General features: G+C 44.7%; 1 protein-coding gene across 1 annotated transcript; it reads right to left on the bottom strand.

Moving 5' to 3' along the window:
* Window positions 1–46,080: 46,080 nt before the first annotated feature.
* On the bottom strand, window positions 46,081–62,108 carry LOC132570128 (uncharacterized protein K02A2.6-like; the record flags this gene model as incomplete). The annotated part of the gene is made up of 6 exons (XM_060236562.1): window positions 46,081–46,275; window positions 46,943–47,133; window positions 52,643–52,944; window positions 59,510–60,268; window positions 60,428–60,863; window positions 60,971–62,108. Coding segments are annotated over 6 exons (3,021 nt in total), but the record flags the coding sequence as incomplete, so codon positions are not given.
* Between the last annotated feature and the right edge of the window lie 9,981 nt (window positions 62,109–72,089).

The raw sequence follows: 72,089 nt of genomic DNA, 5'->3' as shown, positions 1-72,089 counted from the left end.
TTATTCTTCTGGAAGTCCACTAAGGTAAACCCCGGGTCCCTGAGACGAGGCCTCAGCCTGGTGGGAATTTTAAAAAATGTCTCTGCTGCTATAATAGATGATGCTGACCCAGAGTCCACCTCCATTTGGCAGGGCACCCCCCCCCGATCCCTATATTGACCCGGATTTTGGAGGGCCTGACTGGCGAGGGTAGGTACTGTACCGGGTATGGATGGGCGTGGAGAGCGTCGGTCTCAAAGTCTGGCTGGCCTTCGGAGTGCGCAGATCTTTGCGGGACGCGTGCTCGGGATGTGGATCTGCAGGCACAGGCGATGTGGCCTTCCTTGTTGCAGAGTCGACAGGTGGCATTCCGGAATCGGCAGGTCTTTCGCTCGTGCTGGCCCCCGCAGCTTGCACATGCAGGTGGTGTCTTGTGTCTCATGCCCTGTGGGGCATGGGTGGTCTTCCTTCCTGCTGAACGATAGCCGGTTTGTAGAGCTCTGTCCTCGTCCGAGTCCTCCATAGATGGTTCAGGGTTGATCTGGTGTGTCGCAGCCTGTCTTGTCAGCCGCGGCTCTGCTGATCTGCCCTTCTCCCAGCTGGTGGCCACGTCGATTGCCTTTGTTAGGTCGCACTCGGAGAGGGACAGGAGTTTCTGTACTAGTTTTTCGTCCCTCAAGCCCCATACAAACTGGTCGAGCAGGGCTTCGTTGAGGTCTGCGAAACTGCATCGGCTTGCCACCCGGCGCAGGCTTGTCAAGAACGCCATGGTGGTTTCGCCTGCCTTCTGTGTCCTTTGTCGGAAGTCCCAGTGCCGGGTGAGCTTGGTTGGCTGGGGCTGGAAATACTTCTCCAGAGCGCTGATGATGTCGTCCACCAGCGTCTCTGAGAGCTTCCTGGGTTGGAGAAGAGCCCTGGCTAAGTCCACGGTCTCCGTGCCACACGTACTGATAAGCAGAGCTCTCTGCATGGTAGTCTCTGTAATCTTCCGGAAAGTCAGGTATGACTGGAAGCCTTCGACCCACGAGTCCCACAGCTCGGGGCGATGGATGCTAAAGGGCTGCAGGAGGTTGGCTGGAGCCTCCATTCTTGGCAGCGTGTCTGGGCGGCTTGCGAGATGGGGTGTGCGCAGAGCGGAGGTGCGGACCCAGATGGCTTGGATTTAGCCACCTTTCCGTGTTCCTGGTTCTGTTGCTGGTTCTTACCGGCATCCCATCCTCGTCGCCAGTGTAAAGTACTGGGGTCGGCGCAGTAAGAGACCAGAGTCGGAGAGTGATTTCAGCAAGCTTTACTTCAGGAACACACACACAGACTGAGCTCTATTCAAACGTCCCGCTCCTTTATACAATTCTTGCCCCCTTCTGATTGGTCCTTAACTATGTATATGGATTGGCTATTTACAGGGCCCTAAGGGCCTATCAGGGTACAGTATGAGCCTAGATGTTGATTGGCTACTTATGTTTCAATCCTTCCCCTGATTGGGCACGCTTAGGCCTTCTCTGGAACCCTGGTGTGGAGTACAAGCTTTGGCTTGTTCAGCTTCCCTCTCAAAAGTAACAGTTCCCTCCAAAAGTAACAGTTCTCCCATTTGAGCCTAGGACACAACAGCATTCAATGAAATTGCTGAGCAGTCGGGTTGTCGACTGCGGGGTGACATGATAGAGGTTTACAAGATAATGCATGGGATGGAGAAAGTAGAGAAAGAAGTACTTTTCTCCCTTTCTCACAATACAAAAAGTCATGGGCATTCGATGAAATTGCTGAGCAGACAGGTTAAAACAGATAAAAGGAAGTACTTCTTCACTGAAAGGGTGATTAACATGTGGAATTCACTGCCACAGGAGGTGGTGGTGGCCACAAGTATAGCCACCTTCAAGAGGGGTTTAGATAAAAATATGGAGCACAGGTCCATCAGTGGCTATTAGCCACAGTGTATGTGTGTATATAAATTTTTTTGCCACTGTGTGACACAGAGTGTTGGACTTGATGGGCCGTTGGCCTGATCCAACATGGCTTCTCTTATGTTCTTATGTTCTTATGCCCTTGGATTGCCAATGGCTGCTTCCTAAATGCCAGTCCTGAGAAGCAGCAAGAAATAGCTGTGACACAAGCCATACAATTCCAAACTCTTGCAAAGACATAATTCATGAAATAGCTTTTAGTTTTGTTTTATATCCATATCAGTACACCCACTGACAGGTCACTCAGTATCTGGAATCTAAAAGGATTCTAAGCACTCTTGAGAGATTTCTAAATGGAAAGGTCCAAACAGCAAATGACAGGATTAAGGAGGACTCTCTGCTCCTCTTTATTCTCGACACATGCTTTATATTCAAAACCTTTGGAGATTCAACTTATTTCTTCAAGGGGGCAAGGGAAGGAATACAAGCAGTGCTTTGGATAGTTTTTACAAAGTGTGAAATCTTATATGAGATGAAGCATTTTCTTCAACTGAACCATACTTTAAAAAGAAACACTTGCTCTGATAAAATAAGATATTGCCCTAATTCCACAAGAGAAATCTGCATGCTTGCAACTGATGCAGATGTACATCTGGAGGAGGATCATCATCCATATCATGATGCTCATCAAGGCTCATTAAATTTGATGGATGCATCTGCTGATACAGATGGATACACACTTCCCTATCCAGGATCACCGGCTGTAGGAAGAAGAGTGTCTGCTTTATCAGACATACCAGTAATGCCAAAAGGGTGCCATGGCAGTAAGCAACATTAAAAGCTGCTTCAGAGGCAGAGCTGCCATGAAATTGCTATCTATGCCTCTGCAAAGACACCTGTATACACCACTGGTCCTGTTCTAACCCTTTCCAATAATTCCCTCAGTAATGGCATGTGATTTCTCTTGGATTGTGACTCTTCTGCACTTTCCTCTCCACCCTCTATCCAGCAGACTTTCCCAACCACAGTGAAGTCAGTTGCTGGAACTGCAGGAATCACATGCAATAACAGCCACATGAGCCAGTGGACAACAGTGAGGGGTGAAAGAGCACAGAATTACTCTCTCCTGCCTTTTCTGTCAGTGCAGCTCCACTGTTCACTTCACATATGTCCTCCAGTCCCAAGAATCAACTTTCGTGGGGATGGAAATGGATATTGGGAGGAGGGGAAAGTGGAATGGATCAACAATGCCTTGCCCTCTGCCACCCAGACTAGATTATCTCTACTCCTGGTAGTTTTATGCAGAGGAAAGTGCATTTGCACATCTGTCTAATGTTTTCATTGCTATTAAGGAATAATCAGATCATGTTTTGAGGTGCCAAGCAAAAGACTATCTTGCTCTGAATTAAGGGGCAGGGGGGAGGTTGGGGCTATATATTCTTATTGTCAGATTACAGAGAATCTGCAGATAGGTCTGGAATATTCCCCAGCCCAGGTCAAAGAAGATACTCTAGAAGGTGGTGCTCCATAAAGACACAATGTCTTTATTGCCCCCTTTCATTCTGTTTTCAGTTTAGGTCTTGGCAAAGTAACTGGCATTTTAAGACTAAACAGTGCTGCCTGTTCCTTTCCCATTACCCTTTCCCTTTTGTAGTTTCTTTGAAAATGTACCCTAGGCACTTATTCCACTAAATCTTCTTCCCTCCCATTCTTCTGCCCCCTGCCAAATGATATATTTGCAAAGGGTTAATTTCCTCCTTGTGCTGATACTTGTCTTTCAATGCACTGGCCTATACCATGCATACTTCCGCCACTGCAGATTCCGCCCCCCCCCCTAAATTTCAGGCTGTCACATCAGTAATCTGACCCTCCCTCCACCCAGATGAAAAGAGCCAGTTGTTTGCTTAATTCAAGGCAGATTGTGCTAATGACTAGCTTAATTATTTTTCTGCCAGGAATGGGTGGCAATCACTCAGCAGTGCTGAGTGAAAATTGATGGGAGGTTTGAGAGCGGCAGTGAGCCTCATTTGGAGAATTCTGGGCTCCTGCAGGCTGAGTGAGGAAGAGGCAGTGATAGCCAACCTTCTTTAAATGTTCTCCAATGAAATGCCATTGCAGATGTAGTGGTTCATATATGCTTATAAACAGGACCAAGCTGTTATGTATTTATGCAATTTAATTTTGTGAAAGAGTTTGTCTTTACCCTAGGACTCCCCCCTAAGGATCTGATTGCCGTGCTGTGAAAAATTGTTCAGTGGTCAACCCTCTTCAGGTCATGACACATGAATTTATTCTGAAAAGGTAGCTGATTCTGCCTGGAGCCTTTGTTTCTTATGCATTACTCTCTGTTCCTCAGAGGGAGGGAGACCCTTTGCAGTTTGTTTACGTGGGGGCGAAAGGATTTTTAAAAACTGAGACTTTTCTGTTACATTTATTTCCCTCCTACCTAGAACAGGGACACAAAAGGACAAGCTGTCAGCCATGTATGGTGAGCTGTGAGGGGGTTTTGAAGCTAACGTAATTATTACAGAAATCACTGGAAATAACAGTTGCCCTTGAAAAGGACATAATTTTGCTCAGTTTGAGGCGTGAGACTGACTTTCAGAAAACAGCTTAGCTTAAATTACTAATGGAATTTTTAAAGTCTAAAATGTCAAATAGATGGTTATTCCTTGTATAATACAGAATAGAGCCACCATTACCCAACCTCCATTTACCTGAGGCAATTACCTGCCCTTTCAGGGGCACTCCTTCGGATTTGAGAAAGGGAGGCACAAAGATATTTCAGTGACAAAGGGGCAATTCTCAGAAAGGCTTAAAAGCCAACATTTTGATGTATTCAAGTTTAAAGGGCAAAAAAGTATATTTGCTAGTTTACTTTTTAAAATATCCCATAAAACATATATTGTACCTAGTATATGCTATTGTTACAGGTCAAAAGGTTACCTATTGCCACCATCTGCCGATTTGATAGGTTTGTGGACCTTTTAAAAAATCTTATAACCTTTCAGTAAAGGTACAGCAGTGATATATTTTAGTCAAACAATCAGCAATACTTAAAAAAAAAACCCTGTTGATTCATGTCACCTCCCTTTCCATGACAGTCACATTTTAAAATCTGTTACTTCCAAAACATTGGCCTTTGTCATCCCAATTTGACACAAAGCTTCTGATGCAGTAGCATTGTGCCCTGAGATGATCCATATAGTAGGGAAACTGAGCAACTGAAACAGATGAAGTCTGTCCACTGACAGAACACTTTGAATATGGGATACCTTCATGCTATATTGTTACTGGTATTCCAATGAGGCTGCATAGTTTGCACCATCTTAGATTGTGGCCCTTACAGATACTGGAAAGACAGTGGTGCCCAGTTTTATTTCTGGGGATATAGGCTGCAGCCTTAAACATACATCTGGGAGCAAGTCCTATTGCATACAGTGTGACATACTTCTGAGTGAATATTCATAGGAATGGTAGATATACCAGCAGATAGTGTGAGACCAGCTTTCAAATTATAGGTGTTACTTCTGGGTACCCCTTACATTGTGTGGGGAGGATGTTAATGTATAAGGAAGTAAAGCATCCAATTAAATGGGCTTTTGCTCTTGTCTAAACCATATTGTACATTTATAATGTAAAAACATGTAAGCCATTATAGAATAGTGGCTTGGACTTACAATTTAAGCTGCCATAATGGAGACTCCCAAGTTCCTTTAAGGAAGAATACACAACTGATGAATAAATAGAATGTGCATTGATTTAAAAGTTATACCGTTCTTCCTCTTATCTCTGATTAGCAGCATTCAAAGAAACAATGCCAGAAGGTTTGTTTGTTTTTTAAAGTGTTATGTGCCTCACAGAACTCTAACAGGTCTTGTTTCTGTTCTGTAAACTACTTTCTGCTTTTGGTAAATTAATAATAAAACTGTACAAGGTTTTCCCTGTCCTCCTCCCCCTCCTCAGTCAACTTACTACAATTTTGTTGATCATTATTGTATGTCAAGGATGAAATCAGAGGTACATTCAGAATTATAGGATAGGTTTCACTGCCCCATCTTATTTATCATACAGCAAACTTGCATAAAGACTAGTGGCTAGTCAGGAAATAGATTTTCATTACCATTCACATCATATTCAGCAATAGGTTAGGAACTCTACATCTTAGTATTACCAAAGATGATACTGCTATAATTCTGCACAAGTGAAGAAAGGCACAGAATTTGGTTTTCAATGCAGAATTCGTCTTCCTTAGAACCTTAATTTTCATTAAGGGAAAAAATGATCAAGATGGTTGTTAAGTGTCTGGAACACCTGATAAAATGTTAGAAGCTGGAGGGGTGACTGAATAAAGTTGCCAGAGGACAAGAAGTGAACTTCAGTTTTAGCCCTCCATTTCTCACAAACCTTTCCCAAGTAAGTGAACCAGAACAATAAAACTGCATAATTATGTAGAACAACAAATATATGAAAAGGGCATAATATATACAGGACAAAAATTCCACTAGGGGGTATAATTTGAGATTTCTTTGCCTCTCTTTTTTTCTGTCAAGTCACATCCTGCTAATGGTGATCCCATTGGATTTTCAAGGCAAGAAACATTCAGAGGCAATATGCCATTTTCTGGCTCTGTGTGGTGATCCTGGTATTCTTTGGTGGTTTTCCATTCAAATACTAATCAGGGCTGATGGTGCTTAGTTCCAAAGTCTGATGGGGCCAGGCTAGCCTGGGCTATCCAGGTTAGGACTCTACCTCATACAGTGCCTCATAGAACTTCACACAGCCTCTAAACCAGGGGTGTCAAACTCATTTGTTATGAAGGCTGGATCTGATATAAATAAGACGTCAGACCAGGCCATGCATGTCATAAAATGTAACGCCAGGTAGCAGAGATATAAACTTTATAAAGAACACAGACAAACACAATTAAATATTTTTTTAAAAAAAACCCTTAAAATAAAGCATGCTTAAAACATTAGCACTTCTTTAATCCCTGCTGTGCAATCCAGGGCACTGGGCAAAAGAAGCTCTGGCTCTTTCCTTCCTTCCCCAGGGGACAAGATGTGGGAGGACCATCATCCAATAGAAGAAAGAGGCTTGGCTCAGTAGTTCTGCTGTGCCATTGAGTAAGCCTGGCAAAACAAGCTATCCCTCTCCCCCTGTTCCTCCCCAAGGGAGGAGCCTCAGCCAGTGGAGAAAATAGAGGCTTAGCTCTATAGCTCCTGTGCTATTGAGCAAGCCTGGCAAAGCAAGCTGTGATGCAGAAAGAAGCAAGAGGGGGCCTTATTTGGTCCCAAGGCCGCATGCTTGACACCCCTGCTCTAAATTGTGAAAAACCCTAATAAGTGAGATAGTGGAATTCCTCTATAATTGTTTTTTGATATCATGCAATGATCTGTCTCTCAAACAAATAAAGAGTTCTTTTCACTGTCTTAGGAAAATGCATGAAATAGAAGCTGAGGGTTTGGTACAAATTGTGCCTAGAAAACTGACAGTTAATGGATCAAATGTCTTTGGTACCACTTAGGGAAAGAGATTACTAAAATAAAAAAAGAACGTTTCAATGAAAAAAATAGCCTATAAATTGAAAGCCACCTAAAGCCTATCTTACTAGATTTATCCTACTAAGAAAATTGCCTGTTTTAATTTTGTTACCAATTGTGAATGTGACAGAGAACAAAAGAGAACATAAGCTAAATGTTTGTAGCATTTTATTTTCTCTCACACAGCTCTCAGCATAAACTTTGCCCCTCAGACATGTCTCCAGTTGCTTTGTATCGCTCATGATCATTTTTCTGCCTCTCATTTACATTTTGGATGTCTCTGTCAATTTCCCCAACAGTTGTTCAAGACAATCTCATTAAAATCAGCAATTATTAAACACCTGTTTCTGGAGAGTTTAGCAAGGCTTGCTAAGATCATAAAGCTCAATTACTGTAACCATATATACTTTCCATTTCCTTGAGACAATTTGATGAACCTTATTTCCCACAGCAGAAGTAAATCTTAATAGTTTTCCACAACACAGAGAGTTTTGGCTTCAATGTATTCATTTGTTTTGCTAATTGAGATGTCATTTTTTAAATTGGCCTGTATCTGTGCACTGCTGGGAGATTTTTTTAGAGTACAAATGAAATGCTAATACTAATATCTTTTGTATGGATTCATGTACACAAGAGTGTCTGTGCCAAATAGCAACGTTACCAATTTTTTTCAGTGTACAACACACCACTGATCTTTAAGAACCTGATTTTTCTCTAATGGGAAGCACAGTGCACCAAGTTAATCAGCTGGAAAAAATGGATGCTTTAGTTTCCAGAATCAGAGTACAAAGAGCTATTCTGCATAGTAAAAGAAATGGTAGAGAAAGAGATAGAAACTGCTTTACCAGAAGGATGTAGGTTCTCAGCTAAAGAGATGGTTTCATGATTATCATACGTACAAGGCTTGGAGTTTGTCAATATGGGTCTCAAGGAATGGGGCCCACTGGTGGTCAGAACAACTCAAGTTATATTGCTGCCCCACATAACAATTATTCAGGACTTTCCTCCTCTTATCCTGCATATAGCATTGGAAAGATTCTCTTTCTTTCATAGGAGGTTCTCTGTTCCTCAACCCTACAAGTGAGACCTGCTGTGAACATGATGTTAGTATGAGTACCAAAAAGGAAAGAACACTGGGAGGTTACAAACCAAGAGAACAATGTTGTAAGCCGAAATGCCCTCAAAACCGAGGTTGGGGAATTGACAGGTGGGCACTTGACTTTAAAAGGATCAGAGCCTATGTATACAGGATCCATGTCCAGAAACTATTGCTCAAATATGCCAGGGACACTAATTAAGTAAAAGCAATTTGAATTTATTATAGAAAATATAGATCTCACACACAAGATAAAATACTCATAAAATCATACATACAGTCCTAAGAAAATTAAAGAGAGAGAGAGAGAAACACATGGGTAAACGAACAGGGTAATAATTACCAATCGTATTCTTCAAGGAAGGCCCCAATGGCGACGAGTGAGGACGAGGGAGAGGGGACACGAAACTAGGCCTCAGAATCGGGGATGGATCTAGACAGCAGAATTGGGATGCTGCTAGAAGCACACCTGTGGATAGCTAGGCCACAGGTTATAAGGACTACCTTGAGCCCTCAAGGAATAGGAGGTACAAGGGAGGAGGAAAGTGGTCAGCTGGTGCATGACCTCAGAAAAAGGGGAGGCTCCGCAGTGACCATAAGGGTTGGACTTGTGCGGTAGCCAATGGCTGGTTTGGAGGGGACACCTAATTGGCTGCCTGCTCCTGGCCAATGAGGTCTTGGCACTAGTTACCTGATTGGACCTCCAGGTAACAATGGGTCAAGGTGGGATGCTCCAGGGTAGCTGTCAAGGGAAAGAAAGGGTGAAACTACTGGGGTGGAGGTACATGGGAGTGGTTGAATTAGTTGCAATGGTGACAATAGATGGCCAAATTGATGCCTAAGGTAACACCCAGTCCACACAAAGACACTTGGCTCAGGGTGGAGATGGTCTTTTTCCTCCTCAATCTTCCATTGGCACCAGTCTTTGTCTAGAGTTCCATTGGACAAATGACTGGTGGTTGGACAGTTGTACACACCCAGGATAAGCTTGATTGCCGTATGTAAAGGTGATATCTGGTGAGTACGTGAGCCGGGGAGGGACGGTGGCTCAGTGGTAGAGCATCTGCTTGGGAAGCAGAAGGTCCCAGGTTTAATCCCTGGCATCTCCAAAAAAGGGTCCAGGCAAATAGGTGTGAAAAACCTCAGCTTGAGACCCTGGAGAGCCGCTGCCAGTCTGAGAAGACAAGACTGACTTTGATGGACCAAAGGTCTGATTCAGTATAAGGCAGCTTCATATGTTCATGTTCATATGTTCGCTTCACTGGAATGGAGTCTGGCATGGTAGGAACATAGCTGCGTGTGGTGTTAGCCTCCCGCGGTGGATTCCATGGTCAGTACTGAAAACCGCTCGCCTGGATAGTTCCTAGCAGCGCAACTTCTCCCGCTTCACGGCCAAGATGAACATCACACGGAGCGACGGGAAACCATCTATTATCCTGGTTAGCACTCTTTCACCGGTTTTGAGTGCTATAGTAGCGTTATGGTTGCTAGTACTGTACAAGTCCCTTCTGTGCCTGGTTAGGCAAACCCACACTCTCTGGCCAGACGTGTATGAGTTACTTCTCCAGGTGCTCTGGCAACCAGGCTGGTGACTATGATGTTCTGTAATGGTTTTTTTCCTCACAATGTGTTCTTAAAGTAACAATAACAACAAAATTTAGAAGCTCTCAAAAATATTCACAAGATGTTTGCTAACTTCTCAAGCTGGAACACCTTCCCTATGAAGAAAGGTTGAAACGCTTAGGGCTCTTTAGCTTGGAGAAACGTCGACTGAGGGGTGACATGATAGAGGTTTACAAGATAATGCATGGGATGGAGAAAGTAGAGAAAGAAGTACTTTTCTCCCTTTCTCACAATACGAGAACTCGTGGGCATTCGATGAAATTGCTGAGCAGACAGGTTAAAACGGATAAAAGGAAGTACTTCTTCACCCAAAGGGTGATAAACATGTGGAATTCACTGCCACAGGAGGTGGTGGCGGCCACAAGCATGGCCACCTTCAAGAGGGGGTTAGATAAAAATATGGAGCAGAGGTCCATCAGTGGCTATTAGCCACAGTGTGTATGTGTGTGTGTATATATATATATATATATATTTGGCCGCTGTGTGACACAGAATGTTGGACTGGATGGGCCATTGGCCTGATCTAACATGGCTTCTCTTATGTTCTTATGTTCTTATGTTCAAAGTAAATTTACTAATTACTTGACAACATTCTGATGAAGGCATTAACAAACAAACCACTGAAACATCGCATGTTTAGACACATTTAACATTGTCACAACAGACACCTTTACAGGAAAGATACCAAGACGTGTCAGTCACATGAGAGTCCAAAAAGACGTGCTACTCAAAAGTAGTAGTAATGTTGACACGCAGACTGTTCCTTATAGAAACCAAATAAATGTCCAGAAAATCAATTCAAAACAATTTCTTGCTAAGATTATTCAAACGTGGATTCAATTGTGGAAGAGAAGTATAATTGATAACACATATCCTAGGTAGAATTAACGTGTTTCAATCCAGCTTCATCTGATCAATATACTTCAAAAATCTGGAACCAATGCTCAAACAAAATATACAAGCAGTTAGTCAATTTCTCCAAATGGCATTAGCGGCATTAACAAATAAACATTGATTATCCAAGAACTATTTATTCTTTCTGGTAGCCATTCTTTATGATCTCAGAAAAAGGTCTTTCCTCGTCTTGTTATCTTGGACCATTTTTAGACCAGAAATGCCAAGGTTTGAAACCAGATACTTCACCCTGCTATGCATGTGCTCAACCATCAAGTTATGGCTACCAGCAGAAGTACCTATCTGGTTCCATTCCCACTGATTCTGGAACTAAATAGTTCAGATCCTCTCTCACCAGAGAAGCAGGTCCTAGCAAGGAAGTTGTCCAGTCAAATTCAGGTAGAATAGAGATTGCTGAAACAAATGAGGAGCTCTTCCTCTAGAAGGCTGGGCCTATAGATATATAACATGAGCTGACCTGCAAAGATGTCACACTGGTAGGGTCGAATCAGCTGCAGGAAGACTTTCTAGCTGGTCCTGCAGTTCCATCTCTTCCTGGTACATTAATAAAGATGTTGCTTGTCATATTTAAATTTGGTATATTTCTGTACAAGTAGAACTATCAAAAATGAAGCCTGATGTTACCAGATGAATGTTATACCATCTGGGATGGGCTTTAGTTCAGGCCTATTGCCTTCTTTGTTCTTGGGGTATAGGGTGAGATTTGTGGGGGTGGGAGTCCAGAAACTAGTGAGCCTTGGCAATTGACAATGGGTGTATTTCTGGCTTCTTTGCTCAGGAACACGCAAAGCTGCCTCATACTGAGTTGGCCCATTGGTCCATCAAAGTCAATATTGTCTACTCAGACTGGCAGATCTGCAGGGTCACAGGAAAATGCCTTTCACATCACCAGAACCATTAACTGGAGAAGTCAGGAAGTCAGGAAATGAACCTTGGACCTCCTGCATGCCAAGCAGATGCTCTGCCACTTAGCCATGGCCCTTCCCCCTTCTAAGACTGAGCATTCTCCATGGGTGTCACCCTCCATGCATGTTGTTCAGTGTTCTGTTCAGGGGAGTTGACTCCTCCTGGCTCCCAGCAGTACTGACAAATGCATGGGATCTGGTGAGTTTGCATTCTCCTCAGAGAATGAGTCGGGTTCTGGAAGGTTATATGATGTGAGCATATCCCTCATAATGCATGAAACAGAGAAGCTCTCTCCCCAAAAGAAAAAAACGTTCAAAAATACTAAAGTCTACTTTAAAAGGCAAATAAGTAAAAAGAAATCCTTTCATGCTTTAGCACTGGTTTTCAAGTGGTTTGTACAAATCATTTATCCACCATTATCAACAGTGGAACATTACAGGCTATAATGACTTCCTCTAAATAGCGTATGTTTTCTTCTCCCTCCCCATTTTCACTTCAAAAATTGTTATGCGAATGTCCTATCTCTGTGTTCATAAAACTCCAAAGGGGGTTTCTGGATATGAAATCGTTTTTAAAGCTCCACTTTCTACTTTTATGATGCACACAATTTATAGGGTAATTTGCATGCTATCCTATTCCTGACAGGGTGGGGGAAAGGCTTTAAAATGTCATTATGATGAACGCCATCACAGTGGGTGAGCAGACAACAGGATACAGGAGAGTGTGTGTTGTTGGAGTGCATAAATGGCTGCCATCAGATCTGAATCATTGTTCTCATAAGGCTTCAGTATGGCAGTTAATGGGAACTAATATAGGAAGGAATTACACCCAATTGCAAAGCAAATGTCTGCTAACGTATTCTTCTATTTTTCTATCTAGGAACTTGCTCCACCTCTAAGCATATTTGTTGTTGTTTTTACACGGCATCAGCATTGAGATTTAATTCCCGGCAGTTACACACAATGTGATTTGCTCTCATTGTGTGTAAAAATAATAATAAATGACCTGCAATGCAAACAGCAACACATCATTGTGTAAAAGGCTTTTTGAGCATTTGTAGCATTTTATGTTATCTTACCAACACTGAGGTTTTAGTACTGTTCACATTTATCTACAGCTAATCAATTAGTTCAATGAATAACCAGTTAAAAACAGTTTAAATAATTAAAAACTGATTTAAATGGAGTGATAGCTCACTCCACAGCAATACTGCTCACATCATATTTCTGATAGAACCTGCTCTGAGCCTGCCTTGCAGGAAATATAAATCAAAATAAATAAATATTTTGCCTCATAAGAGGAGAGCACAGATATCCATTCCCCCAAACTCCATTAACCTTCTTACAGGCCAGCATGTGAAACAAAGCCTATAATAACACATCAGAGCTTCCTGACTTCAGTGGGATTCGTGTAAGCATATACTGGGGAATCCTAAGAACACTTTTCTGGGAGTAAACCACGGCCGGATCTGGGGGGGAGCAGAGAGGGCGCTTGCCCCAGGCACCGCCGAAGGGGGGTGCCAAATTGGGTATGCCGTCTGTTCTGTTCTATGGGCCCATAAAATAGAATGGGCCCACAAGGCAGCATCATTTTTTAATTTTGCTCCCCCTCAAAAAATATGTAGATCTGGTCCTGAAGTAAACCCCACTGAATAAACCTAAGTAGAATTCTGAGTAGCACTGCTCAAACTGCTATCTTAATCACACAAAGCATAACACATTCTGTGTTGAAACACACACACAAAAATCTATTCCTTAAGAAGTTGAAAGGACGTCTTATGTCACTAGAACTTTTGAAACTGAAGTTCTCTTAAGGAAGATGCATATACTATCCAAAGTTCATAAAAGGCAGATGAAAAAATTGATGAGAAACAAGTTTCCCATATAGCCATATGCACTTCATCAAGTTGAGAATATGTACCAGGATACATTTTCTTGTGGTCATCTTTGATACCATCATCCTGATGAGGAAGTTCTGTTGTGGATTCCAACAAGATCATTTCAGGCAGAAGAGAAATAGTACAATCAGGTACCTGTAATAGAAAATAGGAAGTGCTCCATTGTTTGTAGGAGAATGTCTGCTCATTAGCATTAAGTATTATGCTCCAGCATGGTAGACAGAAAGGTAAAATTGAAGGCTTTGGATTGTCTTTGGTAAAGAGATCAGGAAATGGTTTCCGGTGAGCTGGGATTTCAAAACGATGACCATAAATATATTGGTGAATGTCTTCCTTTTCATAATGATATCCAAAGCTTCTTAGTCATTCTGGCCACAGATTCTCTCTACTAATATTCTTGTTCATAAGTAAGAGGCAGGAGGGTATATCAGAGCCATCAGCCAGCATGAAACTGAAGATAGTTCTAAGATCAAAGGATGTCATTATACTTAATGGACAGTGGCCTCAGTTCACTGTAGTTTGAGGTCAGTAGATTCCTGATAGTTGAAAGGTTTCACAGTACTGAAGACTCCATGTCTACAGACTCCTTTATCTAGCAACTGATGAAGCGGTTCTGCCCTGGTGACTTCACCTTCAAGAAGCTATTATAGAATCATAGAGTTGGAAGGGACCTCTAGGGTCATCTAGTCCAATGCAGGAAACTCACAAACACTTCCCCCTAAATTCACAGGATCTTCATTGCTGTCAGATGGCCATCTAGCCTCTGTTTAAAAACCTCCAAGGAAGGAGAACCCACCACCTCCTGAGGAAGCCTATTCCACTGAGGAATCGCTCTAACCATCAGGAAGTTCTTCCTAATGTTGAGCCGGAAACTCTTTTGATTTAATTTCAACCCACTGGTTCTGGTCCTACCTTCTGGGGCCACAGAAAATAATTCCACACCATCCTCTAGATGACAGCCCTTCAAGTACTTGAAGATGGTGATCATATCACCTCTCAGCCACCTCTCCAGGCGAAACATCCCCAGCTCCTTCAACCTTTCCTCATAGAACTTGGTCTTCAGACCCCTCACCATCTTTGTTGCCCTCCTCTGGACCCGTTCCAGCTTGTCTATATCCTTCTTAAAATGTGGTGCCCAAAACTGAACACAATACTCCAGGTGAGGTCTTACCAGAGCAGAGTAAAGTGATACCATCACATCACGTGATCTGGACACTATACTTCTGTTGATACAGCCCAAAATTGCATTTGCCTTTTTAGCCACAGCATCACACTGTTGACTCATCTTCAGCATATGATCCACTAAGACCCCTAGATCCTTTTCACACACACACACACACACACACTTGATCTTAGCCAAAAGGCCGAGAAGCGATTTTCACACACACTACTGCTAAGACAAGTCTCCCCCATCCTATAACCATGCATTGGATTTTTCCTACCTAAATGCAGAACTTTACATTATCCCTGTTAAAATTCATTTTATTGATTTTAGCCCAGTTTTCCAGCCTGTCAAGGTCATCCTGTATCCTGTTTCTGTCTTCTTCTGTGTTTGCAACCCTCCCAATTTAGTATCATCTGCAAATTTAATAAGCATTCCCTCTATTCCTTCATCCAAATCATTGATAAAGGTGTTGAACAAAACAGGTCTCAGGACAGATCCCTGAGGCACTCCACTTGTCACTCCTCTCCAAGAGGATGAGGAGACATTCACAAGAACTCTTTGGGTGCGATCTGTCAACCAGTTACAGATCTTCCAAATGGTAACAGGATCCAAACCACATTTTACCAACTTGTCAACAAGAATAGTATGTGGAACTTTATCAAAAGTCTAACTGAAATCAAGATAAACGATGTCTACAGCATTCGCCTGATTCAGCGAGGTAGTCGCTTTCTCAAAAAAAGAGATCAAGTTAGTCTGACATGACTTGTTCTTGAGAAACCCATGCTGGCTCTTAGTAATCACATTCATTCTTTCTAAATGTTCCAGGACCGACTGTTTGATGATTTGTTCTAAAACTTTTCCAGGTATAGACGTCAAGCTCATGGGTCAGTAGTTACCCGGATCATCTTTTTTCCCCTTCTTGAAGATGGGGACAACATTTGCCCACCTTTTGGCACCTCTCCTGTTCTCCAAAAATTCTCAAAAATAATAGCCAGAGGCTCAGAAATTACATCCGCAAGCTCTTTTAGAACCCTTGGATGCAATTCATCTGGCCCTGAGGATTTAGTTTCATTTACAGAAACTAGGTGTTTATGTACTAACCCTATGCTGATCCTAGGTTGGAACTTCATACCCTCCTTATAAGTTCTGTTTTTGCCATGTTGAGCACCGTTTCCCTCAGAAGAGAAGACTGAGGAAAAGTAGGAATTGAGCAGTTCGGCCCTCTCTTCATTACCTGTTACAATTTCACTTTCTTGCCCTCGCAATGGGCCTACCATGTCCTTGCTCTTTTTCTTACTCTAAACATAAGAAAAGAACCCTTTTTTGTTGTTTTTAGCATCTTCGGCCAGCCTAAGCTCATACTGAGCTTTAGCTTTCCTAACTTTTTCTCTATAAGCACTGGTGATTTGTTTATATTCATCCTTGGTTATAAGGCCCTCCTTCCAATTCCTAAAGGAGTCTTTTTTATTTCTCAAGTCTTTAGAGAGCGATTTATGGAGCTATTTCAGTTTCTTTAGGCTTTTTCCATTTTTTCTTCTCATAGGAATCATCTGTGATTGCGCTTTCACTTTTAAGAAACTCCCACCCCTCCTGAACCCCCTTCCTTCTAAGTATTTCTGACCATGGGGTTTTACCAGCATAGTTTTAAGTTTATCAAAGTTTGCCTTTCTGAAGTCCAACCTATGTCTAACTACATATAGCCTTTCCCTTCCCTTAGACTGTAAATTCCAAAATCACATGGTCACTACTCCCCAGGGTGCCCACTATTTCTACTTCTTCAATCAATTCTTCCTTGTTGGTGAGAATCAAATCCAAGATAGCAGATCCCCTTGTTTCTGTCTTCACTTTCTGGAAAAGGAAGTTGTCAGCAAGACAAGTCAGGAATCTATTTGACTTTTCATTTTTAGCAGAGTTGGACTTCCAACAGATGTCTGGGTAATTGAAATCTCCCATGATCACTTTATCCCTTCTCTTGGAGAACTTTGCAATCTGCTGTAGAAGTATCTCATCCAAGTCCTCTGCCTGACTCGGTGATCTATAGCAGACCCCCACAGTAATATCACTGTTATTTCTTACTCCTTTTATTTTTACCCAGAGACTCTCAACTGAGCTGCCATGCTCAGATTCACATATTTCCTCACAAGTATATACCTCCTTCACATATACTGCTACACCTCTGCCCTTTCTCATTTGCCTGTCCCTTTAAAATAAGTTGTACCCCTGAATCCTAATATTCCAGTTGTGAGTATCATCCCACCAAGTTTCAGTAAGGCCTATTATGTCATAGTCTCCTTCCTTTATTAGGACTTCCAGTTCCTCCTGTTTGTTTCTCATACTCTGTGCATTAGTGTAAAGACATCGGAATCCACGTTTTATGCATCCCGAGGGTTTGGTTTCCGTACAAGTTATAAAAGTTGAGAATAGGAAGCCTTGAGGAGCCTGCCTGGACCTTGACATCTTGATCTGATATCCCAAGGAAAGTGATGCTGGAAACTCCAATCTGACATTTCTCTTTCTCCATTCTGAAAGCTGATTGATCAAATCCACATAGACATGTCCTATCAGCCTGTGAGTTACTCTTCAGATGTTCAGGGCCGGTGTGTGGGAGTCGGCACAGTAGACGGTGGCCTGGAGCACTACCCCACTTGAGGGTGCCACCAGGTGCCCTCTAACTCATGCAGAGCACTCCTCCAACCCTGCCTTGAAGGCAGGATCGGGGAGCACTTTCCCCCTGCACTAAGCTCAGTGTACTGTTTTAGTGGTGCCAGTCGCTTTCAACCCAAAAATGACCGGCACCACTAAAACTGCACTGAGCTTAGTGCAGGGGGAAAGTGGCAGCACGGCAGCACTGTTGTGCACTGCCCATCACTCTCTCTCATCCCTGCCACTTTGTACAATGATGTCACATTTGGTGATGTCATTGTGCCACAAGCACGCAAAGCATGCACACAATATGAGCTCCATAAAGGGAGTTTGGGGGGGGGGCATGGTGCAGGGGGCTGCCTCGAGCAGCAGAACCCCTAGCAGCAGCCCTGCAGATGTTTCCTGCAGCTAGCTGTCATGTGGCAGACTTTCTCCATCTGGCCTTTCTTCTTGCAGGTATAACAGTATTCATAAATTTGAGTCATGTGCTCCTCAGATTCACAACATTTACCAAGACAGTTGCATTACCTTGAATGGCTTTTTGGTTTTTCTCTGCATAGGTTTCTAGTTTTGTTAAACAGCAGATTGACTTGGCAAAAGTGTGCCATCATCAAGGCAACTAATTCACTGTGGGTTTTAGAACAAGTCAAAGAGAACTAAAGGAGCAAACAAAGAGAAACTTTTTATCCCCAGTCAACAAGACTGCATGCTTCTGTTTCGTGGACTTGCTGTTCTGTTGATTTCTAGAAGATAGAATAGCCTTTCAGAACAAGAGTCTCAGTAATGATTCACATAGAATTCCTTTATGGAGCCCAATGCAACCATTTTAGAAACAACAGCAGTAGAAAATTTTAAAGAACGAAAGAAACTAGATTTTAGTGAAAAGCAGTGCATGTGATCACAGAAAGTTGTCACTCACAATCCCACAGCTCCCCTAAGCAAACAATTCCAGGCATAGCAGCAAAATATTTGTATTTTGAGAAAAGCTTTAGAGACCCTTTGGTGGTTAACTGCAAATTATTTATTAACAAAGCAAACTATCTACACAATCCAGGTAAAACGCATAAACCAAACAAACACATATTCTAATTTAAGGCCTAACTCTTCCTGACTCAAAATAATTGCAGCAAAACAGAAAGAAGCTTTTATGTGCTGAACTATTGTTTGATTACATCTGCAAAGCTGCCATAAAGCAACTGCTGAACAAGGGGAGGATTGTCTTCTAATGTTGTTAGCCACCCTGAGCCCGCCTAGACGGATAGGGTGGGATACAAATAAAATTTTACCTTACCTTACCTTCTATAGTAAAACATTTAGAATGGCTTTGGCCACTCCCTGCCTCATAGGTTGCCAATAACCAGTAGGAAGCCAACAAAAATAAACTCTTGAAAATTATCTATCTATCTATCTATCTATCTATCTATCTATCTATCTATCTATCTATCTATCTATCTATCTATCTATCTATCTATCTATCTATCTAGTTTATATCTCGCCCTCCCCACCAAAGCAGGCTCAGGACGGCTTACACTAGGAGGCCACAAGGCCAACATTAAAACATGATAAAACATAGGTGTATCATAAATAAAACATATAAAACAGTTACATAAAATAGTAATTATATATTGTCTATTTTTTCTATTGCTTTAGATTTATATGCCGCCCATTCCATGAGCGGACTCTGGGCAGCTAACAATCATGGTAAAAACAACGCAAATTACAATTATATAATAATAAAACACATATAAACAATTTAAAAACTACATTATTAGGTGCTATAAGAAGATTTCATAACAAAGGCGGTTTCTCCATATCTCAGTTCTCTGTTCCTTATATTACTCTATTACAGATGGTCTTACAGATGATATTGTTCAGTGACATAACAGTGGCAGCCTCCTCCCAAGTTAGTTGTTGTGGGTTTGATGAAAAAGTTCGGTTTTGCAGGCCCTGCAGAATTGGGAGAGATCCCGCAGGGCATTAGTGGCCTCTGGGAGAGCATTCCGTAATATTGGTGCTGCCACGGAGAAGGCCCTAACTTGTGTAGAGCTTAGTCTTGCCTCCCTTGGTCTGCAAATGGATAACAGATTTTGCCCTCCTGAACGCAGTGCTCTCTGGGGTATGTATGGGGAAAGGAGGTGCCTTAAATAGGCAGGTCCTTAGCCATATAGGGCTTTGAAAGTCAATACCAATACTTTGAAATGGATTCAGTATATAGTAGGCAGCCAGTGCAGTTCTTTTAGCACCGGTTGAATGTGCTCCCATTGGGGGAGCCCCATTAGCTATCGCGCCGCAGCATTCTGCACTAGCTACAGTTTCCGAGACAGAGTCAAAGGTAGCCCCATGCAGAGGGCATTACAGTAGTTTATCCTCCAGGTGACTGTAGCATGGATCACCATTGCTAAGTCACGTTACTCCAAGAAAAGGGCCAGCTGCTGTACCCACCACAGATGGAAAAAGGTGAACTTAGCAGTGGCAGCTACCTAGGCCTCACAGTCAAAGAGGACTCCAGGAGCACTCCCAGGCTCCTGACCTTAGGGGCTGGTATTAGTGGGGCCCCATCAAAGACCAGCAAGGTAATCTCCTTTCCCGGGCCACTGCAACTCAGATAGAGAACCTCTGTCTTCATCAGATTTAATTTCAATTGACTCAGCCTGAGCCAGGATGTCACGGCTTGAAGGGCCAGGTCCAAGTTGTATGAGGCACAGGCGGATCGGCCACCTATCAATAGATAGAGCTGGGTGTCATCTGCATATTGATGGCACTCTAGCCCATACCTCCTGACTATCTGGGCAAGGGGGCGTATGTAGATGTTAAATAATATTGAGGATAGAACCACCCTTTATGGCACACCACATGTGAGTGGAAGCCTCTGGGACAATTCTTCCCCTATCGCCACCCTTTGTCCCCAACCCTGAAGGAAAGAGACCAGCCATTGCAAGGTGGACCCCCGAATCCCCACGTCAGTGGGGTGACTAGCCAGTAACTGATGGTCAACCGTATCAAATGTGGCTGACAGATCTAATAAGAGTAGCACCGCTTAGCCACCTTGATCCAGAGGGCGCAGGAGGTCATCCATGAGGACAACGAAAACCATCTCCATCTCATGACCTGGATGAAAGCCGAACTGGAACGAATCCAGTGCAGAACCCCTGTGACTGAGCTGCTACAGCCCGCTCTATAACCTTGCCCAAAAAGGGTAGGTTCGACACCGGCTGATAGTTCGCCAATTTGGTCAGGTCAGCAGATTTTTTTTTTATGAGGGGGCGAACCACAGCCTGTTTAAGGGGAATGGGAAAGATCCCTTCACAGAATGTATTGATGATCACCTGTAATGGTTCACATAGCGTTGTCTGGCTAGCTTTCACTAGCCAGGACAGGCACAGATCCAACCCACAGGTGGTAGGGCGCACAGTAACAAGAGTCTTGTCAACTTCCTCTAGGCTGAGTGGAACGAAGGGATCCAAAAAAGGAACAGAAGACATGCTTGGTGCTTCGAGGTCACTCACTGTATCCAGTGTGACAGGGAGGTCATGGCGGAGCGTTGAGACCTTATCTGCGAAAAAACTCACAAAAGCCTCGCAGCCTATTTCCAATTCCCTAGCGTTTGGTTTACCTTGTGACAAGGTTATTAGTGACCGAATTATACTAATAATTGTGCCAGGCGTGAGGTCACAGACGCAATACGGGTTGCAAAGTAAGCCTTCTTTGTGGTTAGAACTGCCCTCTCATAAGTCCACATAAAGGACATGTAGAATGTTCTCGCTGCTTCATCAAGTGTACGCCACCACTGCCTCTCTAGTTGTCTAAATCGTTGTTTCATCGATTGAAGTTCTGGTTGAGTCCGACTCTTTGCAACCCCATGGACAAAGTCACACCAGGCCCTCCTGTCTTCCACCATTCTCCAAAGTCTGCTCAAATTCATGTCAGTTACATCAGTAATGCTGTCCAGTCATCTCATCTTTTGCTGTCCCCTTCTTCTTTTGCCTTCTGTCTTTCCCAACATCAGGATCTTCTCCAGTGAGTGCTGCCTTCTCATTTGGTGGCCAAAGTATTTGAGCTTCATCGTCAGCATCTGACCTTCCAGGGAACAGTCAGGGTTGATTTCCCTTAGGACTGACTGATTTGATCTTCTTGCAATCCAAGGGACTCTCAAGATTCTTTTCCAGCACAAAAGCATCTATTCTTCTGCGCTTGGCCTTCCTTATGGTCCAGCTCTCACAGCCATACATCACTACTGGGAATACCATAGCTTTGACGATACAGACTTTTATTGGCAGGATGATTTCTCTACTTTTTATTATACTCCCTAGGTTCGCTATCGCCATCCTCCCGAGGAACAAACATCTTTTAATTTCATGGCTACAGTCACCATCTGCAGTGATCTTGGATCCCAGAAATGTGAAGTCTGTCACTACTTCCATGTCTTCCCCTTCTATTTGCCAAGGTGTGATGGGGCTGGATGCCATGATCTTAGTTTTTTTGATGCTGAGTTTCAAGCCTACTTTTGTGCTCTCCTCTTTCACCCTCAACAAGACGTTCTTTAGGTTCTCTTCACTTTCTGCCATTAGAGTGGTGTCATCTTCATATCTGAGGTTGTTGATGTTTTTCCCAACAATTTTAATTCTGGCTTGTGCTTCATCCAGGTCAGCATTCCACATGATGTACTCTGCATATGAATTAAATAAGCAGGGTGACATTATACATCCTTGTCGAACTCCTTTTCCTATTTTAAACCAATCAGTTGTTCCATATCCCGTTCTGACAGTTGTTTCTTGACCCTTATACAGGTTTCTCAGGAGACATGTAAGGTGGGCTGGTACTCACATCTTATTTTTTTTTCAATAAACAATTTTATTGGTAACATATGGTAGCAAATCTATATCTATATCTAACAACTTAAAAAAGAAAAGATTTATCTACCCCATATCTTACTTTTTCCCCCACCCCTCCCCCCGTTACTTGACCCCCACCAGTGTTATTTACTTAAAGAAAAACAAATATTAAAGGTACCCTTAACTATTAAAAAACCCCAAAAGTTATATTCTTGTTTTAAAAAACTTAATCATTATCAAAGATTGTCCAATGTCCTTTTATTTTCCACTCTTTTTCTACGTATCTTCTGAACTTCTTCCAGTCCATCTTAAAAACTTCTAAATCGTAGTCTCTTAATATTCTTGTTAATTTGTCCATTTCACTCCATGACATAACTTTTATAATCCAATCCCATTTCTCTGGTATTTTTTCTTGCTTCCACAACTGCGCATACAATGTCCTAGCAGCTGAGAGCAAGTACCAGATTAAAGTTCTATCTTCTTTTGGAAATTTTTCCATTTGTAATCCCAACAGAAAAGTCTCTGCAACTTTGTTAAACTCATATCCCAAGATATTAGACATCTCTTGCTGGATCATCTGCCAAAACATTTTAGCTCTTTCACAAGTCCACCACATATGGTAGAAAGAACCTTCATGCTTTTTACATTTCCGACACCTGTCTGGCATCTTGTTATTCATCTTTGCTAATTTTTTAGGAGTCATATACCATCTATACATCTTAAAACAATTTTCTTTAATACTTTGACATGTTGTGAGTTTCATAGAGTTCTTCCACAAATATTCCCAAGATTCCATCTTTATTTCTTTATTTACATTAATTGCCCATTTTATCATTTGAGATTTCACTACTTCATCTGCTGTAGACCATTGTAAAACTAATTTGTATACTTTTGAAATTAGTTGCTCATTGTCTCCAAGCAGAACTTTTTCCATTTCTGTTTGTTCTTTCCTTATTCCTTCAGTTTTGATATCATTCTCCACCAAGCTTTTTATTTGTTGCATTTGAAACCAATCATATTTGTAACTCAGTTCTTCTGCAGTTTTCAGTTCCATTTTTCCACTTTGTATTTTTAATAATTGATTATACGACAGCCACTTTTCTTCGCCTGTCTTAGCTGTTATCTTTATCACTTCAGCTGGCACTATCCATAAAGGTCTTCTCTCATCTCCATATTTCTTATATTTTATCCATGTATTTAATAGGTTGCTTCTTATATAATGGTGAGAGAAAAGACCATCCATCCTCTTTTTTCCATAATATAAATATGCGTGCCAGCCAAATTTATTTCCGTGACCTTCCAACACTAAAAGTTTTTTGTTTAACAATGTTATCCATTCTTTCATCCATACTAAACAAATTGCTTCATGATACAATTTTAAATCTGGTAGTTGAAATCCGCCTCTCTCTTTTGCATCTGACAGAATTTTCATTTTAATCCTTGGCTTCTTCCCAGCCCACACAAATTCTGAAATTTTCCTACGCCATTTATCAAATTGTTTGGCATCCTTCACAATAGGAATAGTTTGAAACAAATACATTATCCTTGGTAGAATATTCATTTTTATTGCAGCTATTCTGCCCAGCAATGACAAATTAAGCTTGTTCCATTTTAGCATATCTTCATCCATTTTATGCCATAACTTCTCATAATTATTTTTAAACAGATCAATGTTTTTCATTGTTATCTCCACCCCTAGGTACTTTACCTTGGAGGTAACTTCACAGCCCGTTAGTCTTTGTAATTCTTGTTGTCTGTTCATCGGCATATGCTTACACAGAATTTTAGATTTTTCTCTATTTATAGAAAGTTCCACCAACTCCCCATATTCTTGTATTTTCGTTAACAATAAAGGTGTAACTTGTATGGGGTTTTCATTTATAAACATTATATCATCAGCAAATGCTCTACATTTGTAAGTACATCCTTTTATTTGTAAGCCTTCTATATCTTTTCCTTCTTGAATCTGCATCAATAAAATTTCAAGAATCATTATAAACAACAATGGTGAGAGCTGACAACCTTGTCTAGTACCTTTACTAATTTTCATTTCTTCTGTGAGATCTGCATTAACACACAGCCTTACCCTTTGTTCAGAGTATATTGCTTTTATCATTCTTATAAAACTTTCTCCCAGCTCCATCTTATCCATTACCGCAAACATAAAGTTCCAGCTTAAATTGTCAAATGCTTTCTCTGCATCTGCAAAGAATAATGCTACTTCTTTTTCTGGATGTCTTTCATAATATTCTACAATATTTACAACAGTCCTAATATTGTCTCTTATTTGTCTTTTGGGAAGAAACCCTGCTTGATCTTCCTTTATAAAGTTTATTAAATGTTGTTTAAACCGTTCTGCCAAGAGTCTTGTAAATATTTTATAGTCATTATTTAATAACGAAATTGGTCTGTAATTTTTTACATTTGTGGCATCTCTATCTTCTTTAGGTATCAAGGAAATAACAGCTTCTTTCCATGTATTTGGTACATTCCCTTTTATAATAATAATAATAATAATAATAATAATAATAATAATAATAATAATAATAATAATAATAATAATAATACCTTTTATTTATATCCCGCCCTCCCCGCCGAGGCAGGCTCAGGGCGGCTAACAACATCAATCAATATAACAAATGATACAGTACTTTAACAGTAGGTAACAATTAATTAAATTCTAAAAATAGTAAAACAATAAAATTAACATCTCGGTGCTATTCTGACAGATAACAAAATCATTTAAGCAGTCTCTCAGTGTTTAGTCGGTGAAGGCTTCACTAAAGAGGAAGGTCTTGCAGGCCCTGCGGAAACGGTCAAAGTCCTGCAGGGCTCGCACTTCCTCTGGGAGCTGGTTCCACAGGTGTGGGGCCACAACAGAGAAGGCTCGAGTGCGGGTACTCTGCAGTTTTGCTTCCTTCGGCCCAGGGATAGTCAACAGGTCTTTCCCTGCTAACCTCAGTGCTCTCTGGTGTTCATATGGGGAAAGATGGTCCCTCAGGTAGGCAGGTCCTCGGCCATATAGGGCTTTAAAAGTAATGACCAGCACTTTGTAACGAATTCGGTGTATAACAGGCAGCCAGTGCAGTCCGCGCAGCCCTGGCTGTATGTGCTCCCGTTTTGGGAGCCCCAATAACAGCCTAGCCACCGTGTTCTGCACCAGCTGCAGCTTCCAGATTCGGCACAGAGGCAGCCCCATGTAGAGGGCATTACAGTAATCCAGTCTCAAGGTGACCGTTGCATGAATCACTGTTGCGAGGTCCCAGCGCTCTAGGAAGGGGACCAGCTGCCTTGCCCACCTCAAATGGAAAAAGGCTGACTTAGCAGTGGCTGCTATCTGGGCCTCCATTGATAGTGAGGGTTCCAGTAGAACTCCCAAGCTCTTGACCCGGCACACCGCTTTCAGCGGCGCCCCATCAAAAACCAGGAGAGCTATTTCCCTCCCCAGAGCGCCCCGGCCCACGGAAAGGACTTCTGTCTTCACTGGATTGAGCTTCAGCCCACTCAGCCTTAACCAAGTTGCCACAGCCTGCAATGCCAGGTCCAAGTTCCCTGGGACGTAGCCAGGCCGGCCATCCATTAACAGATAGAGTTGGGTGTCATCTGCATATTGATGGCACCCAAGCCCATACCCCCAGGCAATCTGGGCAAGAGGGCGCATGTAGATATTAAATAGCATCGGTGAGAGAACCGCTCCCTGAGGCACACCACAATCTAGTGTGCGCCTCTGGGACAGCTCACCCCCGATTGCCACCCTTTGTCCCCGATCTTCGAAGAAGGAGGAGAGCCATTGTAAAGCCAACCCCCTAACCCCTATGTCGGCGAGGCGGTGGGTAAGTAGCCGGTGGTCGACTGTGTCGAACGTGGCCGACAGATCTAACAACAGCAGCACCGTCACGCCACCTCGATCCAGGTGCCGTTGGAGGTCATCTACCAAGGCGACCAGCACTGTCTCCATCCCGTGACCCGGGTGAAAGCTGGACTGGCAAGGGTCTAGGACGGAAGCGTCATCCAGAAATTCCTGCAACTGCAGCGCCACTGCCCTCTCAATAATTTTACCTAAAAACGGTAAATGCTTATTCTTATCATATTCATCAACTTCTGCAATTTTGGTATTAATTCGTCCTTAAAAGTTTTAAAATATTTAGCTGTATATCCATCTGGCCCGGGAGCTTTCCCATTTTTCATTGCGTTGATTGCTGCTTCAATTTCTATCTCTTCTATTGGATCATTCAAAACTTTTCTCATATTTTCAGTTAGGGGCTCTATTTTTAACTTTTGTAAATATTCATCTATCTTCTCTTTCTTTACTTTAACACCTTTAAACAGTTTGGCAAAGTACTTAAAAAATTCTCTTTTTATTCCCTCTTGAGTAACCACTTCTTTTCCATCTATCACAGTTCTATTAATAATTTTATTTTCTCTCTTTTTCTTCATTTGCCAAGCCAAATACTTTCCCGCTTTATTTGTCCCTTCAAACGATTTCTGCTGAAGTCTTTTCAAATTCCATTCCACTTCTTTATTTAACAAATGTCTCAATTGAGTTTGTAATATTGAAATTTCCCTTAGAATTTTCTTTTTCCCTGGTCTTTTTCTCAGCTCCCCTTCTTTTTTCTTTATTTCATTTTGAATGTCCAACAACTGTTTTTCTTTTGTCTTTATTATTCAAAGTAATCAACACCCCTTTCATTACTGCTTTATAAGCATCCCAGACCATCTGAAAATCAATATCTTCTTTATCATTCACTTGGAAAAAGGCTTTAGTTTCCTTTTCTAGAAATGTCACTGTTTCTTTATTCTGTAGCAAATCTTCATTCAATCTACATCTTCTCAATTTCTTGGACAATTTTGTAATCCACATTATTGGGTTATAGTCGGCCCCAATTTTAGGTAAAATCTCTATCTTCCTTGTTATAAGACTTAAGTCTTTAGTTCCCCACAGCATGTCAATTCTGGGAAAAGTTTTATGTCTTGCTGAAAAAAAAGTGTAATCTCGTACTTCTGGATTAAATTTCCTCCATATATCTTCTAAATTTTCTTGTTTAGCCAATTCAAAGAAAGACTTTGGCAATTTCCCTTATTTCCCATCATTTTTTTCCCTCCAGATTTATCCAATGAGTTCTTAACTGTTCCATTAAAGTCTCCCATTAACAATATTTGATCATAAATCAGCTCATCCAACTGTTGTGTAATGTCTTTAAAAAGGTATCCTTTGCACCATTAGGCACATACAGTCCCAATAACAACTTTTTTCCCATTTAATATTATCTCCACTGCTACAAATCTTCCATCCTTATCTTTAAATACTAATTTTGGCTCCAATTCTTGTTTAATATATAAAACCACTCCCCTTTTCTTCTGTTCAGCTAGTGAAAAAAACTCTACTCCCAATTGTTTGTTCCATAAAAATTTATAATCCTTTTGTTTAATGTGTACTTCTTGCAAACAAATTATATTACAATTTTGTTTCTTAATCCAATGAAATGTTGCCCTTCTTTTTTGCGGTCCATTAACATTCCAAGACAATAATTTGTAATCCATCATGGTGCAAATTCTTTATTTTCTTCAAAAAATCTACGCAACTCCTGAGCATTTGTAATAGTGACTCTTTTCCCCTGGAGTTCAAAGCTCAAACCTTCAGGTATTATCCATCTAAACCTTGTGCCATTGTCTCTCTGTTTTTCTGTCAACTTTTTGTATGTTCTCCTATCATTTATCACTTGCCTTGGCAACTCCTTCATGATTCTCACTTTACTGCCTCCCACTATCAATGCCTTTTCAAAAATTTTATTCACGATCCTTCCCACCATTTCCTTTGTCATATATCTTATAACAACATCTCTTGGTAGATTATTTTTCTTGGCAAAAAGTGAATTCATTCTGTACATATAGTCATACATATTTTTAGTCTCATCAGGATCTTCTTCTAGGAATTCTGCAATTATTTTTATTATATATCCTTTCAGATCACCAACCTCCACTTCAGGTACTCCTCTCAGACGTATCTGAGTTTCCATCAATTTGCAGTCATGAATTGTCACTTTTTCTTGAATTTTCAACAAGGTGGAATCATATACTTTCATTTTTCCTTTTTCTTCCTGCACTTTCTTAACTGTTTCCCCAGTTTCCTTTCTGAGATCTTCCATGTCTTTTTTAATCTCTGCAATAATTTATTCTTTCGATTCATCTATCATCTTTCTGAGCCCTCTCATCATTCTGGCTTCCATTGCATCCAATTGTTCCTGCATTTTCTCCATTAAAAGAGCCCTTGTTCGGGGCTGTTTGGCTTCAGACATTTAAAAAAAAAATCACCAAAAATTTTAATCTCACAAATTTCATATTCAGCTATCAGATTCAAGAGATTTGGGCTTACTTTTTATAATAAACTTTATTTCATCTTCCTCGGAGCTTCCTAGGCCAGGATATGATTTTTTAAAACTTTTAAACCCTTCAAAAAATAACAAAATTTTTGACCTCAGCAATTTTCAATTTGACTATCAGGTTCAATAGATTAGGACTTGCCCTTTATGGCAAGCCCAATTTCGCCATCCTCTGAGCCCCCAAAGTCCAGATATTTATTTTTAAAGTCTTTAAATTTTCCAAAATGGCGGCTGCAACTTTTTATTATTTCTTATAATTTCGTTTTTAAAAAAAAAAATTCCGAGGAGCCCACAAATAATATAACCAATAGTACTTATCTTCTTACCCTCTTTTCAGTTGATTCCAACAATTTTTAATGTCCCAGATTCTTTTAAAAACAATGTTTTTAATTTAGCCTCCCAGCAATGGCCACCGATGTTTCTCAATGGTATATATTCCTAGAGTAGGTTTTCTTTCTACTGCTTCCTGTTTTTGTTGCCACCAACTCACAAGGAGATCTCACGATACTTGACGTATTTCCTTTCTTGCTCAGATGTGCTGCAGGTCTGTTCCAGTATGACGATGTTGCTTTTACTTCCAAACCGCAAGTAGACAAAACAATAAATTCCTTCTCACTTTTTAGCAGTTTTAACACTGTCCTTTATATTTATAAAATCCAAATTTCGCCTCTTCCTTTTCTCTTCTTCCAAGCTTTCTATACTTTCTTTTTCCACCTTTTAACTTTGTCCCTTTAAGCTATAAATAGCTCCGGAATGAAAAAATAATCTTCTGTACCTTTTCTTCCAATTATTCAAGTTTCCACTGGTCTTTCAAAGCTTTAGATGTTTAGCAATGTCCAAGAAGGTTAGGATCCTGATGAGCTTATGTCAAATAAATGACTCTGGGCACTTCTGCAGATGATGACTATGCAACTTCCCCTGAGACCCCTCAAAGCCTCAAAGAAGTCCCACTCTGGGGCTCCCTTTAAGCCAAGGTAAATCTCCTTAAAGTTTTCCGTGCATGTCTTGGACTATTCTCTAACTGAGAAAAGTAGGCAGTAGGCATTAATTTGCCTTCCACTACCCCAAACAGAAGTTCCAGCCTGCTCCCGTTATGAGAGACAGCTCAGCTCGGCATTTTCTTCCCCCAGAAGTCCCGGTACTCACATCTTATTAAAGTCCTGCCACAGCTTGTTGTGAAAGATTAAAGAATCATCCAATATCCCAGATAAGCTTGAACTCCAAAGTTGGCAAGTCCAGTGAGGCAGAAAAGCATCCCAGCCATTATGCAGCACTTATGTTCTTTCCTGATCCTCTGGTCGATGTCAGCATACACCACTAACAGATCTGATTGACATTTTGATTTGCAAGCCATGATTGGAGAATCTTTCTCAGATGTTACCATCCAAAAGCTTTTTCGATGAACCAGTCAAAACTGAGGTCAACCACAGTTCCTGAATTTCCAGTGCTGGTATAGCTGGGATAGATGAAATGAGGGATAGCAGTGTGGTTCATGGCATTCACAGAAGGCCTGTGTTTCTCATTTTCTCTGTCCTAGAAAACAGCTTTCTCAAAGCATAATTTTCAAATCAGGCTACTAGTGTAGCATGTAGGGTTGCCGGGTGGATTCAACAAAAATACTGGATGCACTTGATGGTTGCCAGACAGATTCAATAAAAAATACTGGACACACTTGATTTTGATTTGATTTATTCAATTATTAGCCCAACCTTCCCAAGAATGGGCTCAGACTTAATTTAAAAATGTCAAACCCCTCCCCACCACCACCAAAATATACATGATATAGTAAGTTTATTGATAACTATCTATAATACATCTCATGTGTTACATTAGTTGTGTCACTTTCATCAAATTTTTAGCCCCTAAATCTTCAGTTCAGAAACACCTAAAGACAATTTTGCCTCACTACCAAAGGATAGGGTTGCCAACAACCTGGAGAACACATGCCCTGACCCTTTACAAAAATCTTAATATGATGTTAATTACCTCTCTGTTATGAAAAGCTTCAAGTGCCTATTTTCATATATTAAGCTTCTATTAAAGACTCAGAACACTTTATCTCCTGGTTTTTAGCAACCTACGAAGGAGAGAAGAGAGTGCTGTTAGTGTTTGATTGCTGGCTAATTCTACCATTAGCACAGCACAGAAATACAGAACAGGAACACAAGTCTAAAGTTACATTTATCAATAGTTAAGCAAATCAATTCTAAAAATTGTTTTATAAAACCTATTGGAAGCCAAAATCCAGAGTCCTGTAGACCTGACTCTGTTTTTGCCCTACAAATATGCCAGGATTCTTTGGCGCTATAACTTTGGCACTATATCAAATCATATTTGATTATGGATGGAGGAAAGTCATGAAAAGTAGTGTGTGGAAGTCAGTGGGCTGGCACTTTTCACTGACACATATGCACACACAATAATGACATATTCTACTAATAAGATCAAGCATTAAAATGGTTATTTTAAAAACTTTGTTGGCAAAAGATTGGGCAGTGTCTCCTGGGCAAACTTATTTTGAAACAAGTCATATAGTCAGATATAATTCTTAGTAAATTTAGGGTTTCAGGACTTGCTCCCAAGTATTGTCCAGTTTGTCAGTTGACTGAGAAATGTTTCTAAATATACACTTAAGTAATAAAATTTACAAAGCTGAAATAAATATGCATATATGTAGTGCAGTAGACATGTAGTTGGCTTGTAGGCAAGTTCTATCAATGCTGATAGATATAACAAAACTTATGATAATGGGTTTAAATTAAGAGTGGGAAGGTATCAACTGAATATTAGGGGGGGGGGAATTAACAGTAAAAGTGGCTGAATAGTGGAATCAGCTACCAAGGGAGATAGTGAGCTCCCCCTCACTGGCAAACTTTATGTAGCTGCTGGATGAACACTGGTCAGAGATGCTCTAGATTGATCCTGCATTGAGCAGAGATTGAATTAGATGGCCTGTGGCCCCTTCCTATAATTCTAAATTGCTAAATTCAGGAGTCTGAACCTATGTACCTTTATTCAAAGTAAGTCCCACTGAGTTCCTGTGGTTTTCTCCCATGCAACTATGCATAGAATTGCAGTCTTAAATAGAAGTGGGAAGGCTATATTACTGAAAGTCAGGGAGGGTTGTTATAGGGATTTAGGGGCAAGGGTCTTCATCCAGATAAGTTTCCTAAAAGGGGAGAATGGAAGTTGTCTTGATTATTTAAGCTTTAAATATAATGTATAAAATGGTGGGATTGGGTTTTAATTCTCTAGATAATTCTACAGTGATACAAGGAGTGATACAAAATTCTGAAAGGGATTCACACGTTCTGAGTCTCATAATCTCATGACTGCATTGATTCTCCAAGTCATTAAATTTTAATATTCTACAATCCCTCCCCCCATTCTGTTCTTTCTTTGACTCATCCAAGTGACCCTTCTGCAGCCAGAGAACTGAGCTCTTTTGTCAAATCTGTGTTAGCATTATTAAAAGACCAAAACATTTTCAAAGGTCTGTAATGTTTGCAGCTAAACCATGACAATAAAAGTGGGGGTTATCACCTGAAAGAAATTCCTACATTTCAAAAATTCAAAGAAGGCTGCCTATCTGGTTGTCCTATTCATGCTAAGTTGCATATCTTGGCTGCTCAAATGGAAAATAACGGACATTTATATGTCCGAAATTTTGTCATTTGCTTCCTAGACAGCAAGCAAAAATACTGGACTGTCTAGATGAAAACCAGTCTGCTGGCAACTCTAGTAGCAGGGGTGAGTGCTAATTAGGGTTGCCAACTTCCAGGTGGGGCCTGAAACTATTCCAGAATTATCAAAGATTTCAGGTTTTCATGGCTGGTAACATTATTAGGGTTTGTAGAATCTTTCGGGCTCAAGTGCCGTGTTCTACTGGAGAAAGTTTTTCTTCCAGACGTTTCATTCTCGGCTGCGGAGAACATCCTCAGTGGCGTTGCAGCTGGAGCAGGCGCTCTGACCTTCTTGGCTTCTGTGCATTGAGTATTCCAGAATTACAACATCTCCAGTTGACAGAGATTAGTTTCCCTGAAGAAAGTGGTTGCTTTGGAGAGCAGACTCCATGGCAGTATATACCTCTGTGGCATTATTCCTCTATGTCATTATCCCCAGACTCTACCCTGAAATCTCCAGGAATTTCTCAAACCAGAACTGGCAACCCAATGAGACAAACTTTAACAAGGTGGCTGAAAGGTTTCAAGGAGGAATAGGTGTTACAGAAACAATCCCTCTCAGATATTATGTCCATGCATATCCAGACTCCTGCAACCACACATATCAGGAATACGTGCCACCTGCAATATGCTCAAAGCAGACAGTTGCCATTGTGTCTGAATAGGGGCAATGCATGTATTTTTCATGTGTGTATAGCCTCACTATGTCTGAACCAGAACCCTAAAAACTTTGGTGGTCAGTTCAGAGATACCGAAGCTGTGGGTGCATTCAAAACAGTGTGTTGCCCCTGTTGAGACAACACAACGGTCATATTATCAGGATCTATGCACCATTAAGAGGCTTCCAGCATGCATGAATTAAATGTCTTAAATAAAATATCTACCATATCGCAGTAAAGTAAGCCCTATTGTTATTTGAAATGTATTGAAATATGTCACAACAAAGTAAATTTAACTTTGGACCAAATTCCTTTTAAACATGTTCATTTTCAGAGCTATCCAAGAGTAACCAGGTGCTTCATCTCATTTAGCCAAGAAAGATGGATTGAATAAACTGCCTCAAAGACTAGCTAGTTTGTAATACAGCTATCTACCTTTTGGGCCAGTGTGCAGTAGACAGGTACAGTAGGCACAGTGGATTGAAGAAAAAGGCAAGGTGTGAGAACAGTGTTAGCCAAATTGCCTTATAAATTAATTCGGGGAATCTTAGTTAGGTGGACAATATGATAAAATAATTAGGGAGCTATGGCCTGTGTATACAGGAGTCAGTATTTCCCATATTGTCAATAAGAAAAGTTTGTACTTAAATATAATTAATGTTATTGAAAAATAATCTCAGTACCACAATTAAAAATAAAATACACACTCAACACAAGCAAAACAGAACTAAGAAAATAGGTAGGAAAAGACAGAGACATTTGCATTAGCGGGATAACATTGAATCATGCTAAGTTGCATCCAGATAACTTTCTGGCAAGACGAGAGAAATGTCTGCAGTGAAAATGAAGTGAAAAGGGGTACTGTGAGACAACCAGCATCACCTGCAATAATGGGCCCAAACTGATCAAGAATGGGGGTGTCTCTGGCAGCAAGATAGGAGTACCATCAGAGTCACACCCAAATGGCCAAAGAGGTGGCCTTAAATAGCCAATTTCATATCTCAAGGCAGGATCTCATGATGGGACATTCCCGCCCGGTAATAGCTCCCAGGTGATTTTGATAAAAGATTCCCAGAGAGCAGAAATGGTTCTCTGAGCTAACTATTTGCTAAAACTAAGAAAAAGATATATGTTAATTTAGAGCCAATATCAATATATTGTAACACCTCCTGAGAAATATAGAAGAGACAAAAGGACAAAAGGGAGAGCCAGATTGGTGTAGTGGTTAAGTGTGCGGACTCTTATCTGGGAGAACCAGGTTTGATTCCCCACTCCTCCACTTGCACCTGCTAGCATGGCCTTGGGTCAGCCATAGCTCTGGCAGAGGTTGTCCTTGAAATGGCAGCTGCTGTGAGAGCCCTCTCCAGCCCCACCCACCTCACAGGGTGTTTGTTGTGGGGGAGGAAGGTAAAGGAGATTGTGAGCCGCTCTGAGACTCTTCGGAGTGGAGGGCGGGATATAAATCCAATATCTTCTTCTTCTTCTAAAAGGAAAGGAGATGCATGACAGGATCTGGTTGATGGCTCCAATGATGGTCTATTGACACAAGGTGATTTCCTGGCCAAGCGATAGACAGAGTGTATTGTTAACAGTCCTTTGTTAGTAGCAAGGCAGTAGTAGTAGTACATAAGTAAAGCTCATGCAGTGATGCTGGTATGCACTACATGCATCCGTCAGAGCATCTTCATGAGCAGGGAAAAATGTTGTCCTTTTTAGAATTCTCTAGGAGCATGGCTTCCCCTTGGTCTGTAGCTGCCCATGTTTATGGGAACTGAGATTGCAGTAGATGGTCTGTGTGGCTATGCAGTCAAGAAGTGAAGCACAATCTGGAGTAGTTATAGCTGGATAGACGTATTTGCTGGTTGTGTAGCAATGCAACCAGGAGTGTACTGAACCTGACCTGGTTTAACAGAACAACAGTCCATGTGGGCCTGGCTGCCCATAGCAGGCACAGTACAAATGCCAATTCATGTACACAGTCCATAATAGTCCAGTACATATATGGAGGTATGTTGAAAACACAATCTTGGGCTAATGACAAGACAATGTGGAAGAACAGTCTGCGGGCTCAAGATGGGATCCTGCTGCTCTTTGTTAGTGGGACTCGGACATATATTGGCTATTTTCATATATTCATCCCTTTTCACCTTATTGCCCACACCATTATCACAACAGTAAGGCTGAATACATGAAGAAATTCTATTAGGACTGTATGAAATGTATGTTCATGAAATGATGTTCATGAAGTAGTCATATTGTGGTTGTTGTGAGTGAGCTCTATGAATGATTGAATTGGATTGAACAATAGTGTATCAAGCTCACTACCTTTCATGTGCAATTAACTGATGTGCAATGCTTTGTATATTTAGATGAATTATTGGAGACACATATACAAAGAATATTGATTCTAGTTTATTCATTAATTTGTTCATGGTGTTCTTGTAATATTAGTGTCCTATTCATGCACATTGCACTCACCTCAGGGAAAGACATGGATAGTCATTCCAGCATTCTTCTTATCTAACCAAAGCAGGGGCAACAGAATACCTGCCTCTTCCTGGAGATATTCTTTGGTAGTCCTATACATCTTACAGTGCATACCCAGACTTGCTTGAATATTTACATAAACTGAATGGCATGATTTATACTGAAAGTTAAAGAAACTGTACAAGAGTTCTTATTTGTAATTATAATTGTATGTGCTCTGAGAGATTTGGGGGAGAGACATTTCAGTTAGATTCTCCATGTGATACATTATTTATGTGCAAAAGTTATATTAGATATGTGCAGAGGGTATTTTTAGAGTTTGGAAGAATGGGAGGTTGTCTGAAAAGTAAAATATGTTTATGGAAAAAGAGTTTGCAAATTGTTCTTCCTGGGTCTTCATAGATGTCAGAATAATTTGAATCAAATTTTTAGAGCAGGTTGTGAAACTGGATGGCATGTCTATAATTAAAATCTAATAAAATTAGATGTATAAGACCAAATTGAAGATATTGTATGCCTCACAAAGAAGAATGAATCATGATGTCATGTACTGACTATTAGTATCAAAAGTAGAATGTTTAAACATTAGTTTTTTTGTCTACAGCTTACTTTTTATCATTTCAGAAACTACTGTTTTAGATATGTTAGTATATTCCATGTTGGAAGGGATGGAGCACAAGGACGATAACAGCAGCGGCACTGTGGTGGTGATGCCACATCATCAGAGAGATTGAGGCTGCATCACTAACATAGGGATGCTGTCACATCATCAGGACAACAGGAGCATCAATGCAGTGCTACCAAATCAGATGGCAGGAGTAACAGTGGCACAGCAATGTAAGTAGTAGCAGCTTGGGTGAAGCATCAGGGACAGCTGGCTTCAGGGAAGCAGGGCCAAGCTAGTGTCATGTCTAATGAAGTGTGACATATCAAAGGGCCTGTAATGATGTGCTTGAAGATGTTGGCAGGTTGTGAGGATTGCCCTCAGGAAGAAGGAGTCGAATGACATGGGATGAAGGTTTCGTTGGTTCTAATCAGGTTGCAAATCTATGCCATTTACAGTCAAGAAGTTAAATTATACAATGTCCCCTTCAAACAATTGGAGTATATATGGGCTGAGTTTTGAAGATGTGAGAGAGTTGTTTATATGATATTTACACCATAGGCTATCCAAGAGGTAAAGCTCATTACTCAAATGCTCCAAAGCCAAGTCAAATAATTAGTACTACTAAGAAAAGTTAGACTTTTATAGCAAACTTTTAATAAGGCAGCTGTTACAGTCAATGTTCATTAGAGGACTTTTATTTATCACAATATTTATATTGTCATATTTCCCAAAATACTGGTCAGTAAAAAGAAACTAAACAAGGGAAAAATTTACTGTTTATGCTTCATACAGTGAGATTTTCCTGCTTTGCCCTCCCACAGCAGCTCCCACGCATACATTTTTCCCTGAGGTCAGGTGAGCCTTGAGAACACCATAAGAACAGACTGGTGGAGTGCAGTGGGGGAGTGCAGAGAAATTGCAACCCCTTTTCCAAAAACTTAAGTGCCCTTATGAATTTGGATAGTTGGATAGATGCCACTGAAAGCACAAAATATGAAAAACCCTCAACACATTAAAATTTTCCAGTATTGCTGCTAGTTTTCAGCAATCCCATAGCTATGTACAGGTCAATCAATTAAAGAAGGGGGGGCGGGGAGGAAAGCAGGAAAAACAGAAAAGCTGCAAGGGAGGAGGAAGGAAGGACAGGAGGGTAAGTGGAAAATGAGATGAGACAAGTAGGTGAAAGAGGAAAGGAACCAGAAAAAGGAATGAAACTAGGGTTACAATAGGGAGGAAAGAAGGGAATATTGAGACAGATTGAGGAGGATTGGGGTGCAGGAGAGATTAAGTTCCTCCACACAGATCTCACATTTGTACTGTTTGCTTAATTTTTTATGGAAAATGAAGATTTTATACTAAAGAGTTAATGAGGAAATAAAATACGGAGTGGAAAAAAATCCCAAAGTGTTTAAAAATGTCATGAGGTTTAGTACTTATAGGAGTTAAAATCCATAGCTCTTCGTTTTAAGAAGTAAGAATGTGAATATTCTGTGATTTTTTAAAAAAAAATCAGCGGGGGGGGAAACAAACACTTCTCAGGCCTGCAAAGCAAATTTTTAGATTTAGATTATGTCAGATGGATACATTCATTATGAAAGAGGAATGAAGAATAATATTGACTGGCCCTACACCAGATATTTTTAAAGATGACCTTAGTTACAAAGACATGCACCCTTTGCTATACATTACTTACTCAAACCATTGAATGCATCTTCCAGATCTTTCATCTAAATGCTTTGCCATTGATCTTGGTTCTAATGTTGATTTCTTCACAGGCCAACAGACTCAAACGTGTATATCAATAACTTGACCTCTGTGGGAAGCAATTTGGAAATAGCTTTTGAACTATTTTGTGATTAATGCTCCAAAATGCTTTCAATTAGTTTTGAGAAGTCTCTGGGGGTATTGATCACTTTGTGATGCCACTTTAAAATGATAAGTAGTCCTCTGTTAATTAAAGAGCCCTGTGTGTGAGGCTGGTATGGATTATATTTGGATCTTTGGTTTACTGGGTTACAACAGGATGATTTCACAAGCTTCCATCACAGTCTCATTTATGGGAAGTGCCTGAAAATGCTTGCACCATTTGGATAATAAGAAGCTCAGGTAACTGGAATGTGGTCTATATGCTATTAGACTGACATAGTTGAAATGTGATGAAGCTGGATCATGAGATTCCAACAAACTAAATTTTCTTGCCCTATTTAAAACAGGATTGGCTGTAGGGCTCTTGCCCGTCCACCCCTCTAATGAAACACAACACACTATGGGTTATTTAAATATAAGCTGATCTGCAACACATTAAAGCACAGGTTGTATTGTGCTTGCAGAGGAAGCATCCTAACAAGGCAAACCCACGCCAGCTCAGAGCCAGAGCCAGGATCCCTTACTCATCCAGGACCTTACTCATCATAGCCTGCACAATAGTGCATAGAGGGGAGGGAGTGCACATCCCAGTCCATGACTGCCAAGCCTTGGCTAATAATATGCTCCCCCAACCCTGAAGAGGCCCCCAACTGAGACACCCTGATTACAAAGCCCCCGTTTGAGGACCCCCTCTATTGCTGATATCTCGGGGTGCTTGCCAACTCAAAATCCCTTCAACCCGTGCTTTTCCCACCTTCCCAGTTAGGGCCTAACCAGCTTTGTCAGGTAGGCCTATTTATCCCTCACCCATTCTGACCATGTGGAGCAGGCGAAAAAAGGCCTCCTTCCCAGCCAATCTGAGTGAGGCCCAAAAAATTCCTGCTCAGCCCCAAATACTGGCGACTAGCTGACCCCACATGGTCTAAAAAGAGGGTGGGTGGGGAGCTTTCACTGGGCCAAATTGATGCTGAAAGGTGGCTAACGCCAGACCTGGCTGGCCAGCCAACATCTCATTGGCCAGCACTCTCGCACTGAGCCCCAGTTGGTTTTCCCCAGCCTCGTGCTTCCTTCCTTCCTTTATTTATTTTTTTTTATTTATTTATTTGTAATTTATATCCTGCCCTTCCCACCAGGTGGCTCAGGGCGGCTTTGAGGAGATTGGGGGCGGGGGGAGGGGGCTGGCAAATGTCACTGTCTGCTTCAGAAGAGGCAGCAGTCTTTGTTTTAAAGTGGGATTTAACTTCTGAATGCTTGTCATATCCTTTAACTGAAACCATAAAACTGTCTGAAATAGCAGGAAGAGTAATTCAAGTAGTTATGGTCCAGTAGTTCTACTGGCTGATGTGCATGTGATAACTGAGATGGCATATCTAAAGTTCTTTCAGACATACAACATGCAGGGAAAGCAGGAAGTGCAAGTGAACTCCTTACATTTCTATGTAACATCTGAAGTTTGGTGGGGGGGGGGGAAGGGACAGGTGCTCTTTTACCACCTGGAACTTGCACTTCTTTCTATGGAAAAGATACATGAGTTCCAGTTTTGAATCTATAAATAGGAAATGTTGGCATGCTTACAGTTCCCAGTTACTAAGCTTGCTGAACATACAAAGACACCATAAGAAGAAATTAAATATTTACAGATATATGACTGTTAATGACATATATATGGCATACATACTGAATTTATAACTTTATAAATGATTTGGATGAAGGAATAGAGGGAATGCTTATTAAATTTGCAGATGATACTACATTGGAAGGGGTAGCAAGTACAGTAGAAAACAGAGTCAAGATACAAGATGAATTTGACAGGCTGGAAAACTTAGCTAAAACAAATAAAATGGGTTTTAATGAGGATAAATGCAAACTTCTGCCTTTAGGTAGAAAAAATCAAATGCATAATTATAGGATGGAGGAGACTTGTCTTGGCAGTAGTATGAGTGAAAAGGATCTAGGGGTCTTAGTGGACCATACACTGAACATGAGTCAGCCATGATGTGGTAGCTAAAAAGGCACATGCAATTTTGGGCTGTATCAACAGAGGTATAGTATCGAGTTCATGCAAAGTGATGGTATCACTTTACTTTGGATTGGTTAGACCTCACCTATTGTGTTCAGTTTTGGGCACCACTATTTAAGGATATAAGAACATAAGAGAAGCCATGTTGGATCAGGCCGATGGCCTATCCAGTCCAACATTCTGTGTCACACAGTGGCCAAAAAATTATATATATATATACATATATATATACACACACACACACACACACGCTGTGGCTAATAGCCACTGATGGACCTCCGCTCCATATTTTTATCTAACCCCCTCTTAAAGCTGGCTATGCTTGTAGCCACCACCACCTCCTGTGGCAGTGAATTCCACATGTTAATCACCCTTTGGGTGAAGAAGTATTCCCTTTTATCCATTTTAACCTGACTGCTCAGCAATTTCATCAAATGCCCACGAGTTCTTGTATTGTGAGAAAAGTACTTCTTTCTTGACTTTCTCCATCCCATGCATTATCTTGTAAACCTCTATCATGTCACCCCTCAGTCAACATTTCTCCAAGCTAAAGAGCCCCAAGTGTTTTAACCTTTCTTCATAGGGAAAGTGTTCCAACCCTTTAATCATTCTAGTTGCCCTTTTCTGGACTTTTTCCAATATCCTTTTTGAGGTGCGGTGACCAGAATTGCACACAGTATTCCAAATGAGACCGCACCATCGATTTATACAGGGGCATTATGATACTGGCTGATTTGTTTTCAGTTCCCTTCCTAATAATTCCCAGCATGGTGTTGGCCTTTTTTATTGCAATCGCACAATGTCTTGACATTTTCAGTGAGTTATCTACCACGACCCCAAGATCTCTCTCTTGGTCAGTCTCTGCCAGTTCACACCCCATCAACTTGTATTTGTAGCTGGGATTCTTGGCCCCAATGTGCATTACTTTGCACTTGGCCACATTGAACCTCATCTGCCATGTTGACGCCCACTCACCCAGCCTCAACAGATCCCTTTGGAGTTCCTCACAATCCTCTCTGGTTCTCACCACCCTGAACAATTTAGTGTCATCTGCAAACTTGGCCACTTCACTGCTTACTCTCAACTCCAAATCATTAATGAACAAGTTAAAGAGCATGTGACCCTGTACTGAGCCCTGCGACACCCCACTGCTTACCGTCCTCCACTGCAAAGACTGCCCATTTATACTCACGCTCTGCTTCCTATTAATTAGCCAGTTTTTGATCCACAAGAGGACCTGTCCTTTTACTCCATGACTCTCGAGCTTTCTAAAGAGCCTTTGATGAGGAACTTTATCAAAAGCTTTTTGGAAGTCAAGGTAAACAACATCTATTGGGTCTCCTTTGTCCACATGTTTGTTCACCCCCTCAAAGAACTGTAACAGTGAGGCAGGATCTTCCCTTACAGAACCCATATAGACAAGCTGGAACTTGTCTAGAAGATGACAACAAAGATGCTGAGGGAGACCAGGTCTTTTGAGGAAAGGTTGCAGGAGCTGGATATGTTTAGCCTGGAGAAGAGACAACTGAGAGGAGATGTGATAACCATCTTCAAGTACTTAAAGGGCTGTCATATAGAGAATGGTGTGGTTTTCCATTGTCCCAGAAGGTTGGACCAGAACCAACAGATTGAAATTAAATCAAAAGAGTTTTCAGTTAAAAATTATGAAGGACTTCCTGACAGTTAAAGCAGTTTCTCAGTGAAACAAGGTTCCTTGGGAGGTGGTGGGTTTTCCTTCCTTGGAGGTTTTCAAACAGAGGCTAGATGGCCATCTGACAGCAATGCTGATTCTGTGAACTTAGGGAGAAGTATTTGTGAATTTCCTGCATTTTGTGGGAGGTTAACTAGATTATCTTCAAGGTACCTTCAAGTTCTATAATTCTATGATTCTATGAATTCAGGTAGCCAGAAGAATAGAAATAAATTGCAGAGGAACTCCCATGCACCACATACATATAGAGAAAGGCAGTTCCATTAGTTCCAGTACAAAATCTTTCATTCCTTTTTACCTGCATCCTAGCATTCTGCTCAGGAAGATCTGAAACCTTTTTCAAGTATTGAGAGATTTTTTTTTCCAACTTAAGCGGCTCTTCTGCCTAAGAGGGAGAACATGGGAGAAGGTAGTAGCTAGGGATGGGCATAGGTTTGTAGAAACAATATCTTCCCATCCCTGAGTTTTTGATATTCAGCATTAGATTTATGACAGTAGAGATACATTAATGACAGTATAGATACATTAAACCTTCTCCATCAAATTATCCAGTGTCTGCTACATGAAGGTCCTCCATATACAAAACACATGGTTGTTGACATTTCAGCTTTGCAGTGCCCTTTAATCATGTGCTGATGCCAAAAGCATTTGAAACAATGGGGTGAAAAATCTTCTAGTATTAACAATGCTTTTAATATTAACTTTCATTAACAATGAAAACCACATTATAGTGTGTGAAGATTTCTGAAACAATTGAAGCTCAACAGGAACAAAATAGCAATAATTATTATGTTTTCTTCTATCTTAAAAATCACATGCTGAAGAACAAAGGCAATATACCCTGATATGGGGGTGTACAGGCAGATTAGTTTGTACTGGGTTCAGAATAGGAGCTCTGGCATCATGTTGGAATGCATCCAAGCAAGGATCCCGATTCTGAGATTTACAGTGTGTGTGTAAATTGTGCCACCTACTTAGAGCTTTATGCATAGCAAATACAGAAGTTGCCATGTAATCAAAAACCGAAGCACAGAAGGTCCAGATCCAATAGAACATAGTTATGGAAAATAACATGCTATTTAAACTTTTATTCTTCTCCCTGCCTTGAGTTTTTCATACTGATTACAAATCAAATATGAATACACTGTTGGCAGAAGAAAAGAAGTTCTGGTTTTGCCAACAGTTCTCAGGGCTTATTGTTTCATTTGATTCTTTGCAGTGCCACAGAGGACTACGCAGAAGTCTCTCATTGCTGGCTGTGGTAGATTGCATTCCATGAGTGCTTTCGTAGGATGCTTTTCCCTGCTGTTGCCTGCCCACCAGTCTACCATCCTTTTGGAAGTGTGCAATGATCTCAGAGCTGTTCTGTTGTGATGGAGATAATGAATAGCAAAGGAAACATTTTTATTAGGGTTGAGCTGAAAAGGAAAAGCATTTTTTCAAAGTTTTCACAAGCCATTTAAACATTCCCCTCTCTCACACACATTTTCATCAGTCTTTTGAGCGGTCCAATGAAATGTCTGAAAATGCATTCCTACTAACCAGAATTAGTGGGGCAGTAGGCAGTATCACCATTGTTGAGGCTACTGGATTTATGTTTCTATTTTGCGATGAAGTAATGAAAATGCTTCAGCAGAGGATAGCAAAATAGGGAGTTATCAGCCCAGAAGCCTTAATAATGGTGATACATTTTCCTTCTACCTCACTTCGCATTTTGAGAAACAGCTGCACGTGCACTCAGCGATATGCTCATATCTGATGTGCTCTGTGCTGCCTGACACCATGACATTCACTGTGACCTCAAATTGGTTGGCTTCACAAAATGTAAATAATAACAACAACAACAACAACAACAACAACAACAACAACAACAACAACAACAAGAAGAAGAAGAAGAAGAAGAAGAAGAAGAAGAAGAAGAAGAAGAAGAAGAAGAAGAAGAAGGTCATAAAAAGAGGTTGTCAAGCAGCTGGAACTGTGGTTGGGGTGAAACAAATGGAAAAGGCATTAAGACAGACAAGATTTGGGGGAGCCTTATGTCCCCACAATATCATTCAGTTGAAATTCAGCGCAGTTCTCATTCTTATGTATATCAGTGATATGTCCATCTAGTGATTTTCATTCAGGATGACCAGATCATGTTCACAATTATCCCTTCTTGTAGGTTGTACTATCATCATCATCCCCAGTGTACTAAACTACAATAGCTCTTCAGTTTACTAGTTCCACATTACAACCCAAAGAAAGTATAGTTTACATAGCAGAGTATTCAGAATTCTAGGAGGGCAGGATTGAGTGCCATTGTCAGCAGAGGCATCTCTCTCCAATGCAAGACAGAAGGCATGGGGGCAATATACTCCAGAAAGAGGGGAGGAAATCTAGAAACATTTGGGAACCAAACAGAGGCAAACTATTGCTTGGCTAACAAAGCAGCCCTTGTAAAGGGGTCATTCAGCTTCTCAGCACCCAGCTAGCAGTGGGCAGGAGAAAAAGGACAAGGCTGTACTCATTATCATTAGCCATGTCCAAATAAAAGAGCCACTGGCGAAGGGCCACTTGGTTTGGATCAGGCCTTCAGCACTGTAGGGAATGACAGATGAACCTGTGCTCATTATCATGATTGGTCAGGTCTGGGCTAACCAGTTCCTGCCAAAGATGACAGATTCTGCAACTCATCCAATAAAAATATTCTTTGCTAACCCATCTACTGCTGCTTAATCTTAACTGACAATGTGCTATGTGACTGACCAGGTCTGTGTTAACTGGCAGGCCCTGGCTCTGCCTACCCCTCCTTAAATTCTGACCTAAAGGGGCTGTTTCACTCCACTGCTTCAGAGTATTGCTGCCACCACTGTCCCTGTCTTGGGCTCTGGTTAGGCAGGACACCCTCCTAACCTCCCTCCTGTGTCACTGGGAACCTGCCTTAGAACTTCTCATGGATCCTTGGGGCTCCCCTGGAGAGTGGGCAACTGACGCTTTTACCAATTTTCTCCTTCCTATGGATTCCCTGACCAACTCCTAGCATTACCAAGTGGTTGGGGAAACTATGTAGTACAGAGGAACTTCACTCCTTCAACAGCTAAAAGATTTATTTAAAAGTCACTATTTACGGGCATATCAGAAGTGAATGAAAAAATAAAATAACATGGGCAAAAGCACTCCATTTCTCTCTCCCCACTATAAACTCATGCTCTATCTACCTAAAATTTGATAGTCTCCTCCCATGCAACTCACAGACAGTTAAACCCACACACACAAAATGGTGTTTCTCCACATGGTATAACAGCATGATCATTTTCCTTTCTGTTATCTGAAATACATCCCTAAGAAGGAAGACCCAGCAACTTGGCTATGGGGGTGATTGCCTAAGGGTACCTCACAGCTCATTGGTGGTTGCAGTGTGAAGGGCTGGCACCATCGATCATACTGAGCATCAAAGGTACATCAGTGAATTTCCTGTGAGAGCCAGTTTGGTGTAATGGTTAAGAGAGGCAGACTAATCTGGAGAACTGGGTTTGATTCCCCACACCCCCACATGCACCTGCTGGGTAACATTGAGTCATTCACAATTCTCTCAGAGCTCTCTCAAACCCACCTACCTCACAGAATGTCTGTTGTGGGAAGAGGATGGAAAGGAGATTGCATGCTGCTCTAAAACTCCAAGTGAAGAGCAGGGTATAAATCCAACTCTTCCTTCTCCTCCTCCTCCTCAAGGCTGAGAGAGAACAAGCCACTCAGAAGAGTGAAACTACCTATGTGTCTCCCCCATCTTCCTTATGGAAAGCAGTACCCAAGGCAGCTTGCAATAAGTCACAGCCAATTAAACATATAGTTGATTTAAAATATAGAAAGTCTGCCAGCAATACTCTGTTCCCTAAGAGCAGCCACAGTAGTACCTCAAGCTCAGGATTTTGGTAAAAGTAAAAAAAGGATTTTTAAAACAAATGTACAAAAGTGGCTGAGTGATAATTTGTTGTACTAACTGGGGGAAATGCTGCACAGCTATCCCCTCTTGGCACCAAAACCACCTCCCTCCCACACACAAGAAAAAGAGGTGTGCATACACAAAACTATGCTCAGATCTGGAAGGATGTTGCAGGCTAGGACCCTCCATGTTCCCAGCCCTTCCCTTCCCCTTACTGCTCTGTAAAGACGCTTGCAGTCAAATCATCGGGAAGGGTGTAGGCCCTTCAGACAATGTTTCAGTCTGGGCTTAGACTCAGAACCCCTTGTACTGTCATGCCAGGGACAGATCCTTCTGCTGAGTTCTATGAGCTGCTTTCCAGAAGCATCCAGAATTGGTCTGTTAGTTACAGTCTCATGCGCTTCAGCAATGGATGCTTTAACAGGTGTTTGTGGTTTCTTAAAAGCAAGACATTTTTAAGTGTCTGTTCAAGTATTATTGAAATTCAATAAGTGAATTAAAGTATGAGAGAGGTACACTTTAAACTCAAGTGGTAATGGATGTTTGACTGAGCACATCTGGCATCTTTTGTTATCCATAGACAGTACTGGACAATACAGTTGATTTGTGCTGTTGAGGATTATGAAGTTAGAGGAAGCAGTGAGATGAGAGCTGTACAAAAATCAACAACACATGAAAGAAACAACCATTACTTTTTCCTTCTGACTTGTGTGCAGTGCTGACTGTCAGCAGGGAAAAAGGGCAAAGTTATGGGCTCTTTGGTTGAGAAAAAACAAACAGTGGAAAGGCACTGCATCATGAAAAGACAGTAGAGTTCAAGAAACAAAACAAAAAGTGAAGAATCTTCTAACCAAAACTAAAATATGACAGAGCTATTCAGCAATAAAACATGTCAGGGACAGAACACCCTAGTCAGAGAGACTGTAGAAATGCCTCCTGTGGAATTTTACAAGAATTCGTTTCTAGCAGCCAGCAGCACGCTGCTAGGCCGCTGGAACGTCTTTGCCTCCCTGTGAGGAAAGGGAGGACTTTTGCGGCCCATTTGGGTGTGCTTTTGAAGGGGCGGGGCTTGCTGTGATAGCAGCAGCTCCATCTGCCTCCTACCTCAGTCTCCAGGCTGAGATCGGGAGGCTGAGCAGCGTATTCACTTGCTCCTCTGCTGCCTGATTGGATCGTAGATAAGGTGCGCTCCTGAAGAGCGGCCTGGACGGAGACTGTAGGGGCTTGGCTGAAGTTCAGCTGCTGCAATCGGGCCTCTGATAAGGCCCCGCTGCTGGCTGTTTTTCGGTGTTGGACTGGTGGCATTTTAGAAGAGGAACTCCACTTCACGGCCTGTTATTTCTTCCCCTTCCCCCCCCCCCCCAACTAAGGATTTGAGGGTTGCCCCCCAAATTGGAATGAAGAGGATGACACTGTATATATGGTAAAATGGGCCACTTTATTGAACATAACCTTAATGTAACTGGCACGGCAAGGGTTACCTGAAGCAGGACAAACCCCGGGGTCATCCCATGACCCTTCCTTGTCCAGGTTTGAGCGAGCCACCCTGCCCCTGTCATGAGCCATAGATTTGGCTCATGGCAGGCCGGCCAGGCTAGATCATCCTATCCCACACTGGCATAATCACCCAGGAAGAGCCAGTCTTGTGGGGAGGCATCACACAATCGGCATTATGCAACATTGAGCCGTGGAGCCCATCTGCCGCTCCTGCCAATCACCTGCGCTCAACTGGTGCAGTGCCCTGGGTGCTCACCTGGGCTTCCGTAACCCCTTGCTCATTCTGCCAACAACTTACAGACTACTACCCTCTGTTCCCTCTCTATCAAGCAGTACAAGGTAGGCAAAAAATACCTCACCACAAGCCAGGTGAGTGTGAAAAAATTCTTACCTGGCCCCTAATAAGGCGACCGGTTAAACCTGTACTGTTGCAGGGTGGGTGGGTGGGCCGAGAGCCACAAAAGAACTGCGTGGCCCAGGGCGGGGTCAGGTCTCTTATAGTTCTGACGCTCTGCCCCCCAATGAAGCCCCGGATGCCCAGGAAGCCGGAGTAGCCTCCTCCTCCAACAAGGAGGGACACGCGGCCCCCCAGCCTACGGCCGCTATTGCAGCACAGCCGGAGATGGGCCGAATTGCCCCCCAAGTCGGAATGAAGAGGCTGACACTGTATATTTGGTAAAATGGGCCACTTTATTGAACATAGCCTTAATGTAACTGGTACGGCAAGGGTTACCTGAAGCAGGACAAGCCCCAGGTTCATCCCATGACCCTTCCTTGTCCAGGTTTGAGCGAGCCACCCTGCCCCTGGCATGAGCCACAAATTTGGCTCATGGCAGGCCAGCCAGGCCAGATCATCCTACCCCACACTGGCATAATCACCCAGGAAGAGCCAGTCTTGTGGGGAAGCATCACACAATCAGCATTATGCAACATTGAGCCGTGGAGCCCATCTGCCGCTCCTGCCGATCACCTGCACTTATCTGGTGCGGTGCCCTGGGTGCTCACCTGGGCTTCCGTAACCCCTTGCTCATTCTGCCAATGCAAATGCCAAGCCTCTGCTTAGGCATTAGCACCCCACCAGGCGGCTCAGAGCCACCCGAAGCCCTTGCCAAAGCTTCTCTAGAAAAGCCCGGTTACCTGCATCTGATGGATGCACATCATCAGGTCTATACAATGCAACACAGTCGGCTCGAATTGCCGGATGAGGCAAGAAATTCCCCAAACCCCTTTCCATTGCCTTTTGCAAGGCCCGGTTCACATTTCTCCTAGCCCTTTCAATGCCCGCTGGGTCCCAGGCCCCTCGCCAGACCCTACGAGGGAGGATCACAGACCAAATTAGGCGGACCCCAGGCCACCTCCCCATGATGACCTGCAGGTCCGCCACCGCCTGTAGAGAAAGGGCCTTCCCTTTCATCCACCCAAGGTCATTTCCACCAAGGTGTATGACCAGTATATCGGGAGGAGGACTCCTCCTTCCCTGAAATAAGAGAGGTAGTAAATCGGGCCACCGCAGCCCGCGGCAACCCTACCACTCAACCATGGCCCATTCCCTGAGACCCAATTGTGAACCAACTGAAGACCTCTGTGTGTAGTGGGCTGCCCAGAACACAAAACTGTGCCTGCAGACAAAGATACACAGCCTCTCCTGATGAGCCACAGCACCTGAAAGGAAAAAACAGTCAACCAAGACCCTAACTTGCCCAACATATGCATAACCTGGTAGCACAAGGTTTGCAATGCTCAAACTGGAGGAAGCAAAGGGCGCACATAAGAGCGATAGGCCGCAGAAAGCCACCAACCAACTCTCTGTACCAGGGTACCCCATCATCGCCACTGTGTAGGTCGCTCCGATCCTGAACAAATGGATACCAAATTTGACCCCCTTGAGCCCCAATTTGTCCAAAGCCCGTGCAGTTACAGCCCAAAATTGGAATTTGGTAAGCGGAGCCCCATCCTTATGACAAAATAATGGTCCATCTGCCTGCTCCCTAATTGAAACGTACTGCCACAGCGCTCTAACCGGCACAATTCAGACTCCCCACATGGTCCAAGTATAACAGCTGCATCCCTGCCTGTCTGATCTGTCTTGGATTGCCTAACCATTAATACCACTTGCTCACCCTTAAAGGTGATATTGCTGGCCCTCAAAGCACAGTTAGACTGATCCTTACGGGACTGTGACACCAGCTCATTAACTCTCAAGACCCCAAAAAAGGCTGTCAGCACTGCTGCATGAAACAAGGCAACTTCGTAGGGTGACACACACACCTTCGGCCAAATCCAACCCAACCCCCTAAGAATGGTGGGGGAAATAGGCTGCTGTGAGTCAGGCCTCAACCCCCTTTCCCAGGACCAACCCTCAAACATCTTCTTAACCCTAAAGTCTCTGGTTTTCTCAATAAATCCCTGGGCCTTACTGACAAAGGCAATGGCCGCCAGCTGCCCTCTTATGGATTTAACTGCTAGGCCCCTTTCCTTTTGATATACCAAAAACTGCATCAAATGGGGCACAGGCACAGGCCAAATGTCCTGCTGTCCTGTTGCAGTTCTAAACCCCTTAAATTGCCGGACAGCCTGCTCGTATGCTCTCCTGGTACTTAGCTCCAAGGCTAAATTGATTGCCCTACTAGCTTCAATCCTCCAAGCTGCCACAGGTCCTGGGGCATCCTGACCAGCAAGGGGTCAGCTTCCGGAGCCAGCTGGTGAAAACGTTCCATCTGTTGGTGAGACAGGGCATCCGCCACACCGTTACAAACCCCCAGAACATGCCTAGCCATAGAAGGCAGGTTCAATTGAAGGCAGCGCAGCGTAAAAGCTCTGACCAGATTCATTACTGGTGCAGATCTGGAGGACAATGAGTTAATCACATGGACCACTGCCAAATTGTCACACCAAAAATGCACCACATGGTTGGCCAGTTGATCCCCCCAGAGCCACAATGCCACAACAATGGGAAAAAATTCCAAAAATGTTAAATCTCTGCAGAGCCGGCCAGCCAACCATTCCCTGGGCCACCTTTCCACACACCAATGCCCCCGGAAAAATACCCCAAAACCAATGGAACCCGCCGCGTCAGAAGTTATCTGGAGGTCGGCTTCGATTCGCATGTCCTCCCTCCAAAAGGAGATCTCATTAAAGGATTCCAAAAATTTTTCCCAAACCTTCAGATCTTTTCGCATGCCTGCAGTTATCTTCATTCTGTGATGAGGCAAGTGGAGGGAACCCATTGCATCGCATAGTTGCCTAAGGAAAGCCCTTCCCGGGGCAACTACTCTACATGCAAAGTTCAAATGCCCTACAAGCTGCTGTAGCTCAAGCAAGGACATCTTACGCTGCCCCTTAAACATTGCAATGCGCAAACTCAGACCCTGGACCTTGTCCTCAGGAAGCTGTGAAGCTTGCCAACAAGTGTCCAACTCAATGTCCAAAAATGTCAAAACTGATGACGGGCCCTCTGTCTTTTCATGCGCCAATGGTACCCCAAGCTCCGCTGCCAGTTGAACAAATGCTTCCATTAATCTGGTGCATTGCCCAGAGCCCGACGGGCCCACGATGGTTTATTACCATTATCCCAGGTAATGAACCGTCTCGGTTAACCCCAACTTAACTTGGAGCGCCCATTCCAAAAAGGAACTGAAACACTCAAAGGCTGCACAGGAAATTGAGCAACCCATTGGCAGGGCACAGTCCATAAAATACTTACCTTTGAACATAAAACCCAACAACTCAAAATCCCTGGGGTGAACAGGTAACATGTGAAATGCTGACTTAATGTCGCATTTCGCCATTTAAGCACCTCTACCACACCCACGCACCACTTTGACCACCTGGTCAAAGGAGGTGTATCGCACAGAACAAAGCTGGTCAGGGATGGCGTCATTCACCAAGCCTCCCTTAGGGTATGACAGGTGGTGAATGAGGCGATACTTTCCGGGTGCCTTCTTTGGCACCATCCCGAGGTGCAACACCTTCAAGTTGGGCACAAGAGGGGCATCAAAGGGGCCGATCACCCAGCCCTCCCTGCATTCCTTGGCAATTTTTTCCCGCACAACTTGCTCCATACCCCTAACTGAACAAAGATTGGACGCCATACTAGGCACTCGGGTACCTTGATATGGAATCCAGAACCCATGGGTAAAACCCTAAAACAAGTAGATTCCATCTGCCACTAAAGGATACCCCACTAATAACTCCCTAAGTACTTTCAGACTAATGGGGCTGGGACCCTTTACCAGGCTGTGTAAGATTACCCCTACCCCCAGCTCGCTTGGTGCTGCTTCTTGTCTTGGCTTTTGTACAGGACGAAAAGGCATGCAACCCCCCCGCAAAGTGGGCATTCATGCTTGAACTTAAAAGCTTTCCTCGAGCAAACTCCCTGGGATGTAAATTCCCAACATAACAGTCGGGGTTGAACCGACTGGCCCGCCACAGCACGGGCTCCTGGCGTAGTTTCTGAACAATGTGACCACTATCAGCCTGATCACCAGCATTGGGTTTAGCTGGAGACATCAGCTGAAGCCACAACTATTGGTTTATCTGGTTCCATGGAAGAACCGGGTTAATCGCTGGCCTCATACAAAAGGCCTCATCGTACTGCAACCAGGCAGTGCCGACAAAGTTAGTATATGCCCGGTAACTGCTATCGCAGTACTGAAACAAAGGCGCAGCCCTAAAAGGCTGTGCCCACGCAATTACCCCAGTGTAGATCAGGAAACCAGGCAACCAGTTGGCCCAAGTCCTGTCCACCTTCCTGCATTTTAATTTATCCTTCTCTTTCTTCTCGAGGTCCTTCTTCTCCAGCTCCCTGTATAACAGGCTAAATACGTCCACGTATTTGCCCCGCAAAATCCTTTCACGAGTAGCCGGGGTTAAATGGTCCCCCAACGGCATCACTGTATCACCAAAGGGGAGGCCCTGAAATGGCACTGATCCATAAGGATTGGGCAAATAACCCCATGTGGTCCACTGACCATTAGGCCACCCTGTTTGCTGTGGTGGCATCATCTGCCCCCCCCCCCTCAATGGGAGAACACCAGGCGCTGTCTGCACTGGGACTCCCTGTGAAGATCCTGTTGCTGTAACCCCCGCTTGGGACTAGAGAACCCCTCCTAAGCCAATTTGGCTCATATTTTGGTGAGAAGGCCCTGCCACTGCCCATGATGGACCTGGTTGACCTGGATATGTCCACAGCGCACCATGCCCTGCAAGGGGAGAAGAAACACTAGCTGTATCAGACCCATTGGTGTTGAAGGGGGGGGGCAGGGCCCCAAGGCCATGGCTGCACCTGTTGTGGCTACAGGTACTTACCCTCAACCCCTGATGGCGTCACCACCACCGCCGCCGGTGCTAACTGGGCCGGTCGCTCCTGGTCCACACCTGGCTCCTGTACCTCTGCACCTCCATCTGACTCGACTTCAACATCCAGTTCCATCTCCAGGGTTTGTTCACTGGTCTGCTCCCTGCTGACACTGCTATCCTGCAATGCAGAGAGCCGTGCAAGTACCTCCCACTCAAAAGTCATAGTACCCGACCACCCTGTGAACCTAAAACGCCCAGTCCACACCAAAGACTCCCCAGCAGAACCCCTTTCTCGCTCTAAGGCCCCAATCCTATCAATGATTGCACACCACATGCATGTCGTGTCCTCTACCCCAGCATCCGGATTGGCTTTCTGCACCCTCTTCCTGAGGGGCTTAGCAGGCTGTTTCCCTTTGGGGACTCCCTGCCCCTTCTTTGGTCCCATCTTAACTGGGGGGGTGAGGGGGAGGGTAAAGGCAAAGCACACCTAATAAATGCCTCCCTCTTTACCAAATTATGACCGTTCAGCCCAACACAGTCAGCCACACTTCTCCAAACTGTATGCATGTGGGGGGAGGGGGTAGAGTAACGCCACTCACCACCTAACCCAATTCCCCCGCACAATACTCCAAGCCCCCAGCCACGGGGCCAGCCAATGGACGTAAGCCCCATGACTGGAATGCCCACCCACGCACAGGACTTACAGCCCCTGACCGAACGGCCCCGCAAACCAGCCAGCCAAGCTGCCGCCCGCCAGGACGATCGCTCCACCCCCACCTCAAAACTGGCTTCTTGCCGCCAGCCCAAACTCTCGGCCGACTGGAACGCTCCACCGCCGAGAGCAACGATCCTGCGCCGAGAACCACAAAAGAACTACATGGCGCAGGGCGGGGTCGGGACTCTTATAGTCCCGACGCTCCACCCCCAGTGAAGCCCCAGATGCCCAGGAAGCCAGAGCAGCCTCCTCCTCCAACAAGGAGGCAAACGCGGCCCCCCAGCCTATGGCCGCTGTTGCGGCGCGAACAGAGATGGGCTAAATTCTCTGCCACCTTTGTGTTTTTCTGCACAGCTTTTCCTTTTAGTTTAGCCAAGGAGAAGAGGATTTTGTTCGGGGCAAAAATTTTGTTTTCTGGGCTGCTTCAGACTGGGTCGGCCATATTTGCTTCTTCTTCATAAGGACAGCGACCATTTGGGAGGCAGTGGAGCAGAGGCCATTTTGGGGGTCTGTTTCAGTATAAGGCAGCTTCATATAGGCATCCAGTATCAGCTTCTGGTGGTTGTTCTTTGTGAAGGTGTAGTAGCCATTTTAAGTGGTGCCTGGCGGCAGCCATTTTAAAACAGCAGCCATTTTAGGTCAGTTTCAGTGAATTCAAGGGCAACAATTTTTTAGGGACATTTTGTTAGTTTTTATTCTTATCTTGGTTTGCAAAATGCCTGGGAAGAAAGGGTCTGGGAAGCCTAAAGGCAAGCAGCTGGCACCCAAGGCCCCTAAGACCCCGCCAAAAAGGCCAGCCCTCCTTTCATCTTCCGATGAGGAGGGCGATGAGGGGGTTAATACAGCTATTCTGCAAAGGCTTTCGGCATTGGAAAAGGTGGCGGGCATTCCTTCCTAGCAAAGGTCAGGCTTGGGCTTGGGAAAAACCTCTAAGGTGGCATTGCAGGCTGATATATTAACTAGGTTGTCCATCCTTGAGGGTAGGTCTGCAGGACTCGGTGCTGGAGGAGTCGAGGGCACTGGCGGTGCAGATGGAGGTGCAGCTTTGTTTCCAGCGGATGCCGGAGCAGGGTCAGCACTGGTGCTGATTGGATCCGGGGGTAAGGCTGGGGGCACTACACAATCATACATGGGCATGGCTTGGCCATGGGGTCCTTGGGTCCCCGCTTCTCAGGCGGTGCCAGGTGCCGCTGCTGGGGTTTCAGGTACCTCTCCCTCCATGGGCATGGGTCCACAGCAAGCTTGGTCATGGCCAATGGGCCAGTTTGGCTCCTATGGCCCCTGGACTGCGGCCGGTCAGCAAGGGATGCCATGCCCCTTTTCGGGAGGATGGGGCTGTTCCCTTCAGTTCGGTGCTGCATATGGGTCAGTCCCATTTACTGCCATGCCATTCGGGGACATAGCATTACCTTTAGGCGATCATTTGTTGCCTGCAACAAAGGATAAGATCCTAAAGGGTGAGTATGTTGACATTTTCTCCCTCCTCTTCCATGAATTGGAGAAGAAAGATAAAGAGGAGTTGGATGACAAAGAAAAAGAGAAACTGAAGAAGCGCAAAGTGGACCGGACTTGGGCGAATTGGCTGCCTGGGTTTTTTATATATGCTGGCATGGTTGCATGCGCCCAGCCTTGGTGAACGGCTGCGCTCATCCAGTATATGGATATCATTTATAAAGAGTACACGATGTTTAGTGGGTTCGCCTGGATTCAATATGATGAAGAATTCAGAATGAGGGCTACTTTGTACCCTTCCCTTCAGTGGGATCGCATCCACCAGCAGTTATGGCTTCAGGTCATGTTCCCAGCGCGACCAAATTTGGTTTGGTTGCTGGGACATCGGCTACGTTTTCTGCTCTTCCTGCAGTTCTGCAGGGCAGGCGGTTCAACGCCACTTGCTTTGCTGGAAGTTTGGCTCTCAAGGAGTGTACAGCAGGAAAGCTTGTCAGTTCAAGCATGAATGCCCCATGTGTGGTGGCCCGCACTCCTTTAGTAACTGCCCCAGAGCCCAGCCACGTAAGGGCCAAAAGAGACAAGGTGGGGGTGGAAGTACTTAACAAACTGGAAAAGGGGCCCAATAAAGGTGGGACCTTTTGAGCAGTGGCTGTAGAGGTACCCGCGAAGGGCTGATAGGGTTTACTTGTTAAAAGGTTTCACGTTTGGTTTTAGAATTTCTTTTAAGGGTCCCCAGGTTGCATTTCGGTCTGGGAACCTTAGTTCTGTTAAAGGTTTAGAGCATGTAGTTAAGGATAAGATTGCCAAGGAATTAGCAGAGGGCAGGATTTTGAGCCCATTTCTTCTGTGTTAAAACAATTTTTATTTAGTAACATATGGTAACAATATCTATTTCTTGCATCATTAATAACTTCGTTTTATCTATCCCATATGTTACTTTCTAACCACCCCTCCCCCCATTACTTGACTCCTGCTGGTGTTATTTACTTAAAATATTAATATTTAAAGGTACCCTTAACTAATGAGCCACTTGCTGGGAAGGGCGGGATATAAATCATAAAATAAATAAATAATAAAAACAAAGATTAATATCCTTCTTCCTTCTAATACTTAATCATTATCAAAAATTGTCCAATGTCCTTTTACTTTCCACTCTTTTTCTACATATCTTCTAAACTTTTTCCATTCCATCTTGAAAACTTCTAAATCATAGTCTCTTAAAATTCTTGTTAATTTGTCCATTTCACTTCATGTCATAACTTTTACGATCCAATCCCATTTCTCTGGTATTTTTTCTTGCTTTCACAATTGCGCATACAATGTCCTCGCAGCTGAAAGCAAGTACCAGATTATAGTTCTATCTTCTTTTGGAAATTTTTCCATTTGTAATCCCAACAGAAAAGTCTCTGCAACTTTCTTAAATTCATATCCCAAGATCCTAGAAATTTCTTGTTGAATCATCTGCCAATACTTTTTTGCTCTTTCACAAGTCCACCACATATGGTAGAAAGAACCTTCATGTTTTTTACATTTCCAACATCTATCTGGCATCTTATTGTTCATCTTTGCCAACTTTTTAGATGTCATATACCATCTATACATCATTTTAAAACAGTTCTCTTTAATACCATGACATGTCGAAAGCTTAATAGAATTCTTCCACAAATATTCCCAAGTTTCCATCTATATTTCTTTATTTACATTAATTGCCCACTTTATCATTTGAGATTTCACTACTTCATCTTCTGTAGACCATTTTTAGAAGTAATTTATATAATTTTGAAATTAATTTTTCATTATCTCCAAGCAGAACTCTTTCCATTTCTGTTTGCTCTTTTCCTATTCCTTCAGTTTTAATATCCTTTTCCACCAAGCTCTTTATTTGTTGCATTTGAAACCAATCATATTTATTATTCAGTTCTTCAGCAGTTTTCAATTCTATTTTGCCACTTAGTATTTTTAATAGTTGGTTGTATGACAACCACTTTTCTTCACCCATCTCAGCTGTTATTTTTATTACTTCTGCTGGCACTATCCATAACGGCTTTCTCTCATCCCCATATTTCTTATATTTCATCCACATATTTAACAGGCTGTTTCTTATATAATGGTGAGCAAAAAAAATCCATCTTTTTTTTTCCATAATACATATAAGTGTGCCAGCCAAATTTATTTCCATGACCTTCCAACGCTAAGAGTTCTTTGTCTAACAGCATCATCCATTCTTTTATCCACACTAAGCAAACTGCTTCATGATATAATTTTAAGTCTGGTAATTGAAATCCACCTCTCTCTTTTGTATCTGTTAAAATTTTCATTTTAATTTTTGGTTTCTTCCCAGCCCACACAAATTCTGAAAATTTTCTTTGCCGATTTTGAGCCCATTTCTTAATTCTCCAGTGCCTAACCTTAAGGTTTCTCCCTTGGGAGTGGTGCCAAAGAAGGCACCTGGTGAATTTTGTTTGATTCACCACCTTTCCAACTCCAAGGGTGCATCAGTTAATGATGGGATTCCTGAGCATTTATGCTCAGGTATACCAGCTTTGATCAGGCCGTGGGCATTGCACGACGCTGTGGAAAGGGGACAGAGATGGCTAAATGTGATATTAAGTCTGAGTTTCACCTTCTATCTGTCCATCCGGCTGATTTTGAGCTTTTAGGATTTTTCTTTGAGGGGCAATTTTACATGGGCAGAGCTTTGCCAATGGGCTGTTTTGTCTCATGTGTGGCTTTTGAGTGTTTCAGCATGTTCTTGGAATGGGCTGTTCACAAGAAAGTTGGATCTCAGGATGCTGTTCATTATGACTACCTCTTTGTGGGTCCTGCAGGGACTGGGTGTTGCGCACGGCTGTTGTCTGACTTCATTGAGCTTGCTGCAGAACTGGGGGTTTCGTTGGGCCAGGAAATAACAAAAGGTGAGGCCCCAAAACTTATTTTTTTAAAGGGTTGAGCTGGATACCCTGGCACAATTATCCAGAATTCCTATTCAAAAAGTGGAAGATTTGAGGAGTAGAATTAATTCCTTCCTTCTTAAGAAAAAGGTCACATTGCTTGAGTTCCAGCAGCTGGTTGGGCATCTTAACTTTGCTTGCAAAGTGGTTGCTCCTGGATGAGCTTTTCTTTGTAGGCTATGTGATGCTATGGCAGGCCTCTGCCTGCCCCAACATAGTACACGGGTTACCAGCAGCATGAGGGAAGATTTAAGGGTATGGCAAGAATTTGTGGAGTCCTTTAATGGTATTTCTTTTTGAGAGATGACATGAGACTTGAGGCGGAGCTTCAGGTCATGTCTGATGCTGCTGGGTCTTTAGGTTTTGGGGTTTATTTCCGTGGACATTGGTGCGCAGACACATGGCCAGAGTCATGGGATCAGACAGGTTTGAACTGAGGAATAACATTTCTCGAGTTTTTTCCCATTCTTGTTGCAGTTTGGCTATGGGGGAATTATATGACCAATCATACAATTCATTTTTGGTGCGATAACATGTCATTAATTCCCTTTCATCCAAATCTCAAAGGGCTATGAAATTGGTGAGGGCCTTCACTTTGCGCTGTCTGCAGCTTAACATACTGTTTTTAGTCAAGCATGTTCCTGGAGTAGATAACAGGGTAGCTGACGCTCTCTCTCGTAAACAGATGGAGAGGTTTCGTCAGCTGGCCCCAGATGCCAATCGAGAACCGGCACCAATGCCCCAGGAGCTATGGCTGATTGGAGAGCCAAGGCTTGCAGAGCGATAGGCCTAGCCATTGCACCTAGCACCAGGAAGTCTTACGAACGTGTTGTGCGGCAGTTTGAGGACTTTAGGGCTGAGGTAGGGTATCGCATTGTTTGGCCCCTCCCGGTGCAGCAGTTGCTCCACTACAGTGTTTCTCTAAAAGGTAAGGGATTGGCCATGCGAGCCATTAGGGGATGTGTAACGTACTCGAAGCGGAGACGAGAGTAGGGCAACATAGTTTATTAGGAGCACGTTGCAAGAGAGAGAGCACGCGGGCCGGGCCCCGCTTATATACAATTCCCGGTACAGCCTACTGGGTCGGTCAGGCCAATCCTGACCTGTTGAACTACCCGCCGCAGCTGTTGATTGGCGGGTGATTCCGCGCCCTGCGCTGGAGGCTTCTGGGACAGCCCAGTTGCCTCCGCGCGGGCGCATGTTGTTGCTGATACATTACACCCCTACCCCCCTAGTTAAGGAACATAGTCCTTGAGATACGCGGGAGGTCGGCGCTCCCGGGTGGACCGCCTGGGGAGGTCCGGTGGGGGAGGCGCTGCTTCCGCGGTTGGTGCTTCGGCGACCCGTGGTGTGGCCGAAGGCGGCGGGACTGGTTCCACGGGTCTTTCGGGCTCGGACCGTTCTGGTGTTCGCTGCGTCGGCGTGATGGGCGTCGGGGCCTCGTCCACGGGTCGGCTCTCGGTTGGCCCCTCCCCGGACCACGCCTCTTCTGCGTCCGCCGGCTCCACCGGTAGCGTGCAGCGGCGCAACTGGTCTATGTGCCGCCGTAATACCTGGCCCCCCTCGGTGGATATGTCATAGTGGCGGGACCCCGTCACTCGTAGCACTCGGCCCGCCACCCAATCAGGCCCCCTTGCATAGTTCCGGGCATAAACTGGGTCGCCCGCAAAGAACCCCCTGACTGCGTCCCAAACCTCGGGGCTCTCGTGGGTGTCTGACGCCCGGTCGGGGTGTAGTCTGTCCAGTCGGGTTCTCAGCTTGCGACCCATTAGGAGCTCTGCCGGGCTCACCCCTGTGACCGGGTTGGGGGTGACCCTATTATCGAAAAGGAACGCCGCTAATCGGTGGTCCCAGTCCCCCTGCACAATTCGGCCCAGGGCTTCTTTCGTGGTGCGGACCATCCGCTCCGCCTGGCCGTTGGTGGCTGGGTGGAAGGGGGCAGATCTTATGTGCCTAATCAGGTATCTATGGAGGAACGCCTGGAAGTCTGCAGACGTGAACGCGGCCCCGTTGTCTGAGACTATGGTGTCCGGGATACCGTGTGTGCAAAAGACCCTGCGCAGCGCTCGGGTTGCGGCGGCGGATGAGGTGGACCCTACGGGGATGACCTCCAACCACTTGGTGTAGGCGTCCACTATTATCATGAAGATCTGCCCCTGGAGTGGCCCCGCGAAATCGAGGTGGAGTCTCGACCATGGTTTCCGGGTTGACTCCCACCTAGTGGCGGGGGCGCTGGGGGGCTCGGGCCGTGACTCTTGACACGTTTGGCACCGTCGGACCCAGCTCTCTATCTCCCCATCCATCCCCGGCCACCAGACGTAGCTTCTGGCCAAGGCCTTCATTCGGACTATGCCGGGATGGGTCTCGTGTAAGGATTCTAGGACACGCTTTTGCAGCGGGGGCGGAATCACCACCCTACTTCCCCATAACAGGCACCCCTTGTGGGCTGCTAGTTCCTCCCTCCTGGTCTTATATGGCTTGAATTCTTCCCCCATGTTCCCCTCCGGCCAGCCCCTCACCACCCAGTCTAGCACCCGTGCAAGTGTCCTGTGTTTCCGGGTGGCCTTGGCGACCTCCGCTGCATGTAGGGGTGGCTCCGGGAGGCTCTCCATTAGCATGACCTGGTGTGCGGGGGCGGGGTCTGGACCCGTTTCTGGAAGCGGCAAGCGGCTGAGTGCGTCCGCGTGACCCATAGCCTTGCCGGCCCTGTGTACCAGTGTGTAAGTGTAGGAGTTGAGGGATTGGTTCCACCTCAACACGCGCTGCGACAGTATTTGGGGGGTTTGACAGTCGGGGGCCAGCAGGCCTAAGAGGGGCTTGTGGTCCGTGGCTATGGTGAACCTCCGCCCATACAGGTATTCATGGAACTTGCGGACCCCCGCAACGATTGCCAGAGCCTCCTTGTCTATTTGCGCGTAGTTGCGCTCGGCTGGTGTCAGTGTGCGGGAGTAGTATGCGACCGGTACCTCCCTCCCGTCGGGGAGTTGGTGCCCCAGGACTGCTCCCACCCCGTATGGCGACGCATCGCAAGCCAGGATGACGGGGAGGCCCTCGTCAAAATGGTGGAGCACCGCGTTAGACACCAAAACATCCTTGACTGCCTGAAACGCGGCTGCTTGGCGTTTGCCCCAAACCCAAGGGGCTTTTTTGTCCAGCAGGCGGTGCAGGGGCTCTGCTAGGGCCGCTTTGTGGGGGAGAAATGAATGGTAAAAGTTAAGCATCCCAAGAAGCTTTGTAGCTCCGCTTTGCAGGTGGGGGCTGGCGCCTTCACAATGGCTCGGGTCTTCTCTTCCGTTGGGTGGATTCCCGCTGCGTCTACGGCGAACCCCAGGAACTCCACCCGTGGGACCCCCAACAGGCATTTCTCCCTCTTGACTTTGAGCCCCGCTGCCTGGAACCGGCGGAGTACCTCTCTTAAACGGTTGCCGAATTCTTCGGGGTCCGGGGCGGCGACTAGCACGTCATCAAAAAACGGCTGGACCCCCGGGATCCCTTTCAGGAGAGCGTCCATTATACTTTGGAAGATCCCGGGAGCGACGCTAACCCCGAATTGAAGCCTCCTCACCCGGAAGGCCCCCCTGTGTGTCACTATCGTTTGGGCTTCCGCCGTCTTAGCATCTACCGGGAGCTGTTGATAGGCCTGTGCCAGGTCCAGCTTCCCGAAGATCTTGGACCCCGCTAGGGCAGCCAGAACATGGCTCACCACCGGCACTGGGTAGGGGTTATCCTGCAGTGCCTTGTTTATCGTGCATTTATAGTCTGCGCAGATCCGCACCTCCCCGTTTGGCTTGATAGGGGTTACGATGGGGGTCTCCCAGGTGGCATAGTCCACAGGCTCCAGGACTCCCTGGGCTGTGAGGCGGTCTAGTTCGGCCTCTATTTTTGGCTTTAAAGTGAACGGGACCCTCCTCGCCTTGAGCCGAATCGGCCTGACCGTGGGGTCTAGCGGTAGGGAGATGGCCGGCCCTTTGTAGCTCCCTAGAGAACCATCGAACACGTCAGGGAACTCCTGGCATATCTCCCCGAACCCCCTGGGTGTTAGGGTTTGCCCCACCCCTTCCACCCGGATCCCCAAGGGTTTGAACCACGCCAGTCCTAGCAGGGTGGCAAGCTGGCGCTTTACCACCAGGATGTCCAGCGGGCCGTAGAAGGACCCCCGCTCGACTTGCACCCGCGCCCACCCCGTGATTTGCACCGGATTCTTCTGAAAGTCCCGGAGTATGAAGTTCGCCGGCCTTAGTTGCAGCCGCTGGGGGGGGCACAGCTTCCTCAGGGTTTCCTCCGCTATAATGGAGATGGAGGAACCAGAGTCCACTTCCATTTGGCAGGGGTTCCCCTCGATGAGGACCGCCATTTTGATTTTATCGGGGGTGGAGAGGGGCAAGTTCAGTACCTGCAGGGACGTGGAGTCCGTGGAGTGGAACTCCGCCAACTCGTGATGCGTGGTCGGCCTCCGGCGGTTGGGCTTGGCTCGGCAAGCCCTCGCAATGTGGCCCGTTTTTCCGCAGCTCCGGCAGTCCCAGGTCCGGTATCGGCAGTCCCGCCTGTCGTGGGGGTCGCCGCAGCTGGCGCACTTGGTGGCCGGGACCCTCTCCGTCGCTGGGGGTCGTTCGGCCACTCGGGGGCGTTGGGGGGCTCTGCTGGGTGGCCCGGCTGGGCGGCGCAGCTGGTGGGCTTCTTCCTCCTCTGGGCAGTCGTGGTCCAGCTCCTCGTGGTGGGCGGCTTCTGTCCGGGCCTTGGGGAAGGTCCTGGAGGTCCTCTCGAACGCCACCGCCTCGCTGAAGGCGCTCTGGAGGGTGAGCTCTTCTTTGGCGAAGAGCTTCTGCTGGAGCCTCTCGTCGCGGAGGCCCCACGTAAATCGGTCGGCCAGGGTGTCTTCCAGCTGGGGGAAGTTGCAGTTCCCGGCGATCTTGCGGAGAGCCGCCAGGTAGTCGGCGGCCGATTCCCCCACGGCCTGGTCCCTTCTGTGGAACAGGAACCGACGGGCCACCCGCGAAGGTTGTGGCGAGAAATGGCCGGTGAGGAGTCTGATGATCTCCTCGTAGGACTTCTCCGTGAGGCGGGCGGGAGCCGAGAGACCCTTGGCGATCTCGAACGTGGCTGGCCCGCAGACGCTCAGGAGAACGTCCCTCTTTGTGCCTGCGTCGGTGACCTTGTTGGCCCTGAGGTAGAACTCGACCCTCTCCACGTAGGACTCCCAGCCCTCGGGATTGGCGGGGTCGAACGTCTCGATGTAGCCGGTGGTTCCGTTCTGTGTGGCCATGGCGGCGGCGGTCAGGACTCGTGGTTGCCCTAGATCTCCGTGTTAGCTGCTGAGGCTATGATCCCACCTTCGTCGCCAGTGTAACGTACTCGAAGCGGAGACGAGAGTAGGGCAACATAGTTTATTAGGAGCACGTTGCAAGAGAGAGAGCACGCGGGCCGGGCCCCGCTTATATACAATTCCCGGTACAGCCTACTGGGTCGGTCAGGCCAATCCTGACCTGTTGAACTACCCGCCGCAGCTGTTGATTGGCGGGTGATTCCGCGCCCTGCGCTGGAGGCTTCTGGGACAGCCCAGTTGCCTCCGCGCGGGCGCATGTTGTTGCTGATACATTACAGGATGCCTGTCTGCCTTGGCTTTTGCTAGCAAGGCGTTGGGATTCAAGGAGGAAACAGCAGACTTTCGGCTCTGAAAGATGCTGGAGAGATGGGCCAGAGAGGCTGGGACTAATCTCAATACTAGGAAGCCTATTTTCCCTCTGATTCTTAAGGGTTTGAAGGGGGTTTCGGGCACAGTGTGTGCATCTTATTTTGAGTCCGCACTGTTCCATGCTGCTTCCCTGGTTGCCTTTTTTGGGGCCCTTAGAGTTAGAGAGTTAGTGGCAGGCTCCAGAAATGATGTTTCTGGTAATGCTTTGTTGCTACAGGACCTGAGGTTAGTTGAAGGTAAGGCGGTCATTACCGTTCGACGCTCTAAGACTGACCAGTGTCGCAAAGGGACCGTGTTGGAGCTAGGCATGTGCTCTTAGCTTGAGTTGTGCCCAGTTTCTGCTTTGGCTGCTTATTTTGCAGTTTGGGGGACCAATGATTGGGTTTTTATTTTGTCACCTTAACGGCAGCCCACTGACAAAGCATCAGTTTTGGGCCGTGACCTCTCGGGCTTTAGCTAAGCTGGGGTTGTCCGGGGTGCGGTTTGGTACCCACTCCTTTAGAATTGGGGCAGCCTCTACAGCTGCTGCCCTGGGATATCCTTCTTCCTCCATTCAGCGCCTGGGCCGTTGGCGGTCATTGGCCTATAAATCTTATGTTCGTGTTCTGCTCAGTTCCTAGCTTCATTGTTTGTAATTGAGATGTTATGGTTCTTGTTTCTAGTTTGACTGTTTTTTCTTTTTAGATGCTGTTGTTCCTGGTCAGAGGAGCCGAGTTCTCGTCTGTGAACACAGCTATGTGTTTTGGGCCGCACATCAGGCTCGGAGAACTTCAGTTAGCTCTCAGCTGCGACTCAGCCAATATGTTACTGTTGAATGGCATGGCCACCAGGGTTTTCAGTGGCCTGGCCTGTTGCCATTGTTATTTCATGGGAATGCAGGCCCTCCTCCTGAGGTTTTAATCATCCATCTGGGAGGGAAAGATCTAGGGCTAGTAAAAGGCAAGGCTTTGGTCTTGTAGGCCCGTGAAGATTTTTGGTACATTAGGAAGAGATGGCCCGGGACTACTATAATTTGGTCAGCCATGATCCCCCGCCTTGTTTGGCGTAGTGCTTGGGGCACTGCAGGTATAGAGCTAACAAAGAAATTAGGAAGGCATTGCAAGGCGGGGGGATTGGGCCACTTTCTGCCCCACCTGGATATTTCTACGTAATTTCCTGACCTCTACAGAGAGGATCGGGTGCATCTCTCTGAAAAAGGTAACATGGTTTTCTTGAGAGATCTCTGGCAAGGGCTGCGGATGGCCTTGGGCCTCCTGATGGGTGCTAAGCCCTAAGTAGAGACTTGGCCTTAGTAGTGGCAGATTGTTAATGGGTTTATGGTTCTATGCAGCTAAGGGAGGACCAGAAAGCATCCCCATTTTGGGGAGTTAGGGGTCTGGCAGGCTCAACCTTAGGGTTTGATGACCTGGGGTGTGAAAATGCAGACCGTCCTGGAGGCTCGACTAAAGGGTGCCTTCCATTGAGATGTGCATCTGGTGGTTGGGCCCTCTGGGGCTTGCCTCCTTGCTGGGCCGGCCTGGTGGGAGCTGTGCCACACAGCTCCGGCTGGGGGGCTGGGTCTCTCGCCCGCTAATGGCAGGGGAGCGGTCTGTTGAGACCCCTGGCTCTGACCAGGCTGGAGTTCTTGTTGCCCTTGCCATTTATTATTATACTTAATAAAGTGGCCCTTAGTATCCAACTCTTCATTCCAACTTGGGGAGCAAAACCACAAACTACACAGGGACCACTAAGCTCAGTGAAGTGCAGAAGAGGCAACAGGGCGCCTGGGCCCATTATTGCCATGGACAAGGCCTGTGGGGATGACTCAGCTTCACTTTTCCAGGGCCACCTTAATGGCCCAATCCACCTTTTCCCCAAATTCCTTCTCACATAACACGGTTAAAAGTCCAGGAAGCCTGTCATCTCTAAACAGCTATCCAATCTTGCTCTACTACATTTTAACAGGATGGATAGTTCCACAAAGTGCACACAAGAGGCAGAATATATCAAACCAGGGCTTTTTTTGAGCAGGAATGTACAGGAACACAGTTCCAGCTGGCTTGGTGTTAGCGGGTATGGCCTAATATGCAAATGAGTTCCTGCTGGGCTTTTTCTACAAAAGAGCCCTGTGGGAAACAATGGTAACATCAGTGGTTGTGGTCTAATATGCAAATAAATTCCTGCTGGGATTTTTCTACCAAAAAAGCCCTGTATCAAACTATGAGTAGAATGAGTTCCTAGAAAGGATCTCTGGGGTATAGGACCTTAAGGTCTATCCGGGCTGCAGCCTTCTAAAAGCTGCTCCTGAATCTCCAAGGTAACATTTGGAAACTGTGCTGATGGGCTATGTGCAAGTTTCCACTACAGGGCAAATAGTGGTGGTGGAAAATGCCATCTAGTCTCAGCCAGGTTACAGTGACCTTGTAGGGTTTTCAAGGCAAAAGATGACCAGAGGTGGTTTGCCAGCCCTGCTTAGCTTCTGCGATCTGATAAGTTTGGGCTAGTTTGGGCCATCCAGGTCAGGGTAGGACAAATTGTACTCCTTGAATATTTCAGGTCAGGAAGTTATTGCAGGGGGGAAGGTGTATTTAATAGTTTGTTTATTTAGAGTAGTCTCAGTCTGGCTTTAGACTATGCCACTTCCTCAGAATTTAATTGTAAGCCTGCTCAAGGCAGTTTACACAATGTAATAGCATAAAACAAACCATTTTAAAAGCCATTAAAAACAAATAATTGAACATAAACAACATAAAAACTGTCCATAAAACAGAAACGGACCATTAAAACACTGGTTTTTGTTTTTTTTTTAAAGTGCAGTATTCCCACACACTGGAGTCCCAATCTGAATAGGTCCACATGTCTGGGAACTGAGTTCCAATGGCAGAACTCGCAATACTCATCTGATCCATAGACCAAAGAAGTCACAAAGAAAACATACTGTGTAGTTAGATCTTTATGCATTAACTAGGATTGCCAGTCTCTAGATGGTAGCTGGAAATCTCCCATAGTTGCAACTGGTCTCCAGATAAAAGAGATCAATTCCCCTGGATAAAAGGGCTGTTTTGGAAAGTGGATTTCATGGCATTACACTCCACTGAGGGCTCCTCCATTCCCCAAACACCACCTTCCCTAGGCTCCACCACCCAAATCTCCAGTAATTTCACAAGCCAGAACTGGCAACTTTATACATTACAGGTAGATTATGGTTTTGATTTTGAAAAAGTGCTCACCAACTTCTCTTTTCTCTTCCTTCAGTCCTCTTTTTTTTCTTTATGTGATTACAAAATTTGCAAAAAATACAAGAAAAAAATATATTATTAATAACATTAGTTGTGATTCTCTATAAAAACATTCCATACAATTTAGTGCAAAGTCCAGACCTTCCTAGCTGCACAGCTGTGTGTATTTAGCTTCTTCTGTCAACTCCATTCAAACAATTAAATATATCTTAATGTTAGCAGTCTTAATGTTAGTCCTTCTCCAAATGAAGGGCAGTTTATAGGTTAAAAGAGCCAGAAATACCCCTCCCGATACCTAAAGTGCAGGGCACTGCATGGGCCAGAATGGACCAAGATGGATGTCAGCTAGACATCAGCTTGGGTAAACAGTTTTCAAAGCACAAGTCAGAGCAGCTGGCTGGCTGGCTAATATCTCCTCCTTGCCCTGGAGAGATGCATGACTTTAGAACAATGGGTCATCCAGGACCTTTTGATTCATTCAGCATAATCCCATCAGCACCCCAGTCTCACTTCCCCTCACCTATCACTCCCTGATTAAGCAGCAATTAATCAACACTAAAATCTTTTCATTTTCCCAATTGCCCTTTCTGTCCAGTGCTTGTAGAGCTATCAAGTCCATTAAGTAATTAGTTTCTGGCAAGCATGTCATCCCCACCCAAGGGTATGTTTTGCCCTATAACTATAGCTTGCTACTACCCAGCAGATTGTGTGTCTCTGTGTGTGTATTCCTGCTATCAACCACTTTGTGGGTTCTCTTCTCTTTTGTCTCCTGAAGTACTGACCATTTTGCACCTCAACTTTCTGCTTCTATGGACCTTGTCAACATTGGTTGTTGTCCTTCCCTAAAAATCTCTACCCTTTCTCCCCGTTTTCTTAGTTAGTTCTTCTGTGTTTCAGTGTGTGCATGTATTTTTGTTTATTTTCATTTTCTTTTTAATAAAAATCTTTCCATTTGAACATCTGCCTGTTTTATTTTGAGAGTTCTCTTACAGGAAAAAGTCATGGTATATACAGGTGGAGATTCCAATTACTCGCCTCTGGCTCTTTTAGTTAATTCCCTCAACTAATTGGGAGACTGCCTATTCAGCTAACATTATTATAGCTTCTCTGACCTATTCTTTTGACTTATGTCTATTCCAGTATCTAATAAATGAACTCCAAAGTTCAACAAATAGTTCCTGGAAGCCCCTTTTTTCTGCATGGATTTGACTGCAACCAACAAGTTTTTAATTAAGTATTTTTCCTTTTCTGAAAGGTTATCTGGTAGAATGTTCAGCATGACTATCTTGGTTTAAATTTGTTTTAAATGTGAATTATAGGTTTTTATTGTTCAATTTATGTCGTGATCCAGCATGAGCTCTTTATGGGAAAGGGTGGAATATAAGCCTGCTAAATAAATTAAAATAAATTTTAAAATCATGCAGCTGCTTGCAATTAAGGACATCATCAGTTTCCCTAAGTATGCTGCTCTAGAAGTCAGTGAGCATTGTCACCAAATATGGAAGCAGGTCCCTGCTTCCTATTACATCACTAGCATAAATTGGACTTGCTTCCTGATACCTTAGCAATCCTATAGGGTGTGAAAGACCACCTATATATCATCTTTGTAATATTTTCTCTCATGCTAATCATCTTTATGCAGTTCTCTTCCCTCGTCTTCTCAAGAACTCTGATTTTCTTCTCATGTCCTAGTTATCGTGAGCCTGCAGCCTGCAGTGTAGCTGCTAGGCTGCGTCGGCTCTGTTTGCCTCCCTGGGAGGGAGGAGGCAGAGCTCGCCCGTTTGGGTGCGCAATGTGGGGGGTGGGGCCAGCCGCTTTAACGGCTGGCTCCTGCTTCCCCCAGCAGTCCTTCGTCAATCGGTCGAAGGAGCAGGTCGTTGTTGCGGTCGGGAGCCTGAGCAGCGTCTGAGGAGTTCTCTGGCCTGGAAGCGTCAGGCTGAGTGACAGCATCGTCGCGTTGAGAGGCGTCTGAGGCTGCTTTCAGGCTGAAGAGCGTGCAGCCGGCGTGCTTGCCAGTGGCGGCTGCTGCGTCGGCGGAGCATCGTGTTGGCTGAGTCTTGGCTGGAGCGGGGGGTTGTTTGAGTAAAGGGAGGGCCATGGTGTCCCCCCCCCTTTTTTAACTGGTAACTCTGGCCTGGCTGCCTGTGCTGCCCTTCTTTTGCAGTTGAGGGTGTTTATGGTGTGCTTTGGCTCAAGGGGTCTGGTGATCTGTTCCCCCCCTTTTTCTCCCCCCCCCCTTTTTCAGTCAGAAGCAGAAGGCCTGAAGGAGTTAGGGGCTCATTAGCAGAGCATCAGCTTGGTAGGCAGATTGTCATAGGTTTAATACCTGGCATCTCCTACTGGGGAGGGTGTAGGTAGGCTGTGAGGAGAACATCAGCCTGAGACTCTTGAGAGCCGCTGCCAGTATTGGCGGGCCTATAGGGGGCCATTGCTAGCTCATTTAAATTGTGTATCTGCACAGAAAGTGTTCTCTGGGCAGAAAGTGGTGGCCATTTGCTGGCTCATTTAAATAGTGTCTCTGGGCAGAAAGTGGGCGGTGGCCATTTGCTGGCTCATTTAAATAGTGTCTCTGGGCAGAAAGTGGGTGGTGGCCATTTTAACTCCTTGTGAAAGGTGTGAAAGGCTGTTGGCGGCCATTTTAAGTCTTTTTTTTTTCATTAAAGGTGGGTGGCGGCCATTTTAGAAGTGTTTCTTTGGCATAAGTTGGTGCAGTTACCTTGTGAGAAATGGCTGGGGGTAAAGGCTCAGGTAAGTCTAAGGGCAAGAAGCCTGCGCCTAGGCCATCTAAGGTACCTCTAAGAGGCCACCTCCCCTGTCTTCCTCGTCGGACGAGGAGGGTGAAGCAGCAGTGGACTCTAATATTTTAAGTAGATTGAGGGCGCTTGAGCAGGCGTCGGGTGTCCCTCCTCTAAGTGGGGGGGGAAGCGGTAAGCAATCCAAAAAGGTGAGGCAGGCTAATATACTCACAAGACTGTCTATGCTTGAGAGCAGGTCTAGTGGAGTCGGGCCTGGCTGGGATGTCAGTACCGGTGGTCCTGATGCTGTGGCTGGAACGTCTGGTGGCAGTTTGCCATTGGTGCCTGCTGGATTTGGAGGTAGGTTTGGGGACGCCTCACAAATTGGGTCAGTACAGGGTTGGCCATGGGGGACATGGGGGCCGGCTTCAGCGGCTGGGCAGGGTATGTCAGGGGTGCCTGCATCTTCGGGAGTAGGAATACCGCAGAATTGGCCGTGGCCAGGTGGGCAGGGTATGCCTTGGGCATGTCCATCTACAGGGCAGATGAATTTAGTGGGTTCTGTTATGGGGGCACCTTCTCCGTATGGAATGGTGCCTTTCGCAGCCTTGCCCTTTGGGGAGGTTGCTTTGCCGCTGGGGGATCATCTGCTGCCGGCCACCAGGGAGAAGATTTTAAAAGGAGAGTATGTAGATATATTTTCGCTTCTCTATCGTGAGATTGAAAAGAAGGACAAGGAAGAGTTAGATGAGAAGGAAAAGGAGAAGTTGAAAAAGAGGAAGGTGGATAGGACCTGGGCGAATTGGCTTCCTGGGTTCTGTATCTATGCTGGGGTGATTGCCAGGGCGCAGCCATGGTGGGCGGCGTCTTTGTTCCAGTACCTGGACATAATTTATAAAGGCTATACGGCCTTTAGTGGACCAGCCTGGTTGCAATATGACCAGGAATTTCGTATGAGGGCCGCCCTGTATCCATCCCTTCAGTGGGATCGGATCCATCAGCAGCTTTGGCTGCAGGTGATGTCCCCGGCCAGGCCTAATCTGGGTGATCGCTCTGACAGCGGTCACTTGGTAAGTAGGTCGTCCATTGCCGCTTCAGTTTCAGCAGGCTCTCCCCACGCTACAGCAGGGCAGGCGGTTCAACCCCGCTCACTCTGCTGGGATTTTGGAGCGCTCGGGGTATGCAACAGGAAAGCGTGCCAATTTAAGCACGAGTGCCCCATGTGCAGGGGATCCCATTCTTTTGATGAATGCCCTAAAGCCCGGGGGCGTAGGAATCCAAAGAAACCTGGAGGGAGTGGGGGAGCCTTTCCGCCCAAAAAAGGGACCCAGCCCGGTAAGGGTGGGTCCTCTTGAGCAGTGGCTGGCAAGGTATCCTAGACGAGTTGATGGGTTGTATTTGTTGGAGGGTTTTAAGTTCGGTTTTAGGATACCTTTTAGGGGACTGAGAGTTCAGTTTGTGTCAGGAAACCTTAAGTCAGTTCAGGGTTTGGAACAGGTTGTGAGGGACAAGATTGCTAAGGAACTGGCTGAGGGTAGGATTTTGGCCCCCTTTTCACATCCTCCAGTGAGTACTCTTAGAGTCTCACCCTTGGGTGTGGTCCCTAAAAAGACGCCTGGTGAATTTCGTTTGATTCATCATTTGTCTTTTCCCAAGGGTAACTCAGTGAACAATGGGATTCCGGAGCACTTGTGCTCTGTAAGGTACACCAGCTTCGGCCAGGCTATTGCCGTGGTCAGGCGTTGTGGGGTGGGAGCAGAATTGGCTAAATGCGATATTAAGTCTGCATTTCGCCTTTTGCCTGTCCACCCCGACGATTTTGAGCTCTTGGGGTTTTCATTTGAAGGCTTTATTTCCGCGGACATTGGTGCGCGGTTAGTTGGCCTGATTCGTGGGCACGGGTAGGAGTGAACCGGGATCTCACGTTTCTCGAGTTCTTTCCCATTTTAGTCGCGGTTTGGCTGTGGGGGAAGGATATGGCCAATCACACAGTTCATTTTTGGTGTGATAATATGGCGGTGGTCCACGTCATTAATTCCCTCTCATCCAAATCGGGGAGGGTTATGAGATTGGTGAGAGCCTTCACTCTGCATTGTTTGCGGCTGAATATTTTGTTTTTAGCCAAACATGTTCCTGGGGTAAGTAACGGGGTAGCTGACGCTCTATCTCGTAAACAGATGGGGAGATTTCGTCAGCTGGCACCGGAAGCAGACGGAGAGCCGGTGCCAATGCCCCAGGAGCTATGGCTGATTGGAGAGCCGAAGCCTGCAGAGCGATAGGTCTAGCCATTGCACCTAGCACTCGGAAGTCTTATGAACGGGCTGTGCGGCAGTTTGAAGACTTTAGGGCTGAGGTAGGGTATCGCAGGGTTTGGCCCCTTCCGGTGGAGGAATTGCTCCATTACTGTGTCTCGCTGAGAGGTAAGGGGTTGGCAGTGCGATCCATCAAGGGGCGCTTGTCTGCTCTGGCTTTTGCCAGCAAAGCGCTGGGTTATAGGGAGGATACAGCAGACTTTCGTCTGCGAAAAATGTTGGAGGGGTGGTCTAGAGAGGCCGGTCCCAGGGTTGATACGCGGAATCCTGTGTCTCCTTTGATTCTGCGTGGTTTAAGGAGGGTATGGGACGTGGTGTGTGCTTTGTCTTTTGAAGCTTGCTTGTTTCATGCCGCGTCCTTAGTGGCCTTTTTCGGGGTTC

Source organism: Heteronotia binoei, chromosome 4 (genome assembly GCF_032191835.1).
Source record: "Heteronotia binoei isolate CCM8104 ecotype False Entrance Well chromosome 4, APGP_CSIRO_Hbin_v1, whole genome shotgun sequence".
In the NCBI taxonomy this organism is placed as follows: Eukaryota; Metazoa; Chordata; class Lepidosauria; order Squamata; family Gekkonidae; genus Heteronotia; species Heteronotia binoei.
The sequence above is the reverse complement of the archived record's forward strand: the minus strand, read 5'-3'. Positions and strand labels throughout refer to the sequence as shown.